Below are 72089 nucleotides of genomic sequence, written 5' to 3'. Positions count from 1 at the left end.
TAGACAGGGAGACACGGCTTTTGGCACACTGATCTGCATCAGCCTCGGCACTAAGTGTAGAAATTGAGAAGTTATGTTGGAGGCATGCAGGATTTTTGCGATGCAGCATTTGGCGTATGATGTTAAGTTTTGTCACCTCGTTATCGGAAGGATGTTCTTGAACTAGAAAGAGTGCAGAAGAAATTTACAAGAATGTTGCCATGAATCAATGCTCTGAGTTAAAAGGAGGAGTTAGACAAAATGGAATTTTTTTCTTTAATCAGATGACACTGAGGGGTGGGGCATCTTATTGATGTATGCAAGATCATAATGGACACGGATAGGGTAAAATCTGCCAGTCTTACCTCTAGGGTCTGCGAATCGAAGACGAGACAGCATCAGTTTAGTGTTAGAGGGTAAAGAATAAAAGGGAAACTAAGGAGTCCACTATTGTACACAGAGGCTAGTACACATATAGAAAGAGTGACCAGTGGATGTGGTTGTGGTGGGTACATTAACGTCATTTAAAAGGCATTTGGACAAATGTATGGATACGAATGGAACAACTGCAGGGAAATGGGATTTGTGTGGATGGGCATTTGTGACACGGAGGTCGACCCTCTCTGTTAATTAAACCAAACACAGAGAAAAGGCTCACCTCACCTTGTAATCTGTTACAATATAAATGACAGAGAACTCCTACATTCGACTACGTAAAGAAAAATAACAGTTTAGTTTCTTCAGTTTAATAGTGATCACTAAACAGCTACGATTCACAAATACAATGTCCGCCTTTCCCAACTACTTACTACCTGACCCCCAACTCTGAAAATATGCTGTACGTATAACCCACTTATGAAACATTAACACAATCTCAAGACCAGACACTCCTTGCTTCATCTTCTTTATTTACTCTTCCAGCTGCTGATCTCCCTGGGTCATCCTTTTTTCATTGTTTATCTGCAAAAGTCCACAAAAAAGCGTTGAGTTCAATCAGATCTGGGAACTAGCAGATTCAGCGTACTTCACTTGCTCTGACTCGTATCGATGTTTTCTTTTTTTGAACATCACACCCACTTCCTTCTGGACTTCTGAGGCTTTGAGAGCATTACGCCTCTAAGGATATTGTTTTATCATAACAGAATTCCCTACTTCCACACCATGGACAATAGTTTTAGACTTCCCATCTTGTTTCTGCAAATGTCCTCAATCTGTTGCCCCTACACAGTTAGCTTACTATCCTATGTCACTCCTCAAGGACTTCCTTGGTATTAAAAGTGTTTTGAGGCACATCAAACTCCATAACATCTGGATTTTATTCCTCATTATTGAGGTCGGTAACAAATACCTGTTTCTCCATTTCCCTGTCGCTGCTCTGGTAAGATTACAGCATATTCACATGACATACCCAATCCCATTTTTGTAAATGTCCAGCTTCTTTACCAGATGGTTAACCTGACTCAACTTTTTCTCCATTTCGAAGTGGCCATTAAAACCGGGTTAAACAGATTTGGAAATACTGGTAAAAATACTAATATGTCATCCCCACATAGAAAGATTCCAAATTTCGTAGTTTTCTTCTGCCAATTGCTTCATTCTATACTCTGTCTTCCTGAGGTGTTGTTTATCTACTCACATTCCCTATTTAATCTCTTCCTTACGTCAGATACATAATTCAATTGTGAGATCTCCGACGTCGATCCTGATAATTTCTATTTAATTAATTTCAAAGGACATTTCACTTGCACTAACCTGAGGAGATTCTTTCGCGGAATCTCTAATGGCAAACAATTTAATGGGATTCCTTTATCCCAATCATTCTGTCAATCTTGGCAATACGCTGCTAAACTTGTCTTCAGTATCTGATGCCCATTTTCCAAGTCTCCCTGGGATTCAGGGTGGTACATACTTGCTTTAAAGTCCTGTACGCCGAAACTATTGAAGATTTCCTTCAACAGCCGAGTGGTAAAATTAGAACCTTGGTCTGATTAAATCTCTCTGGGTGGAAATCAGAAGTAAGAAAGGGATGATCGCCTTATTGGGATTGTTAAATAGACACCGAATAGTCAGAGGGAAATTGAGAAACAAACTTGTAAGAAGATATCAGCTACCTGCAAGAATAATAGGGTAGATATGGTAAGGGATTTTAACTTGTCAAACATCGTCTCGGACTGCCATATTGTTAAAGGATTAGATGGAGAGGAATTTCTTAGGTATGTACAAGACAATTTTCTGATTCGGTATGCGGATGTACCTACTAGAGAACGTGCAAAACCTGACCTACTCTTGGGTAACAAAGCAGGGGAAGAGACTGAAGTATCAGTGGGGGAGGATTTTGGGGCCCACGACCATAATTCTATTCGTTGTAATATAGTGATTGAAACGGATAGACCATATCTAAAAGTTGAAGTTCTAAATTGAAGAAAGGCCAATTTTGACGGTATTAGGCAAGAACTTTCGAAAGCTGATTGGAGGCAGATGTTCGCAGGTAAAGGGACGGCTGGAAAATAGGAAGCCTTCAGAAATGTGATAACGAGAATCCAGAGAAAGTATATTCTTGTCAGGATGAGAGGGAAGGCTGATCGGTATAGGGAATGCTGGATGATGAAAGAAATTGAGGGTTTGGTTAAGAAAAAGAAGGAAGCATATGTCAGGTATAGACAGAATAGATCGAATGAATCCTTCGAAGAGTATAAAACCAGTAACAGTATACTTAAGAGGAAATCAGGAGGGCAAAAGGGGGACATGAGATAGTTTTGGCAAATAGAATTAAGGATAATCCAAATGGTGTTTACAAATGTATTAAGGACAAAAGGGTAATTAAAGAGAGAATAGTGCCCCTCAAAGATCAGCAAGGCGGCCTTTGTATGGAGCCACAGAAATGGGGGAGATACTAAATGAATATTTTGCATCAGTATTTACTGTGGAAAAGGATATGGACGATATAGACTGCAGGGAAATAAATGCTGACATCTTGCAAAATCGCCAGATTAAAAAAGGGGATGTGCTGGATAACTTGAAACGGTTAAAAATGAATAAATCCACATGATCTGATAAGGTGTACCCGAGAACTCTGTGGGAAGCTAGAGAAGTGATTGCTGGGCCTCTTGCTGACATATTTGTATCATCGATAGTCACAGGTGAGGTACTGGAAGACAGGAAGTTGGCAAACGTGGTGCCACTCTTAAAGAAGGGCGGTCAAGACCAGTGAGCCTGACCTCGATGGTGGGTAGGTTGTTTGGAAGTGAATCCTGAGGGACAGGATGTACATGTATTTGGAAAGGCAAGGGCTGATTCAGGATCGTCAACATGGCTTTGTGCATGGGAATTATGTCACACATACTTGATTGTGTTTTTTGAAGAAGTAACAAAGAAGATTGATGAGGGCAGAGCAGTAGATGTCATCTATATGGACTTCAGTAAGGCGTTTGACAAGGTTCCACATAGGAGACTGATTAGCAAGGTTAAATCTCATGGAATACAGGGAGAACTAGCCATTTGGATACAGAACTGGCTCAAAGGTAGAAGAAAGAGGGTGGTGGTGGAGGGTTGTTTTTCTGACTGGAGGCCTGTGACCACTGGAGTGCCACAAGGATCTATGCTGGGCCCTCTACTTTTTATCATTTGCATAAATGATTTGGATGCGAGCATAAGAGGGAAAGTTAGTAAGTTTGCAGATGACACCAAAATTGAAGATGTGGTAGACAGCGAAGGGGGTTGCTTCAGATTGCAACAGGATCTGGACCAAATAGGCCAATGGGTTGAGAAGTGGCAGATGGAGTTTAATTCAGATAAATGCGAGGTGCTGCTATTTGGGAAAGCAAACCTTATCAGGACTTATACACTTAGTAAGGTCCTAAGTAGTTGCTGAACAAAGAGACCTTGGAGTTCAGGTTCATAGTTCCTTGAAAGTGGAGTCGTAGGTAGCTAGGATAGCAAAGAAGGCGTTTTGTATGCATTCCTTTTTTGGTCAGAGTATTGAGTACAGGAGTTGGGAGGTCATGTTGCGGCTGCACAGGACATTGGTTAGGCCACACTTGAAATATTGCGTGCAATTATATTCTCCTTCCTACCAGAAATATGTTGCGAAACTTGTACGGGTTCAGAAAAGATTTACAAGGATGTTGCCAGGGTTGGAGGATCTGATTTATAGGGAGAGGCTGGACAGGCTTGGTTTGTTTTCTCTGGAGCGTCGGAGGCGAAGTGATGACCTTATAGAGGTTTATAAAATTATGAGGGACATGGGTAGGATAAATAGACAAATTCTTTTCCATGGGGTCGGTGAGTCCAGAACTAGAGGCCATAGGTTTAGGGTGAGAGGGCAAATATATAAAAGAGACATAAGGGGCAACGTTTTCGCGCAGAGGGTGGTATGTGTATGGAATGAGTTGCCAGAGGAAGTGGTGGCGGCTCGTACAATTACAACATTTAAGCGGCATCTGGATGGGTTTATGAATAGGAAGGGTTTGGAGGGTTATGGGCCGGGTGGTGGCAGGTGGGACTAGATGGTGTTGGGATATCTGGTCGACATGGACGGGTTTCCATGCTGTGCATCTCTGTGTCTCTTTGTCACTAGTTTCAACTAACATTAGCCGTAAGTTCTTTGAGCAATCCATTTGCTTATCCAATTTTTCAAATGAAATAAAGAAGACTTCGTCAACTTTCTCATCATACTGTGGCAATTTCATAACATATTTGTTTACATCACTAATTTCTCTCTTCATCTCCATCCATATCACTTGACTTTCCGGACGAATTTGCAAATTCTGAAGCTCAAAATCTCTCTCTTTCATCTTTCGACTCCCTGTTCCTCTCTCTCTTACTTCTCTCCATTTGTGTTCAGCGAAGAACGTTCTCTCGCTTTCTTTTTACCTCTCCCTCTCTTTCTTCGTCATTTAACTCCGTTTACGTAAATTATCATTAAACTTTTCCCAACCCAACTGCACTTGCCTGTTTCTGTGATACACCGAAGTGCTTGACCACTCCATTACAATTTCAGCTTCACTTTTTTTTTCCATGGTTTAACAAAAATCTAACCTATTTGCTCATTCTAAATATATACCCTTCCTCGGTCTTTCTAAACTTTCTTGGCACATTTGGGAATCGTCTTCAAGTCTCAGAAACTCTTTAGCAAATTTAAGATCCATTTTCTCACGACTCATTTAATCATCCACAAGTAACCAAAATTAAGCAAATCTTCTGACCTAAGTTTTATTTAAAGATCTAGGACAATAACTGCCAAGTGTTGTAATCTGCTGTTTTTGTACCATAATTCTGTTCACGTCTGTGCAAATCCCAAACAAGTCTCCAAACCGTTATGACGTCGACGTCAAACTCCTTTGTTAATTAAAATCAAGACCACAGAAGCTCACTGCCTTGTATTTCGGTAAAAATGAGCGACAGGAAATGCCCATATTTCAGCATTCAAAACAAATATTCACAGGCAGCAGACCCGCTTTTCTGAACTGCTTAGTGTCTGAATCTAACTCTATAAAAATATGCTGTTCCAATAACACACTTATCAAACATTACATGAATTTAATCGCAATACCACACAGTCTCTGTCTTTCCCTTTGTCTTCAATACTTCAGCCGCAGATTTTTCTGGCTAATCGTATTTCTTGTTTTACTCCTAGTAGGGTTTACATGAAGTCGTATCCTTGATAGAGTTTTTTTTCTCATTTATTTGAGAGCAAGATGTTAAATGGTCAGTTAGTTTTTTGGCTATACAACAGTTGTTTTCCTTGAACTTTCAAAGGCCACGTTTATATACTCCCCAAGGCACATTACGTTGTGATCATTTGATTGGTGTCCAGGTGTTGAAACAATAAAGTTCAGCCTCCATTGTTTTCTGGCAACATTGGCATTATTAAACCCTGTTGGTTAAATTCTATTTGTTGTCAAAACAGCAATCAAAACGTCGGTATCCATTTTCCAGCTAATTGTTACATTTGGAACACCCTGATCTTAAGCTGGTCAGTTGTGGCTGCACGTTAAATTCAGCAAAACACGTTCTATTTTTATCGTAAACAGACATGCTTTCCGCTTCATAGTAAGTCGGTCTGGACCTGTTTGCGTGCTCTAAGATTATGTGACTCTCAGAAACCTGGATGTATTCTGTTTGGTGACTCATGATCAAGGACATGCAGGTCCTTTTGGGCAACCCCATTTCCCAATGTCACACTCTTTAATCAATACGAAACGAGACCTATGTTATTTGTGACATAAATCAAAATCATTTGTCTAACTTGCAAATTGCTGCGTTCCACATACTGATCCATGTGAAATGCCGTGAATACCAGGCTTCAGACCAGAAATGGAGGCACTCCCTGTATTGGTTTGGCTAACAACTTCACAATCCATGTAGGGTATCCCCCTTTACCCATGTACTGTCGCTCACCTGTCAAACACATCGAAAGTATTCTGCTAATACAAATACACGGCTGCCAGTAGGTTCTCATTTGTGGACGCCTCACCTGACATCAACTCCATATGTTTCTCAAAGATGATTTCCCTTTCCTGAAACTACACTGAATTTGTCAAGTCACATCATGATTCCCAACGTATCTATTTATCACGTTCCTTCTCACAGATTCCAATAATTTCCTCAACACTGACATCAATTTGTCCAATACGTAAATGTGATTTGATTACCCTTTCAATCCCATTTTCAATATTTCGGGTGTTAAAGTTACTTTGCGGTTGACATGCAGCAGACGTTTCACTCAAATAAGTTTTTAAGGATATTCAGTAATTATTTCTTGTGGTTATGACATTGAAAGGAATGAATAGGAATGGTTTGGAGGGATATGGGCCAAGACTCGGCAGGTGTGACTAGGTTCTTTAGGATTATGGTAATCATAGAGTGGTTACATTGAAGGGTCTATTTCAATGCTGATTGACTCTGTATCTGTTTCCCTAGATAATTGTCACCTGCGTGAAAACTCTGGAATGTGTCTCATCTGATGCAGTAACTTACCAACCTTTGTTTTAACAGGCTTTACATTAACTTCTATTCATTATTTCTAATCCGCTATAGATTCTCAATGCCAGCAGTAACTCTGCCCAGTAATATTTCTGGACGATTTTTTGCATCTTCCTATGTGAAAACAGAACTAATATTTTGCCCTCATCGGGGGGCAAATATGGCTTCCGTCATTGGGTCAAAACGTCGGTACACTGCAGTTTGGAGAAGATGGACATGGGAACGACTGCTGCTCAGAAAGCTCTATAATCAAAATTGCTCAATGCAACTGTCACTTCACGGTCACTCATCGCACAATGCTATGCCTCGTGTGAGGTTAATGGTAATGCTGGAATAGATTGCATAAATCTGTGTCGACTGTATTTTAGAATCAAACTGAGATTACATTTTACACCTGTCATAGGTTCAGGGAGGGACAGGAATAAGTTTGTGATCAAATTAATTTTAACAGGAAGACAGGACAGAAGAAACCTGCAACTGCAAAGACGTAGATGATACTTTATTCAGAAAATGCACGAAGGCAGAAGTGCAGACTGGGAGTATTGTGGATATGATAGTGGACAGGTTTGCTGATGAGGAATGACTGAGATAAAAATCAACTCAGGACAAATGGGGCCGTCCTTGTTATGAACATTTTTGTTCCTCCTCTGATTTTTTTTTAAGTGAAGTGTCTGAGAAACATGGAATCGGAATGGAATTTGTGATTGAAAATGAACACAACAGTTTATAACTTTGCCAAATATAGACAACAGAAATAGCAATGGCATTCACGAAGATTTCCAGAATTAATAAACGGGCAGAGATAGACTCACCAGGAACCCCAACAATAGCGAGAATGGGATAGTAACCTGCCTGAATAATCATCAGTACACATTCTGCCCGCAAAGTTAACCATATCCAATCCTGAGAAAGCCAGTAAAGTCCATATGACAAACTCTTCTCCATTGTTGGAATATTCCAGTCTAATATTCTCAGATTCGGATCCATTGTTGGAACATTGCAGTTTAATGTTCTTAGATTATGATTTCTCCCCCTGTCTGGAGCTGGTGCTCTCAATCTTCTTGAGGATGCTGCTGCCGCTGATACTGTGGGGTTACACATCGAAATAAGGCGCTTATTAGCAGAAAAGGGAAACCCTCCAGTGACACAGTTCTGATCCATGGAGACTGACATTAATCACAGTCACTGAACAAACAGCTCAGTTAACCTACTTTACTACAACAGTTTTAATGTACCATCACTACCTGATTTGGGTGGGACGTTGACATCGCCTGCTATAGATCTCCAATTACTTAATCAGTGTTAGAGGGAAAGGTGGATGATTACAAATTCTCTTCACAGGCTTGATGACTTTGCTGTATTAAGGACATGCAATGCTCTAAGTAACCACCTTCTTAAGAGCAAATGGAGCTGTTACTATACTGAAGTGTCCTCCACCTCAAGTATCAGTCTAAAACTGTCATGGGACACAACTGGCCTGAACACATTTCTCTACGTATTCCTCTTGTTCTTCTAGGAAGGCGACATTGTATTTTTAACGAAATGCACATCAATAACTTGTTTCTAAAGATGAAAACATCTCTTTGTAGAGTGTATACGCCATTTTTCAGATATTTTAGCCTTCATCCAAAAGTGCATGTTATTTGCTTTGATTATTGTTTTTCCCCCATGTACGTGTCATTGGCACAGAAACACAAGCGAATAGGAAACAGTGGCTTTGGCCACTGGAGAGGAGTAAAGTGAGATCCACACAGTCACCAATATCACCTTGAAATAATAAAACAAAGTCCAGAGAAAGAAACACAAGACATTTGGAAGAAGGAATGGTGAGTGATAATGTAAACAAAACAGGATAATATGAAACGCAGAAAAGTTATTGTATATACTCTGCTTATTCAGTGTGTGCCGGATAGGTTAGATTGTTGATATGTGCACAACATATTCAGAATTAACAACGGAGACACAGTTAATGGAATATGATGCATACGTTACAGAAAAATTATAAAACATTAAAACATTATTCGACTTCATCCGAGATGTCATGTTCCCCTTCTCTCAAGGGTCCCTTTCTTTCTGAGACTTCCTGCTCCTGGTACCAAGGATTTCGATATTGTGACCATTTCAGAGATATGGTTAGAGGACGGACTGTCATAGTTGTTGCAGATTCCGGGAGTTCGATGCTTCAGTTAGATGAGAAAAAATGGTAAAAGAAACGGGGAGGTCACATTGTTAATCAAGGGAAGTATTACAGCAGCTGGGATAACGTTTGAGGATTGAGGTAGTTTGGGCCAAAGTTAAAACCAGGAAACGAGAGGTCATCCTGTTGGGAGTTTTCTATGCACCGACAAATTGTTCCAGGGATGCGGGGGAAAAGATAGCATAAATGAGTCCTGATAGGATCGGGAGTAAAACTGTAGTTCATATGGGGGACAGTAACTTTCCCAGAATTGACTGGGAATGCTTCACCTCAAGTAGTTTAGATGGGGTAGTTTTTGTTCAAAGTGTGCAGCAGTGTTTTCTGATGCAGTATGTACACAGGCCAACAATGGCAATGCCATATTGGAATTGGGACTGGGGAATGAACCCGGTCAGATATTAGACTTGGACGTAGGTGAAAACTTTGATGACTGTGAATATAATTCGGTTAAGTTTGCAATAGCAATGGTCAGGAGTACGTACAGACGACAGGGGAAGAGGTACAACTGGTGGAAAGGCAAATATGATGTCATTTGGCAAGATTTAGGATGCATACCATGGGGAAGGAATCTGGAGGGGATGAACGCCCTTAAAACGTGGAGCCTATTCAAGGAGTAGCTGCTGCGGGTCTTTGATAATATTCCTATCAAGCAGAGAGGTGGTTGTTGCGTGAGTTCGCCATGGTTTACTAAAAAGGGTTAAAGTGCTTGTCAAGATGGATAGTGAGGTTGATGTGAGAATGAGGCGTGAAGGCTCAGTTAAAGGGCTTGACAGGTATACGTTGGCCAGGAAATGATTTGAAGTGAGTGCGAAAAAGATCCAGGAGGGGACATGAGAAGCTGTTGGCAGAAAAGGTCAAAGAAACGCCAAATGCCTCCTATAGGAAAGTCATGCATAAAAGAATGGCTAGATTATAATTAAGGCCAATCAAATAAAGTTGTGGAAAGTTGTGTGTGCAGTCTGCAGACATAGAGGAAGTGTTTAATGAATACTTTTCGCCAGAACTCATGTTTGCAAAGGACAGTTTTACTGTGAATACGGAGAGACGGGTTACAATATTAGATGGGATTAAGGTTGACAAGGAGGAGGTTTTAGCAATTCTGGAAGATTTAGTAACAGATATGAATCTGTGGTAGGTTAGGATTTATCCTTGGATTCTCTGCGAAGTCATTGAGGAAATGAGAGAGCCTTTAGCTTCGATTATTACGTCAACATTGTCGACAGGAGGAGTGCCAAAAGACTGAAGGATAGCAAACGTTCTTCCCTTTTGTAAGAAGGGGAGTCGGACAGCCCTGTTAATTGTAGTTCAGTGAGTCATATTTCGGTTTTGGTTAAGGTGTTGGAAAAGAGATAGGATTTAAAATCAACTGGAAAAGAATAATTTGATTAGTGATAGTCAACATGGTTTTCTGAAATGTAGGTCTTACCTATCTAATCTCATTGAGTTCTTCGAGAAGATGACAAAACAGGTGGATGAAGGTAAGCCATTTGATGTGTTGTAATGGATTTCAGTAAGTCGTTAGATATGATTCCGCACGGTAAACTATTGAACAAAATAAGGGGTTTCGAGATTGAATGTAATTTAGTGATTTGGATCAGAAATTGGCGAGCTGAAATAAGACAAATGGTGGTGTTTGATAGGAAATGTTCATTGTGGAACTCGGTTACCAGTGGTGTGCTGCAAGGATCTGCTTTGGGGGCACTGCTGTTTGTCATTTTTATGAATGATCTTTAGATGGGCTTAGAGGGATGGGTTAGTAAATTTGAAAATGAACAGAACCCCGAGATGCTGCCAGATTTGCCCAGTCTCTCCTGAAATTTCTGTTTTTGAACAAGTTTCAAAGGCGTATGTCAAAGCTGCTCAAACACCCTGCCCAACACAGAGCGCTATACACCGGGAAGGGAACAAAATAACTTAAGGTGCACAAATTCACTGGTTATAAAACTAAATAAGGGTGGCATCACTGACACTAAATAGCTCTTAAGCAGGGTAAGGGAGACAAACGGAGGGGAACACATTTATATCACCACAAAATGTGGCACTACTCAAGGCAAAATATTCAAGTAAATTAAACATTCGTATTAAAATCAGTTAAATGTTTTTTTAAGGATTTTTCAGATTGGAGACATCACACCAACGAGAGACTCTCAGCAGAATGTCAGAATGAAAATGGAAGTGTGATCACATCGGAAAACAGTACATCATCGAGTGCAAGGCTAATGGGTGAATGGGCCTCGATGTGAATGGGAGGACTGACAGAATTGCAATTCAGATATTGCAGCTTAAAGCTACGCATTCAAGGCGTGATGTAGACCACAGCAACACTTGAAGTAGAACTGCATTCAACCATATCCTGTAACTTTTCGTTTAACGTAATCCCTCTGTCTACCATTACCATCGACCTCATCTATGATTCAGTAACGAGTGAGGGTGAACATGCCAGGGTCAGAACCTTATGACAACGCACTAAAGCAACCATACTTGATGAACAGGTTAGATCAAAACTCTGCTGTTACACAATATTTACTCATAAATAGCGGTGGACGAAAGGACAAATCACTGGAGGAGAGGTCACTGCAAATATCCCCATCTGAAATAATGGAGCAGCCCTGCGTATCAGTTTAAAAGACAAGAATATAATATCTGCACCATCATTGGCCAGAATTGTTGAGTGTATGATCCATCTTACTCTCCTCTATGATGCCCACAGAATCACAGCTGCCAGACTTCAAACAATTCGATTCGCTGCACACAACAGGAACAAACAGCTAAACACAGTCGATATGACAAACGCAATGATGCCTGACACCATTCCTGCAAGAGGATGAAGACTTTACTGCCCAACAAACTGTGGCAATAGGGATACTGGTTCAGTCAAGCTCCAAATCTGACCTCTCCCTGGCAAAGTGGAAAATTCCTTAGTTATGTACAGTCCCCGAAGAGGAGAATACAAACAACCTTGAACAATTACCACCCTCTCTGTCTCATCACGATATTCAAATTGGAAGAAGTTCGTTTTTTGATACAGCTGTCAAGCAGCACCAATAAAACCTGCACGATGAGGTTTCCAATATGTGCCCATGTCGAGATGGTAATGTCACTGGATTCGTAACCCCGACCAGGATAATGCTGCGGAAGCTGTTGAAAGTTAATGAACAACTAATAAAATAACAAGGTATAAAATCTGCTGTCAGTAATTGTGACCTTGAAATCAATGCAGATTGTAAATTCCAATTTGCTTGCATAATGTATTTTCAGGAAGCAAATCTCTCGTGCTTTTCAGGTCTGGGAGAAAAGCGACTCCAGACACACAGATATGTGATAAACTCTTCAATGGTCTCTGACACAACCAAGCAAGACAATCTGTTGTATCAAGCTGCTCCAAGTTCTTAAAGGATAAACCTGGACAGAACACCCGGACCAGCCTACGTATTGGAAACAGGAACGGGAAACACAATCCTGCCAACCCTGCAGATACCTCCTTCCTAATATTTGAGAGCTTGGGGCAGCATTTACAGAGCTTTTCGACAGACTGCACAGAAACATCGGGAAATGTATAGACCATACAACACATTGAGATTAGAGTGGTGCTGGAAAAGCTCCAAGTGAGGCAGAATGTGAGGAGCAGGAAAGTCGGTGTTTCAGGCAAAAACCCTTCATCAGGAATGGTGATGAAGGGCTGATGAAGGGCTGTTGCCCGAAACGTCGATTGTCCTGCTCCTCGAATGCTGCCTGACCTGTTTTGCTTTTCCAGCACCACTCTAACCTTGACTCTGATCTCCAGCTTCTGCATTCCTCACTTTCACCATCCAGCACATTCAGCCTATCAAATTCCAGTTCATGGCCGAACATCGCCACAAAGCACTTTTCCCACACAACGTATGTAGCCATCAATGGGATTGCTATCAGGAAATATAGTCACTTGGGTCTTTGACTTGCACGAGTCACTTGTGTCCTTTGACTTTGCTCACCATTACGGTTCTCCTTTAGCGCATTTTTGTCAAACTTGAGTGGGTGTAACGCGATTAGTGAATTACCGATCTTAATTTTATAAAGCGAGCTCTCATTCACTGTGACGTGATTCCATGCTCGGCAACACTTGAACATAAAAATCTAGCCTTAGGATCCTATCTTACAATGCACATTCAGTGTGTTCTGCTGAAACACGAATTTAATCTGCTCTGCAAGTCTTGAACGTTAGACTGCAAAAGGGAATTGTAGTCTACATTTAGAAGGAATTTTTTTCAAACTTGGGTGAGAATCTTGGAGAGGACTGGAATTCCACGTGGGCATCACGTGGTCAGTAGTTTCGCGCTCTTTCTGGTGAAGGGATTGTTGAAAGTAACAGTACTGCAGTCAGTGATTGTTGTATTGAAGTGTTACATTCATTGTACTGCTTCATTGCAATACATATGTTTTAAAGATTTAATTAGACTTTGCTTTCATTTGTGTTCAGCTAACGAGTATTTTTGTTTAGATTTTCAATGAAATTTTTGGCGGTTTTTCTCTTACACTGAACAATAGAACATAGAACATAGAACAATACAGCACAGAAAAGGCCCTTCGGCCCACGATGTTGTGCCGAAATTCTATCCTAGATTAAGCACCCATCCATGTACCTATCCAAATGCCGCTTAAAAGGTCGCCAATGATTCTGACTCTACCACTCCCACGGCCAGCGCATTCCATGCCCCCACCACTCTCTGGGTAAAGAACCCACCCCTGACATCTCCCCGATACCTTCCACCCTTCACCCTAAATTTATGTCCCCTTGTAACACTCTGTTGTACTCGGGGAAAAGGTTTCTGACTGTCTACTCTATCTATTCCTTTGATCATCTTATAAACCTCTATCAAGTCACCCCTCATCCTTCGCCGTTCCAACGGGAAAAGGCCAAGAACTCTCAATCTATCCTCGTACGACCTATTCTCCATTCCAGGCAACATCCTGGTAAATCTTCTCTGCACCCTTTCCAAAGCTTCCACATCTTTCCTAAATTGAGGCGACCAGAACTGCACACAGTACTCCAAATGTGGCCTAACCAAAGTTCTGTACAGCTGCAACATCACGTCACGACTCTTGAATTCAATCCCTCTGCTTATGAACGATAATACACCATAGGCCTTCTTACAAACTCTATCCACCTGAGTGGCAACTTTCAAAGATCTATGTACATAGACCCCAAGATCCCTCTGTTCCTACACCTGACTAAGAACCCTACCATTAACCCTGTATTCCGCAATCTTATTTGTTCTTCCAAAATGGACAACCTCACACTTGGCAGGGTTGAACTCCATCTGCCACTCCTCAGCCCAGCTCTGCATCATATCTAAGTCCCTTTGCAATCGACAAATGCCCTCCTCACTGTCCACAACTCCACCTATCTTCGTATCATCTGCAAATTTACTGACCCACCCTTCGACTCCCTCATCCAATTCATTAATAAAAATTACAAACAGCAGAGGACCCAGAACTGATCCCTGCGGAACTTCACTTGTAACTGGGCTCCAGGCTGAATATTTACCATCTACCACCACCCTCTGACTTCGACCGGTTAGCCAGTTTTCTATCCAATTGGCCAAATTTCCCTCTATCCCATGCCTCCTGACTTTCCGCATAAGCCTACCATGGGGAACCTTATCAAATGCCTTACTAAAATCCATGTACACTACATCCACTGCTCTACCCTCATCCACATGCTTGGTCACCTCCTCGAAGTATTCAATAAGACTTGTAAGGCAAGACCTACCCTTCACAAATCCGTGCTGGCTGTCCCTAATCAAGCAGTGTCTTTCCAGATACTCATAAATCCTATCCCTCAGTACCTTTTCCATTACTTTGCCTACCACAGAAGTAAGACTAACTGGCCTGTAATTCCAGGGCTTATCCCTATTCCCTTTTTTGAACAGGGGCACAACATTCGTTACTCCCCTGGTACCACTCCCGTTGACAGTGAAGACGAGAAGATCATTGCCAACGGTACTGCAATTTCCTCTCTTGCTTCCCACATAATCCTAGGATATATCCCGTCAGGCCGGGACGACTTTTCTATCCTCAAGTTGTTCAAAATGTCCAACACATCTTCCTTCCTAACAAGTATCTCTTCTAGCTTAACAGTCCGTGTCACACTCTCCTCTTCAACATTACGGTCCCTCTCGTTCGTAAATACTGAAGAGAAGTACTTGTTCAAGACCTCTCCTATCTCTTCCGACTCAATACACAATCTCCCACTGCTGTCCTTGATCGGACCTACCCTCGTTCTCGTCATTCTCAGGTTTCTTACATACGCATAAAATGCCTTGAGGTTATCCTTGATCAAATCCGCCAAGGATTTTTCATGCCCTCTCTTAGCTCTCCTAATCCCTTTCTTTAGGTCCCTTCTGGCTATCCTGTATCCCTCCACTGCTCTGTCTCAACCCTGTTTCCTCAACATTATGTAAGCTTCCTTCTTCCTCTTTACTAGACATTCAACCTCCCTCGTCAACCAAGGCTCCCTCACACGACCATTTCATCCTGCCCAATAGGTACATACATATCAAGGACACGTCGTATCTGCTCCTTGAAAAAGTTCCATATTTCCACTACATCCTTCCCTGACAGCCTATGCTCCCAATGTATGCTCCTCAAATCCTGTCTTACAGCATCGTAATTTCCCTTCCCCCAATTGTAAAATCTACCTTGTTGTGCGCACCTACCTCTCTCCATAACCAAGGTGAAAGTCACAGAATTGTGGTCACCATCACCAAAATGTTCACCCACTAACAAGCCCACCACTTGTCCCGGTTCATTACCGAGTACCAAATCCAATATGGCCTCCCATCTGGTTGGACAATCTACGTACTGCGTTAGAAAAGCTTCCTGGACACACTGCACAAACACCGCCCCATCCAATCTACTTTGTCTAAAGAGCTTCCAATCAATATTTGGGAAGTTGAAGTCGCCCATGACTACGACCCTGTGGCTTCTGCACCTTTCCAAAATCTGTTTCCCAATCTGTTTCTCCACATCTCTGCTGCTATTGGGGAGCTTATAGTAAACACCCAACAAGGTGACTGCACCTTTCCTATTTCTGACTTCAGCCCATACTACCTCCAGAGGCAGATCCCCCTTAAACTTCCTTTCTGCAGCCGTTATACCATTTCTAATTAGCAATGCCACCCCCCTCCTTTTTTTTACCACCCTCCCTAATCTTACTGAAACATCTGTAACCAGGAACCTCCAACAACCATTCCTGTCCCTCATCTATCCATGTTTCCGTGATGGCCACAACATCGTAGTCCCAGGTACCGATCCACGCCTTAAGTTCACCCACCTTATTTCTGATACTCCTTGCGTTGAAGTATACGCACTTGAGCCCATCTCTGTGTCCGCAAGTAGTCCCTGTCAGTGCTACCTTCTCCACAGCCTCCCTACAGTCTTGGGCATCCTGACAAAAAGCTAGCTTACTTGCTGGACGACAAGTCCGGATCCCATCCCCCTGCCAAATTAGTTTAACCCCCCCCCCCCGAAGAGTGCTAGCAAACCTACCCCCCAGGATATTGGTGCCCTTCTGGTTCAGGTGCAACCCGTCCTGTTTGTACAGGTCCCACCTTCCCAAGAATGCAGTCCAATTGTCCAAGTATCTGAAGCCCTCCCTCCTACACCATCCTTGCAGCCACGTGTTCAACTGCACTCTCTCCCCCTCAGACATGGACGACATGAACAGCGCAACATCGAGTTTCGAAGGGTCTATACTGTGCTGTAATGTTCAATGTTCTGAGTTCTAATAAGAAAATCAGAGATTAAGAGAATATTTCTCTGATGGAATAACAGAATAAGAGAATGAGAACAAAGGAGAATGAGCCCAAATGACAATGAGATAATAACACATGAAGGAGTAAGACATTAGGGAATGAGAACTTTATAAAACTATGATAAAGAATATAAGAACAAATTTGAATTAGAACAGGATTGATTAACATAGTAAGATAATGACAACATTAAGTATTATGCGAATCAGAACCTAAGTGAACATGAAAATAAGAACATTACAGAACAGGAATCGAAGATAATACGAGCGTCAGAGACAACATGATAAGAGCATATGACACACGGAAGGAGTAGCATAAGTACGCGAGACATTTTATGAATATTATACTCAGAACAGAAGAGAATATAAACACAAAACAAAGGAGAAAAAGAACAAAAGCGAATACACAAATAAGAGAGGAGGAATATATGAATTTAATAGAACGAGAACACAAGGGCATAAGAACATGGGAGAACAAGAATAGAAGTAGATATAAAAATAGAGTGACAGAGTTCGAGATCACAAGAATAAGAACATAAGTGAGTAATAAATACGTGAAGAGGGATATAACGGAAGAAGAGAATATGAGAATGTAAGAGATGGAGAACATAAGAAAATAAGACCAGAACTAAACGAAAACATAACATACGAACAAAATAAGGGAATATGTACAGATGCAAATACGAAAAGAAAACACAAGTGAGCAAGCAAATAAGAGCGTGAGACCGTGAGAATAACAGTGAACAGAAATATAAGGGAACAAAAACATCAGACTATAAGTCAATATATGAATAAGAACAGAAGAGAATGGGAAGGTAAGACAATGATAATGTTCGAAAATTTGAGCAGTTATATATGTGAATAGGAACAAAAGGGAAGAAGGTAATAAAGTAAGAAGAACCTATGCGAATAATAAGATAAAAGAATGACAACATATGAGTATAAAAGAATAAGAAAATAAGAACATTTATGAATATGCAAATATGAATACAGAATAAAAAGTCATGAGACTTAAATCGAAAAAACTATATAAGTGAGTGAGAACAAAAGCGAGCACAAAAATAGGAAAAATACCGGATTGAAACAGAGTGGAATTAAACAGGATAATAGAAACAGAAGAGCATTCGAGCATAAGCACATGAATCAGAGAATTACATAAATGGGAAATACGAAAATAAGTGAACAGGAACATAAATATACGAGGACATACAAAGTACAGTTGCGTTTAAAATGTAAGAATATAAGAACATACGATGTTACGAGAATAAGACCTTCGGAAAACAAAATCATAAGTACTTTTATGAACAAGAAAAGGATTACATAAGATAAAATAATAAGAACAGAAAATAAATCAATCTATGTGAGTAAGAACATAAGAGAGCAGCAACATAGGAAAATAAAAGAAAAAGAACATGAGAAAAACACACAAGATCATGTGAGAATAAAAAAAGAATAACAGAGTTAGAGAAAAGCAGAATAAGAATGTAAGTGAATAAGTAAATAAGATTATTTATGGTTAGGAAAAGAAGAACATAAGAGACTAAAATCGGAAGATTAAAATAGAATTCAAACTAATTGACTAAGAACATAAGTGAGTAGAACATAGGAACGTCAAGCAGTAAGAACATAAGAGAGAATAACGTGGATAATCATTAGAATGTAAGAATGAATTTGAAACAGAGAAATTAAGAATATGTTTAGAGGCATATGTACATAAAAGAATGAAAAGATGAAATTCGTATCGAATAAGAATACTGGGGAAAGAGAATAAGAGAATTTTAACGTAGGAGAAAACGAATTGACGAGAATAGGCATACGTGAGAATGCAACATAAGGGAACAATAAATAACTGCATTAAAACGTAAGAGAATAAGGAATTTAGAGATGAATACGATACCACTCCAAATGAATAACAGAAGAAGAGAATGAGGACATAAGAGAATGACAATACATGAGAATAAAATAATAAGACAGTAAATTAGGAAGAAAATAAGGGAATGAAAAAACGACAACAAAAGAGAAATGTACATTAACATTGGAGAATAAGAAAACAACAAAATAAAAACGTAAGTTAATAAAGAAAGAGAATAAGTACACAAGCAAATCAGAACATAAGTAAATATGCAAATAAAACATAAGGGAATAGGAAGCTACAATAATAATATCATAGGTGAAATATAACACAAGAGAATAAGACCATAAGAACATGTGGAAATATTCAGGTAAGAACATTAGAGAATGAAAACTCAAAAATAAGAGAAAGACAACATATCTAAAGACCAATATAAGATATCTGGAATATATTAACATTTTTGAAACAAATGAACACAAGAGGATAAGAGCATAGGAGAACAAGAAGATCAGAGCACAAGCGATTAAGAACATGAATACTCAAATCCAAGACCAAAACAATAAGAATAACACTGACTGATAAAATAATACAATAAGGACATAAGGGTAGAACAGAAAACAGAATATCAGAGAGGAAGAACATAAGGGACTAAGAACACAACAGAATAAAAACACAACATAATGAGATTATAATGTAATAAGTACAATAGCGAATTAGAAAATAAGTGTCTCAGTGAATAACAACAAAACAAAACATTAGTGATTAAGACAGGATAAACATTAGTGATTAACAAGGTCAGAGCATGCGATCATACGGGAATAATAAAGTAACACCGACATAATATTTGCAAACACTAGAATGAGAACAAGAGAGAAAAACAACACAAGACAAGAATACAAAAAAATACGGACGTTAGAGCGGACATAAGACAGTAGGAACATATAAACAGAATAGAATAAAACACAAGAAAACAAAAACACGCAAAGACAAGAATAGACGATCATAAGAGAAAAAGAACATCTCTAAAATATTTCACGAGCAATGGAATAAGAACATAAGTGATTGGTAAAATACGCCCATAAAATCATCGGGAAGAATGAAGGGGAACATAAGAGACAAACAACATAAAAACACAAGAGAATAAGAATAGGACTGAATAAGAGTATAATATAATATGAAAATAAGTTAAACAGAAAATAAGAAAATAGTTGAATAAGAACACAGGTGCGTGTGACCACTAGAACAAAAGCGAATTAGAATACATGAAGACAACAGAACACATGTGAATATCCGAAAACAGATATAAGGGAATGTGAAGGTTAGATAATAAGAACATAGGTGTATTCGAACATACATCAACATGTGAATTAGAACATAAGAGAACAGCATGGTGAGTAAATAAGAACCAAAGTGAATGACGAGAATAAGGGAATAAGTACATAATCACATTTATTATCATAAAATCAAACGTGTAAGATATAAACATTTTAGAACAGAAGTGAAAAATCATATAAGTGAATAACAACATAACCGAGTGGAAACATAGAAAGAAAAGAGAATAAGAACTTTGGAGAAGAAGACCGTGAATAACAGATTCAGAACATAGAAACATGAATGAATAAGATCATGACAGTTATGACGTAAGCAAATAATACAATAAGAGCATAAGATTAAAAGCATGGGAAAATAAGAGAATAAAAACAAAAGAGAGGAAAGGTATAGCAGTAAGAGAACGAGACAATGAGAACATGAGAACTGAATATCATAACAATATAAGACAATAACAACCTAACAGAATGAAACGTGAAAAAGAAAACAATAGAACAGGAGTCCATGAGAATGTAACATAAACCATGATGCACTGATATACGCGTCTTTGGCGATTAAGAGCAGAGGAAACAACAAAGGCTGAGTCGAAACAATCACCAACCAGGAGTGTTCTCTTGCAGTCGGGGAGCTCTTCAGTGTTCCAGGACATTCGGCCTTGAATCTTCGGTTGTCCATCCTCCAAGGCTGACTGTGAGTTAGGCAAAAATGCAAAGTGGCCGAGCAGAGGCTGCCAGCCAAGTTGGTACCCATGGGGATGGCGTCAAGCATAAATTTGTGTTCATGTTGCACTTCAGGTGAACTCATTACACTGAGATTTCTCTCACAAACATGCACACGAGTGCACGCACATGTGCACACGCGCACATACACGCATACACGAACACACACAGCCACAGACGTGGGCACTCACACAAACTGTCTCTCTCACACAAAAGCTTTCCTTCATGCGCGCACACATATATCCCAACACTGAAACCCACGCATGCACCCTTTCAATAACATATACCCCATTGCACACATATACATACACGCTCACATGGACACTCACGTGCCCACATGCACACCCATATGCACACACTCACTTGGTCGACCATGCACTCACACATATAAAAAGTCTTTTGTATGAATTTGTACTTGCTGCACAACATTTTATTTTGCGCAAAAACTGCATTATTCATTTAAGATTCTGAAAATCCCATTTTCGAAATGCAATCAGTCTTAACGAGCATAGAGACACAGACTTTAACCTCACAACTTCAATGCACTATCTGTTCTGAAATGTCTCCTATGTTTAAAACTATGTTTATCACACAACTTTAAAAATATCCGGGATTTACATTTGAAGGAACTGAAAATAACATGATCATTCCTAATGATAAAAGACTAAAGCTAATTTTGTTTAATATTTAATTCCATGACAATTCAATCTTGTTACTTTAAGTTCTGTGTCTTATGATTCTGGTCCACAACCACCTGATGACGAAGCAGCGCTTCGAAAGATACTGCTTCCAGGGAAATCTGTTCACCTACAAACTGGTGTTGTGTAATTTTAACTTGACCCAATGTGAAAATAATAGAATAAGCACATATAGAAGCAAGCGAATAAGAGAATAAGAATTTTCGAGATTTTGAATAAGAGAATATTAAATGGTGAGAAAAGCAGAAGAACAGAATGCACAATGACCAAATAAGAGATTGAGAACATCAGATAATAAGTGCATCTGGTAATAAGATACTAAGAATATAAGAGCGTAAGAAAGTGAGAAGAGAAATGCAAAATAGATTAGGAAAAATACGAGAATAAAAATAGAAAAGAATAAATTCTTAAGATAATGAGCACTCCAGAGAAAAAGCACATAGGTGAATGAGAAAATAAGGACATAAAGGAAGTAGAACGTAAGCGAATATGTGAATAATAACATAAGGGTACATGGATTTAAAATAAGAAATGGTTTAAAATGTCGGAGGAGAATAGCATAGGAGAGAAATAGGATGAGACCTTCAGATAAATGAGACGTCAGAGCATTTATGAATAACAAAATAAATGCAGAAATTAAAATCATAAGAATTAAAGAGGAATCAACATAAGGGAAAAACTACGGAAGTGAGGAGGAACAGAATAACATAAGAGAGCATGCTCATAAAAGGTGATGGGGATGTGATGGCTTAATAGTATAATCATTGGACTGTAAATCCAGCGAACCATGACTAAATGTGAAATTTGATTTCAACAAATATTTGGAATTAAAAATCTAATGACTGCTCTATATCCATTGCCTCAGCTCGAAATAAAAACGCCATCGTTCTCACGAATGCCCGTTAGTGAAGGAATGTCAATACTTAACTTGTCTGGCCTACATGTGACTCCAGTTCCGTAACAAAATGGCTGACATTCAGCTACTCGCTGGGCTATTAGGGATAGGCAAAAAAATGTTGCCTCACCAGCGGTGCCCACATCCTCATAAAGAATGAAGAGAAAAATAATAAGACAAAAACAACATAATATCATAATAGAACAAAGCTTTAAATATAAGTACGAGAGAACAAGATAACAAGAAAATAAGTTGAGAAGACCATAAGACGATTTATGATCATGAAAAGAAGAATATAAGGAAGCAGAGTTTGGGAGAAGATTTGTAGCTCGGGAGCTCGTTGTTGTGGTTCTGTTCGCCGAGCTGGGAATTTGTGTTGCAGACGTTTCGCCCCATGTCTAGATGACATCCTCAGTGTTTGGGAGCCTCCTGTGAAGCGCTTCTGTGATGTCATCACCATAAATGCCGGAGGAAACATCACAGAAGCGCTTCACAGGAGGCTCCCAAGCATTGAGAATGTCATCTAGACATGGGGCGAAACGTCTGCAACACAAATTCCCAGCTCGGCGAACAGAACCACAACAATAAGGAAACAGAATTAAAAAAAACTACAGATAAATGAACAGAGGTGATGAAGAATATATGTGAAGCTGCTTATGGAAACAGAAAATAGTAAGAACATAATATAATAAGAACTTGAAAAACATAATAAAACGTTTAGACTAAAAACCTTAGAACGTAAGAGGATCACAACAGAAGAGAATAAGACTACATGAACAGTGGAAGAAATGAATAAAACACAGAGAATATAAGAGAACAAGAATAGACGAAAATTGGAACGTTGGAGAATAAGAGAATTAGACCATGAGAAATTAACTTCAGAAGACTATAAGAACAAGACACAAATAAGAATCTAAGATAAGAAAATAAAAACATAATAGTCTACGAATGTGCGAGATAAAGAGAACAAGGCTCGAAGGCAGTAACAGAGTAAGAAAATGAGAATATTAGGGAATGTGTACGTAAGTGAATAAGATAATAAAAATATAACTGAGTAAGAACATAAGGGATTGAAAACATGATAACAAAAGAGTTAAGATTGTAATAACAATCAAAGAATATGAACAGAACAGATTAATAATGTAACATTATGGAAACATAAGAGCCTAGCACAGAAGTGATTCAGAACATAAGAGAATACGAGACCAAGACAACAAAAACATAAAAGAATCGCATCCTTCGTGAATATGCGATTGAGGACATAAGTGAAAGCAAAGATGATATAATAAGGACATAGGAGACTAACACAATAAGATAGTAAGAACAGATGAGAATAAGATAATTAGACATAAGATGTTTGATGAATATTAACATGAGAACATAAGATTAGAAAAGAAAAGAACAAGTAAAAACAACTTAAGTGAATATGACTAAAAGATCGCCGGAACAAATTAATATAATAGAATAGGAACAAAAGAGAATAAGAACGTAGAACAAGAAAATAAGAGCTTCAGAGAGTAAAAATAAACATGAATAAAAGAATTCAAGAACAAAATAATGAGAACACAAGTGAGCAATAGCATAAGAGAACAAGGCCATAATGGATGAAGATTAATTTGAGAATATAAGAAAGGAAGAACAGGAGAACATATATAAACAAGAACAGAACAGAGAATAAAACAAACGATAACGACAGGGTGACAGAATAAGTGCAAAGAAAATACGATCATAAAACATCATTGAATAAGAACTCAAGAGCGTGAGGACAGGAAACAAATGCGAATGAGAACATCAGAACACAAGTGAATCAGAACATAAATATGAATATGCGAATGAGAAAATAAGAAAATGCAAATTGATGTTAATAGAAACTTAGGAGATTCAGAACGTTGTGAATGAGACCATAATAGAATTGGAAAGCAAGGTCAAAAGAAGGTAAGCGAATTTAAGCACAAGTGATTAGGTGAACAAGAAGGTAAGAGAATAGGGTGGTAAGATAATACGAACCTGAGATAATAACAACATAAAAGCATACGACCATATGAGAACAAGGGAATAAGAAGATAGAAGCATTTACGGATATGAAAAAAGAACACAGCAGAGTGAAACATAAGATTCACAGAGAAAAACAGCACAAGTTAATAAGAACATAATGAGTAAGAACATAGGAACGTAAGTGACGAAGAACACAAGAGAATAAGAATATATTGGATCAGGAAGATAAGAGCATTAAATAATGAGAACATGAATAAGAAAGTTAGAGAACAAAGGAATAAAAACATGAGTAAATAAAAACAAAAGAGAATAAGGACAACAGCCAATCATAGACTAAGACAATATGATAAGAAAAGAAAAGATTGAAAATGAAGAGCATAAGAGTGCAAGCCTAGGAGAACGAGAGAATAAGAACATGAGAAATAGGTATCATAAAAACATAAGGCAATGATAATCTGAAAAACAGACATCAGTAAGTGAATTACCGAATAACAGTAAATGAGAATACAACATGATCCAATGTTAACATAATAGAATAAAACAAAAAGAATATTCGGGAGTAAGAACATAAGATTACTCGAGAGCAAGACCAGCCAATGGTAGGTACAGAAGATAATACGATAATAAGAATGTAAGAAATTAATATGATCATATCATGAGAGAAAAAGAGAATAAGATAATGAGAATCTAAGAGAAAAAATGCATTCGATCAGGTTACAATAAGAATATGAGTGAGAAATAACATAAGGAATGAGACATTAAGAACAAAAGAGACTAAGAACATGTGAACAGAAGAAAATAAAAAGAGCACAGAATAACAACATAAGATAGTCAGGTCATAAGTACATAACAGAGTACATAAGTGCATAACTATAAATGCCCGAGGAAACAGCAAAGAAGCGCTTCACAGGAGGCTCCCAAGCACTGAGGATGTCAACTAGACAGGGGACGAAACGTTTGCAAGACATATTCCCAGCTCGGCGAACAGAACCACAACAACGAGCTACAAATCTTCTCCAAAACTTTGTTCATAACAGAATAGCATTGCGAAAGGCATTCTGGATTAGTGGTGCTCGAAGAGCACAGCAGTTCAGGCAGCATCCAAGGAGCTTCAAAAGCGTGGAGAGATAAACTAGAGGAGGGTGGGGGTGGGGGGAAAGTAGCATAAAGTACAATAGGTGAGTGGGGGAGGGGATGAAGGTGATAGGTCATGGAGCAGAGGGTGGAGTGGATAGATGCAAAAGGAGATAGGCAGGTAGGACATGTCCGGACAAGTCCTGTGGACAGTGTTGAGCTGAAAGTTTAGAACGAGGGTGAGATGGGGGAAGGGGAAATGAGGAAACTGTTGAAGTCACATTGATGTCCTGGGATTGAAGTGATCCGAGGTGGAACATGAGGCGTTCTTCCTCCGGGCGTCTGGTGGTGAGGGAGCGGCGGTGAAGGAGGCCCAGGACCTCCAAGTCCTCGGCTGAGTGGGGGGGGGGAATTGAAATGTCGGGCCACGAGATGCGTTGGAGGGCATCTTTAACCACGTGGGAAAGGAAATTGCGGTCTCTAAAGAAGGAGGCCATCTGGTGTGTTCTTTGATGGAACTGGTCCGCCTGGAAGCAGATTGGCGGAGGTGGAGGAATTGGGAATACAGGATGGCATTTTGGCAAGAGGTAGGGTGGGAAGAGGTGTAATCCAGGTTGCTGTGGCTGGGTTTGTAAAGAATGCCAGTGTCAAGTCGGTCGTCATTAATGGAGATGGAGAGATCCAGGAAGGGGAGGGAGGTGTCAGAGATGTTCCAGGTAAATTTAAGGTCAGGATGGAATGTGTTGGTGAAGTTGATGAATTGCTCAACCTCCTCGCGGGAGTACGAGATGGCGCCAATGCAGTCGTCAATGTAGCGGAGGAAGAGGTGGGGAGTGGTGCTGGCGTAATTACGGAAGATCAACTGCTCTACGTAGCCAACAAAGAGACAGGCATAGCTCGGGCCTATACGTATGCCCAAGGCTACCCCTTTGGTCTGGAGGAAGTGGGAGAATTCAAAGGAGAAATTGTTCAGGGTGAGGACCAGTTCAGCCAAATGAATGAGAGTATCGGTGGAACGGTACTGTTGGGGAAGTCTGGAGAGGAAACAACGGAGGGCTTTGAGGCCCTGTTCATGGCGGATAGATCTGTAGAGGGATTGGATATCCATGGTGAAGATGATGAGTTGCAGGCTGGGAAACAGAAGTATTGGTCAAAGGAGTAATTGTTAAGGGTGAGGACCAGTTCGGCCAAACGAATGAGAGTGTCGGTGGAAGGGTACTGTTGTATACTGGTTTTACCCCATTGCGAAAGGCAGTTCATGTCTGAAACGGTTGGTTCATTTCATTGACGAGGTGATACAAGTAGCAGAACACGATAACGTGATGGATACTGTACATGTGGACTTTCATACACGTTTTGATACGGTTCCTCATAGCAGGTTAATTACCAAAGGAGGAATGCTTAGGATTGGTGTGTCTCTGGCAGCATGGAATCGATGTTGGCGAAAAGACATGAAACAGATGATCGTTACAGCTGGGCATTTCTGAAATTGAAGATGAATTGAAATTGGTGTTCCTTTGCAAATTGTATTGGGATGTTGTTTTTCTCTGATTTGGAGTTGCTTATTGACGTCAAAACTTCTACAGTTAAAGAAGTTACGAAGCCAGTGAGAGTTGTGAATTGTGAGGAAGATGCTGAGACGGACTTTGAAAATTTGTTCAAATGATCAGTTACCTGTCAGATGAAATTTAATGCAGAAATCTTTGAGTTACTACAGTTTGGTGTCAGAAACATATAAAGACAAACTGGGCTCAAAAGTACACTTTTGAGATTAGTACAGGAGAAGACAGAATAAGGGTTCATTCCACATAATTCTCTGAAGGTGGACAGATAATTTGAAATATTATTTTAGAAGACTTGTAGGATGTTTGAGGTTTTAAACAGGGATCTAGAGGAAAACAACAAGTAAATGATGATGCCACGTCGCTAAAAATCATTTGTGAGCCCCCGTTTAGAGCATCGTTTTCAATTATGGCGCCCAGTTTAAGCCCTGGAAAGAGTACAAAGGAGATTTCGTACAGTCGCAGCGGAAAAAAAATGTGTTTAGATGCAAGGAACAATTGGAGACAATGGTCTTGTTTTTCTAGAAGCTGAGAAGATAAGGAGGTGATCCCATTGACATATTTAATTTTATGTTTGACTTTAATCGTGTAAAATGCATATTTTATTTCGACTAATTTATATGTCAGTGACGTGTGGTCATAACTTCAATATTGTTGATAAGAGGAATGAGTTGAAGAGAAACGTCATTACACAGAGAGATTTTCTGAGTTGTAATGCATTGCTTGGCAGAGTATTGGAGCCAGGTTACATAGAATATTTCAAAAGAGAGTTGAATATACGTTTGAAAGGAATAATGATAGGGGACGATCAAGGCAGCGCTGGACAGTGATACTACCTGGTGAGCTCTTTCTGGAGTGGGTGCAGATGATCAAAGTGGTCCCTTCTGCCCTGCAAAACTCTCTGATTTTGTTATTATTTGCTATTCCGTTCCTCGACTGTGAGTTTGACCCACTTTTTAATAATGCTCACCTACAAAATCAAGAGAGATTGTACACTTGTTTATTTCAATTTCTCCCGGCCCAACCAATCCACCTGTGCTTCATCGCACTTTTTATTAAGTAATCTTGAAGTGCGTTACTGGAAAGGGCCTGCAGCTCAGATACCTTCTCTGGAGAAAGAACCAGACTAAACATTCGGGGTATTCTCGGGGTTTCGAGTTCACAGTGAGATGGGAAGAGTTTAGGGGATATGTAAGGGGAAAGTTCTTCACAGCAAGGGTGGTGGGTGCCTGGAATGCGTTGCCAGTGGAGGTGATAGAAGAAGAATAATGTGGGCCGGTGAGATGCACCTGGACATTCAAATGAATGGTCAGGGAGCAAAGGGAATAGAGCCATAGAAAATAGGCGGCAGCTGTAGATAGAGAGTCTGGACCCCCGTAGGCTTGCCGTTTCGAAGAGCCTATTCCGGTGCTGTAAGTTTCTTTGTTCTTTGTCCTTCGGGTGCAGTACCCATCTTCAGAGTTGTTTGCAGTTAGGAAAAATATATATGTTAGAGGAAGTGTGGGGGCGGAATGCAGGAGTAATCGATAGGTGGGAATGTGCCCAGAGAGTGAGGTTGTGCAAAGATAATCCTCACAGAATGAATAGTTCTTAAAGGAGATCGTTGTGCTCTGACAGCATAATACAGTTTTCATAGTTCTGCGTGCAAAAACGAATTCCCGTTATAATATAAGCAGTTCATAAACCCACACAGGATGGCAATAGTACAGGAAACTTTACCTGTTCTAAGTAGAACAAGCCACATAAAATTACAAAAATATATTTCCCAGTGGGGTACATGTAAGTGTACAGATCAGTTCTTCAAGGAAAGAGGCGATTTATTGAATCTTAATGAAAACACAATTAAATATGTATACCTTTGACTTTAGTCCTTCTGACAAGGGAAACGACCAAATCATAAATGCAAATGGGTTAACGTGATCATTCTTTTCCGTTTCATTCATGGGTCACATTCATTTCACAAAATCAAACTTTGGTAAACGATCATGCTTGTGACATTTATAATTGGTTGTTTGTGTCATCTGATAGTTTCTTTTCATATGTATGGGTATATACGTGGTTGTGAGAGGGAAATAATGTGGTCCATTTCTTCTGGCTCTGTGTGCTCCTATCAGAGCACGAAGATGTCTGTGAAGATGGTTCATCGAGTCTTATTTCATTACAGTTGTTCTTGACTTCCTTCCGGAAATATACCTCCACTGAAAGTGCAGGAAAACTGCATTGTACAACAGAAATTCCTGTACTATGACTGCACTTGTTTAAACAAACCTTTCAAGTTCCATTAACTGCCATTAAAAGCACATCATTCTGAACTTTTGCAAATAGATCTTGCTGTTTAGGATGCACTGGAACCTGCCTTATTTAATATTGCACAGGGGCATAGGTTGTTTAACTGAAACAAGACTTTTTCTTTCAATGCAACAATATCATAACCCAGAAAGCTATTTCTGGATCTTGCTCCCCAGTTTTGTTCTTAGTTCTACGAATATTTACCTGCCTGTTCGTTTTCCTGCACATTTCAATACACCCATCTCTTTGGTACTGTCAATACGCATGACTTCCATCACTTCTTCTTCCCCATTCCACACTCTCATTTTTTGCCTTCACAGGTTTTTTTTCCGAATATCTGCCCATTACCCATCTCACTCTCCGACCTTGCAAGTTTAAATCCCCTCCAACGAATTTTGTACTCTTTGTGATGAGGAGAAGCACATCTCTTCAGGAGAACATTGTGCTTGCGCAACAATGTTCCCAGTGTTTGAGAAATCAGAACTCCTCCACTGAACGTCACCCGTCAAGTCATGCTGATGGGTTTTGCATAAATGGTGAAACTCGTAGCATGCAAAACATTTCTAAGATTTTTGCCACATTACTACTATGGATTCGTTCCTGCATTTCAATCTACACCTAAATCCACGGAACGGTTCTTGCATGTTCTCCACGCTGTCCATCGCCATTTCATTGGTTCCAACATGCACCCCAATGATTGACCGTTTTACTCTAATTTATACAGTCAGTCTCTTTATGATTCAATCACTTGCACCCGGAAACAGGACATCATATAGTCCTCACGATGTCGCTGCAAAATTAAACGGAGTTCTTTCTAACGATTGAGTCACACACCATTACTAATCTGCCTTGCAGCCGCTCCGTTTTTTTCCAGCGTATCCTCAACACAACGGTACTGTGGTTTTCTCTCACGTCATCACCCAGACTCACTCAAGTTCCTCAACAAATCGGACTCCAAAGTCTAATACATGTGACACAGCACAAAGGAAACCTGTATTTCCTGCACCTGCTTTCTCTATTCCCTTGGCGAATGGTCACCGGTTCACGTGCCATCTCTGCACTGACTGCTTATCACGATGTCACGTGTTAACCCTCTGGCTTGACTCTTCCAGAAACCTCTCTCTTTCTTGAATGCTGCACAGTGCGAAACGTTGATTCTCGAAGTCAACCACGTATTATTCAAGAACTGTAACTGTCTGACACTAAATGCAGATCTGACCATCCAAGATACCTTGTTAATCCAAAACCTCATACTTTTTATATAGCCCAAATATCATATGCTTTTCCCCAGTTTCTGATATCTTTGAAGATCAAGATGATGCAAAATGCTGATGACCTGCTGTCCCTTAAATATGATCAGTCGTTCTAAAGTCTTCTCTTTTTTTCTCTCTCTCTCTCGTTTCACCGAGGATGGAGGAAGGGAAGGAAACACTATAGTTATCTAATTTTGGGGCTTCACTGTTTTGTGTCGCTGGATCTTTCAAGGTGCCTTTCACAATCATGGTGAGCAAAGCAACCTGTCTCAGAATCCTCAACAACTGTCCTTCAAAATCATTATGAAGTTGGCAAGCGAGGCAGCATTTTACAGAAAGCATCTCATTTTTATGATGCCGCTGGCCTGCATGCCTGGAGGTCAAAAGCAGGAAGAGAGTGGTGAGCTTGTGGGTATTTACAAGAGATCTCCAAATATTGCGGACGAACTAGATGAGAGCCTTGGCGTGCAGATCAAGGAAACTCGCTGGGCAATTTGGGTTGTGATATTTTATAATTTTAAATACGTCAGGGTGGACTGTGAGATGCGTAAAGTCTGGGACAAAGAAAGTCTGAAATGTGTACAAAGTGTATTGTATACGTTTCTGGAAGAGTACATTCCCAGTCGTACCAGACATGGAATTGTCTGGTATCTGGTTCTAGTAAATGAGGCAGGCCATGTGGAGAACAGCAGAATGGCGGAGCATTTGGAAAATAGTAATCTGAATATGACAAATACTGCAAATTGTTTGGAAGTGGGTCGAAATCAGGCTAGGTTTAAGATCCTCGGCTGGATCTTAGCCATCTGAAGTATGAACGTGACGACGCTGATTAGTAATGCATTATGGTTGATAAATCATTGGATGAGATAGGAGAATGTCAAAAGAAAGATAAATATGGTGGTAACTAAGTATGTGCATATGAGTAATAATTGTAGGCCACGTAATGATAGAGTAAATAAATCACGATATTGATGGGAATACAAGGAAGAAAAGGGAGGCATATTGTACATTTTGCAATATTAATTGTACTAGATATTTGGAAGAGATCTGGAAATGCAGGAGAGAGGCTAAGGCTGGACTAACGTGAAAGTGAGCTCTGCAGATGCTGGAGAACAGGCTTGAGAGTGTGGTCCTGGTAAAGCACAAAAGGTCAGGCAGCATTCTCTGAAGTTAACCAGCGAAGCTTAAACAGTTGTTAAGAAGTTGCTTTGGATCCTTGGATTTATCAGTGAGGTAAAATGCTGAAAAGGAAGAAGTGCTGCTACACCTCTTTAAAAAAAATTGTCAGAACCAGGACTCTGGCTCAGTTCCTGGTACCTTACTGAAAGAAGAATATCATAAACCTAAACAGAGAACAAGGGATATTTCCTACAATTATTCAAGAAATGAAAATTTCCTTTGGGAAGGAAGGTTAGAAAGGTTTATTCTGCTTGGAGCAGAGAAATTAAAAGATGACCTTATTGGACAGCTCAATATTACAGACAACATTTACAGTGCAACGAAGGACATTCTGTTCCCACAAAATGGTGCATTAGAAACAAAGGTGTAAATGTATCAATATTGTTAACAAGAGAGCCAGGAGTGAGGTGAAGAGAGACGTCTTTACTCAAACAGTTATTCGAACTTGGGATTTGTTGTCCAGGAAAGTGTAAGACAGATTCCATATGACGTTTCAAAAGACATTTGGATAGACGTTTGAAAGTGACGACATCAGAGGGCTCCGAAAATCAGCCTGTACAATAGGCTTCGCCGATTCGCTCTTTCGTGAGCTACTTTATACTCATTGTGTTTCATAGCTTTCTTTTGATCTGCGAAGTTTTATAATTGTATGTTGTTTTAATTTTTATTGTGGTGCATAGCTAAACATAATCTCAACATTTTCCAGTTGTGAAGGCTGTAAAACGTCTTCTTTTGTACTTTAGTTGCACGTGGAACTGGCGTGAATTCGTTTGCCGTTTGCATGAAATGACGCATTTTTTCGACTCTCATCATATGACATGTAGCAACTGTCCTAGCCCATCGCCTAACCGTTTCGATTACCTGAGATGCTCTATTTCTTACTGCAGAACATTTGACAGATATTGATTATTATTTTCTGAAGTTAAGCAGGACGGGCAATAAAACAACGTGTACAGAATCGTTCAGAATTATTGATAAAAGCACAAAAACCAATAAGATTGGTTTCAGTGGTGACAATTTCCGAACAAATACTTTGTCAAGGAACTGAGGAGACCGTTTCGCATTCTATTTTGAAATATCAACATCATGACGCCTTATTTACATTTGAGAGGGTACTCACAGATCGAGGTTTTCCGTCACATTCATGTACACAATTTGACCATTTCGGATCCTTCTGCATAGTCAGCAAGAAACTGAATTTGCTGGACTATTGGCTTTGCCTCCTTGAATTTGCTGAGTTTGGACCCATTACATGCTATTTCAAGAGATTGATGAGACACAGAGTCACTATGCAGGAAATGACACATGACTAGCATTTCTCTCTTCTCACTTTTTCCTGTTTAAACCCAGCAGTGAAAGGACACATCAGCACCTTCTTTATCTCCTCTCGGAACTTGTTCTGGGAAATTGCGTATATAAAGACGTTGTTGCAGGAACTGATCAACTGAAGCATTTTAACCATCTCTTGAACGATGTACCGTGGGTCATTAAAATCCAGGCCAGAGAAGTAGCCTTCACCTGTAACTCGCACGTAGAGAAAATGCCCGAGATAGCTTGCCCACAAGAGGAGGAAACTGATGGAGATTGTGAAGAGCAAGACAATGGACTTCTTGCGATTGGCCATCTCCATATCCCCACGATTGTCGGCACCACGGAGCCTCCTGAGTGCTCTACTCGCTGCTAAGATGTGCCTCACGGTCAAGTTGTTCAGAAGCAGGATGAGCAAGGATGGTAGAAAAGGTGTTAATGTGTGGTCCAACCAGTCATAGACTTGCCAGATTGGCCAAGTATGGAAGATCACTCGAACGTCACAAAACCAGCCCACTCCATTCACAGTATACAAAGGTTGATAGATGAAGTAGAAAGGGACGTTCTTGATACAGCTCAAGGCACAGGTTATTCCAATCACCAACGATGCAGTTTTCTCAGTGCAGTATTTGGCCTTCAATCTCTGGCAACAAATGGCTACAAAGCGGTCGAAGGTGAAGGCCACGGTCAACCAGACTGAACCATCCCGGCTGCAACGGACCAGAACTGCACCGAGTCTGCAAGCAAGCGTTGTGGACAGGTAACTGTCCCGAAAGTAAATGCGTCCAATCCGGTTCAGGACAACAGCGGTAATGATGACAATGAAGTCACTCACTGCTATTGCCACCAAGTAATAGGTGATGCACCGGGAAAGTCCACACCGTCCACGGGAGAGGATTGCAATTGCTATCAAGTTTGCTGTGAGAGGTATAGACAGAGATATGTTATGATGCACATGCCACCAGCTTTTGAATCATCTAATGTATTTTTCAAGTTTAAGATTCTAGCTTTGTCAAATCCATTGCTAAATGTTCGACATCCAATTCTGTATTCTTTACTTTTCAGCACATGGAATCAACGCAAACTACTCATTCATAAATTCAATGCCTCCACCCCCACCTTTGACAATGAACCAAACTTCACTTCTAGCTATCAAAATAAGCATCAAAAATATGCACAATATTTGCTGCAACGTTTTGATGCATACCATGACTCATCCATCCAGCAGCACTATATTTTCTGATGTAAAATATGTCCACATCTAACAGCATTTTGATGGAACTTTCTAACTTGCCAATTAATCTATATCCTCATCACGTCAATCGGTGTCATATATTGTTCCTAACTGAGGTTGCAGCTGATCGCTAAATCTGCCATTTCTGGAATTCCTGATATATGTCCAAAAGTGGTGATGATGTCTTCCATTTCCCAAACCATATATTGTGTGATTTCAAGTCTCAATTGCTCCATCGTTCCATCTTATTTCCAATTATCTGTGTAATGTTATGAAATCAAGCTTTGTGTACTGTGTTCTATTTTATCCCTATGTCTTTGTGGTGACCTTCATTTGTTTAAGGTTTCATGAAAGAATCCTTCTTATTTAAGGCAATCCTCTATGGATCAAGTCATACCCGACGATTTCAAATAGAAATCAAAGATAAGCAACCAACACTCATGATGTCAGTGTCAACCACATCGAACACAAGTAAAATAGACTGACCCATTTCAAACCCATATGGAAAGTACACCATTGGTAACATTTTGAATGCATAATCGATTTATTTAAAACAAATTGCATTTCCACTCAATTCCTCAACCCGTTCTGAAATTCAATGGTTGAACATCAAATACTGCAACGACCACGTGCCATGCATGAATAAAGGAAGTCTCATTGAAAATCTCCATTGAGAACGTATTAGACTGTAATATTTGCATCGGTCCAGAAAGCAAAATTTAGATTGCTATGCAAATAAACTAAATTCTATTTGATCTCGCAATCATCAAGTGGAATTATTGCAATACAATAATCACACAACCCCGTCGTAATCCGTGTTTCTGCATTACAACGTGATTGCTTTGTGCAACACTAAAAACTAAAACGCAATGCTCTGAAAATAATGGATTAATGTTAACAGAGCCCCTGAAATGTTATTTTCTATTTCAACCTTAAACTGTATCATATCATAGAATGCAACCATATAAATTGCCATGTGCTCACATTAACATACAATTGAAAACTTGTCAATACATATAAGAACATGAACTTGATATGAATAGCAACACTTGCGTAGCTTAAAAAAAACAAAGTTTTGTAGTTAACGTTATTTAGCAGGGAGACCAATAAGTGCGAGAATGGAGTAGCAAATGGGAAAGAATGGGCCGTTCGCTGCACCGTGCATTGTCTTTCAAAAAGTGGAAGTACTCCCGAAGCTTCACACATTAGCTGTGAGACCCAAACAAATCATTCCGCATTTATTTAGAGTAAACAAGTCCTCAGGGACAAATAACTGATAACACGTGCATTCAGAAGATGTCATTGAACCAGCGTGTTAACTCACCCATGTGTGCCCAACTCTTTTTCACATCAGAAAGATGAATAACCTCAACGCACATCTAAGTAAATTTAATGTTGCAAATGCCACAATTGCCACAGACCATGCCTGCATGAATCCATACCTTAGAATCGTTTATGTTAAATGATGCTAGGAGGCCCTATCACTATTTTTTGTTTCTTCTCATCTTTGCGATATTCCCAATGAATGCACCTTTATAGGTATTCGTTTACAGTCGTATTTGGTTCCTCATCAGGCGTTCGAGTGTTTTATATGATCATGTTGCCCAATGTCATTACTGACTGAAAATACAGAGGATTTATTTGAGTTGACTTCTGGCTAATTAGGAATGGGCGATAACTTCTGTCATAATAACCAAAACACACCTCCCAGAAATGACGAGGAAAGAAAATTCGAACTATTGTTCCTGCTTCATCTGAACTTTCACTGCGAATATGTATCTTTTGTCATATTCTTGAACACAACAAGGAGACATTCGTTATAGATCCTCCTACTATGCCTTCATTTATATTCTTATTTGGCAATATCCACTTGGCAAACAATGCTATGAAGTATCAGTTAAATACGTAAATAATTATGAGCGCCTGACATTGCTTGCCTGCGACTGCTGCCGATGGATGTGTCAGTTGTAGAGAGAAAGTACCTGGAATCTAAACCGGAAGAGTTTGATGGATCATCAGACCCATCAAAAGCAAAAGATTCATTAAGGTATTTACTTTCTTGATAGAATCTGAAAGCTCTTACTTGATTATTTACCAAATGGGAAGCTGGATTATCCAGGTTCGACATTCTCTACAAGAAATGACCTGAGAGCTAGTCTGAAATACGATAGAGGGTCTGGTGTTGGTCTGCATGAGGGAGGGACCAGGACGCCACTAATGAGTTATATTGACACATGGTATCTGAACGTGATTTTTCCTCTTAGTTATGGTGTTCAACGTGAGAACCAAAGTATTGTATTGCTTCTCTGGCTCTGCAAGCATGACTTTAAATTGCTTCCGATATTAATATGAGGTTCAATGTGCATACACGGGAGTTGGCATGGGAATATATTCTGCCTGTAGAGTCTCCAACCCTTCATGCGCCCTAACAAATGACGTGCAAAGTCCATCTATGCGCTGTTTCATCTTAACAGTCGTTTCGCGCTCAAAAAGCACACATGTCGAATCCAGGATGTAAGCTTGTTCAATGAGCTGAAAGTTCATTTCCAGTCGTTTCATCACTGTACGTGATAACATTTAGTGGGTTTCTGGGCACATTTTGTCTGCTTGTTTGGATTTGTTGCTGTGATGTCTGAGGACTATATCCAATGATCTCCAACAACTTACACATTGAGTTCGACCACATCTACCACACTTGAGAAAAAGAACACGAAATGACATCACCACAGGAAATGACGTCACCACAGGGAATGACATTACCAATCCAAACAAACCCAAATATACAAACAAAAAGCAGGAATTATCAACACTTCTTCACCCAGAGACCCACTGAAGATGTTACCTGAAAGGGAGACAAAATGTCTGGAAAAGAAACTTCCCACTCATGTAGCAAACCTACACCCAGAACCTCAACATGAGCTAAACATCTTCTCAAAACCCGATATAGAATCCAACAATGGTATGGCATCTGCTTCTCAAAACACCACACAACCCGTTCGTCCAATAGCATTAAGGAATATATGAAAAAAAACGCGAACTGGTGACATGTTCTCCGTCAAGCATCTAATCAGAAACATCAAAGTTGACGTTTCCACAATCCATTAACTGTCCATTTAGTTGCAATATGAAATGGCCTATTATTATTTACAACCATATGTATGAAGTATAAACAAACCCTTTTCCGAATCATTATCCTTGTCTATTATTTATCTACAAAATGATTTTTAAAGTCGGTAAACATTCATTTCCAGCATTTTAATATTCAGAGTTCCATCATGATTTCTGTTTTTTATTCAGGACATTTGCAAACCAGTGATTGCAATGGTATCTGTTTTTTATCGCCAACTGCCATTTCCAAGTTGGTGATGAGAGGCAGGCCATTGGTTGCAAAACTCTCAGCCTCCCTGTTCCTCAGGGATTTCTGACCCAAAGACAAAGATGACGCTGTAAATTTCGAATTCAGGATGGTGTATAGCCTCAAGTTGAGCATGCATTTTCATACTCTTGATTTTGTTTATCATAGATTTCATTTTTCCGAAAAGCGCAGTGGAACACGATGAACATCTGGAGGATATTTTTGTGTTGCTTTCTTATACTGCTACAGTAGATCGATTGTGGTTGGAGTGACCACTTATGATAATGATGAGGGTCCGTTCTCCTGGATGGTGTCAAGCTTTTTGACTGTACAGAAGTAACAATTAAGCAGAGTTATCAGAAGCATTTAAACATGCTCTTGCTTATTGCAGGTGATGGAACATGTATTTAGGGGATCAGGCGATGACTTATTTGGTGTAGTATCCATAGTCTTTGTTACTGAATGATCTTCTCTCTTCTGTTATTCCTTTCTTGATAACACTCTATAGACAAGGCTCGTCGAATTGGGGCTTGGGCAACGGAAACTCCCATCGTGTCGAAAGTGGGTAACACAACATTGATAACATGATGAATGTCAAAGGATGATGATTAGGTTCGCTGTCGTGTCGGTGGTCACTGCCTTACACTGGAATGGCAAGAACGTTACTTGAATTTATTTACAAAGCTGGCATTGTGATGATGTTTCTCGTTTAACAACATTTTGCTGCCTCGCGTTTTTTTTATATAAAAATGTCATGAAAACAATGGTTCTAACAACTCTGGGCTTAGAAAGGTTTCAGTGTCAATTTGATTTTGGCTAAGAGATAGAGCCTCAGTTAAAAGGGTTTCACCTTAAAAAATAAAGGCATGTACACAGAAAGGGGAGTGGCTAGTTCTCCCATCATTGGTTTGGTCTGGCTGTTGATTCAAAGCAGTCGGGCAGTTATTAAAGTTGCTGGGCCCAAAGGAAGAGGGACAGGTTGATCCCCTTCTCTCTCTAACATCTCTCCCGTTAGATCCTGTATATCTATTTACCTTTTGTTCTAAGGGATGCTTATGGGGATTATTGCCAGCATTGGGAACAACAACATGAACTTGAAATGTTTTGTTGGCTTTTTGGTTGAGTTAAGATATTCAGTAATAGGTTCTCTTTTGTTTGTGTTTCATTCGGCAATCGTGTAAATAAATTTTGTTTTGTTTAAAACTACGTGGTTTAATCAATCCCATCCCTCCTGGAATATCCGTGAAACTGTTGCTGAACACAGCTAGCAAAGTGAAGGTCTGGACTACTTTATTGAAATGTTCTGAGGAGTCTGAACTGGTCCATAACAACTTCGACCAAAAGCATATGTCAACATTGCCAAGATTTTTCTGTGTAAAAAAAGCAAGACAGATACAATTCAGTAAAGTTACCTTTTCCCTATTCGCTCGATCATCTGTATGGTGTTGGAACGCATTGACACAAGTGCAATCAACCAGAAAACGGAAAACAATATCCTACTATATGACATGCAGCTTGGCTTCCCCTGGAAAAACGCAGCTTCTGTCTTCATTATCACCTTGGATCGAATCATCGGTATAAAACTCAGCTTCAGATGTGAATCAAAAGTACATCAATTTGTCGTTTGATCCGCGGATAATTTCATCGAAACTGTCTTAATCTCCAGGGTTCACAGTGACAACTTAGCACAAACAATGATGTTTGTGAATTTAAAACGTCATTCGTCTCAGGCACAGGACAACAGTGAAGAAATTAATCACAGATTCATTGTATTACAAAGTCAGTTGTTTCTACAATGGTTTTTCATGCATTATATGGTTAGAAGCGAAATCTAATGTCTCTGGATCTTAAAATGACAACTTATTCCCTTGAGTTTAGGCACAGCATCCGGGTATATGTCAGAGCAGAACAAACCCCTCAAGTTAGGTATGAACTCATTTCCGTCTCCTGTGCCACTTATTGTCTTTGGGGCATTAATTTTGTTTTGATCTGCGGTGAATAAATTGCCAGATTTGCACATTTGATTTGTCACTGAAGGACCTGCTTCAAAGGTACTTCATTGGATGTGATCCAGGTGGTGGTGAAAGGCGCTGTAGGAAGACAAGGACCCTTGCTTTGTTTCTTCCTCTCTCTGACCAGGCAACAACCGAGGAGCATATGCTCCTCGGTTGCTGCCTGGCCTGCCGCGCTTTTCCAGCACCAAACTGTTCAACTCTAGTCTCCAGCATCTGCAGTCCTCACTTTCTCCTTCCTCTCTCTGTCAATGGCAATGCATTTTTCCCTTTCACTCTATCTGTCATCAATGTATGTAGACATACTAAATCTCCCAAAACCATGCTCTGTTCCGATGAAGTACAAGAGGGCGAGAGCTATGGAGGTCATATCACAGGTACGACTACCAAATAATTGTCTTTCCTCTTGGAACCCTCACATTTTATGGGATATATGATCTCTTGTTTGAGGACATGCAGTCGTGGCCCAATCGTTGAAGTGATGAGTTACGAATCCATTGGGACCGTTGGTTGCATTTCGTCAGATCGCAAATTTCAAGGGACATTAGCTGTGTTCATTTTGACAAACTGAAACCCCTTATGAACCAACACCCATTTCTGTCAGGTCCAGTCATTTTTTTTGATAATCAGGAATCTCGAGTTCTGAACCAGAAGGAGACCAGACTCAGAGGGACATATTTCGACATACCTCCTGAGAGTTCCATGTGCTTCACGTCGGCAAGGTCCTCCGACAAAAGGCAGCGTTAGGTGGAGCACATCCTACTTCTCCAGATAATGAGAATGTTTTGTGGTCAGCTGGGATATGGAAAGGACAGTGAGCTGAAATAGTTCCACTCCCTGCTCTTGTGCAAATTTCAATTTCCAAAATGCACCGACCCAAAACCTGCAGTCTCCCCACGGGATGAGAACGGAGTTTGATAGTCTGGAACTTCCCTCCTCTGCAATTGGCGATTACGGGGTAAACTCATTGCCATGAACATTTGAAAGGTCAGAATACACAAGCGCTGGAAACTGGGATTGCATGAGATGGATCCTTGATATCCCTCATCGAGACGATATCCCACAGGGTCATTTTCCATGCCGTGTAAACACACTGGCAGGAAGGAATTAATCTGGAGGCAAAATGATCGCAACTCAAAAGTAAAAAACGGAGTCAGTGAGAGAAGAAAGAAGAGAGCCGTCTTTTTTCCCTGATAGCTTACTGGTGAGGATTTGGTGCTCTCAGATACACAGTCAGTGTTCCATTCCCGTTCAGGGAGTTCGAACTCATGAATTCTACGAATGTATCGTGAAGACACTTGCTATGATGTTGAAGGCGTATACTGTACCGTTAAAGGAGAGTGAATGTTGTTCTGAACTGAGAGCTTACAAATATCTGCCACATGACTAACCAACAGTCTCATCGTGTTCAGGAAAATTGAAGATGTGGCAGATTTGGTTGTGAAATAGATACCTGAGTTTGTTACCTTTTTACAATTAGGACTTTCCTATGCCACAGGAAATGCAAATCCAAATCAACTTGAATTTATGGCTTTTGCCAATATCCAGGAATTCGACATCCAGTGCTGGAGGCATAAAAGAGGCAGGCAGTTTCAAAGTCAGACAGAGTAACTGATACCAAGAGTGTAACTGTCAATGAAACACTCTCGATCCAAGGTACCTTTATAATTTGAAACATATTTGCAGTAAAAGGACGAAGTTGTTGCAAGGAGATCTTCAGTCAGAAGAAGGAAGATACTGGCAACCACAGCCCCTGCATCGATTTAAGATTAAGTTGCTGTAATTTCATTAAGTGTTCCATTGGAACTGGATAATATTATTCAGTTAGAGGCTGATAATTAGCAGTTTAGAGAAATGACGTTTGATTTGTGAACAGTTGTTAAAATTAATCGATACCGTTTTCTTTAAATCGTGGAAATATGGAGTTTTGTATCACTCATATTTTAGCATATTAAGAGGCGAGATGAGACAATAGACAATAGACAATAGGTGCAAAAGGAGGCCATTCTGCCCTTCGAGCTTGCTCCACCTTTCAATTTGATCATGGCTGATCATTCTTAATCAGTATCCTGTTCCTGCCTTTTCTCCATAACCCTTGATTCGACAATCTTTGAGTGCTCTATCCAACCCTTTCTTAAATGAATCCAGAGACTGGGCCGCCACTGCCCTCTGGGGCAGAGCATTCGACACAGCCACCACTCTCTGGGTGAAGACGTTGCTCCTCATCTCTGTTCTCAATGGTTTACCCCGTATTCTTAAGCTGTGTCCTCTGGTTCGGCAGTCTCCCATTGGCGGAAACAAGTCTCCTGCCTCCAGAGTGTCCAATCCTTTAATAATCTTGTATGTTTCAATCATATCTCCGCTCAGTCTTCTAAACTCAAGGGTATACAAGTTCAGTCTATCCAGTCTTTCAGTGTAAGGTAATCCCGCCATTCCAGGAATTAACCCCCTGAACCTACGCTGCACTCCCTCAATAGCCAGAATGTCTTTCCTCAAATTTGGAGAGCAGAACTGTACACAGAACTCCAGATGTGGTCTTACCAGGGCCGTGTACAGCTGCAGAAGAACCTCTTTGCTTCTATACTCAATCCCACTTGTGATGAAGGCCAGCATGCTATAAGCCTTCTTCACTACCTTTTGCAGATCTCTCTGTATTGCCCCTTTACCTCAGTTAATTCAATTTAGGTAGAAATCTGCCTTCCTGTTCTCGCCACCAAAGTGGGTAACCATACATTTATCCACATTAAACAGCATCTGCCATGCATCTGACCACTCACTTAACCTGTCCAGGTCACCCTGTAATCCGCTAACATCCTCATCACATTTCACCCTGCCACCCAGCTTTGTATCATCAGCAAATTTGCTAATGTTATGAGGTAATCTGGTTGTTCAGTTTAATTAACAGAAGGATTCACTGCCGTGTCGTTACACATCACTTATAATTAATTTTCAAAACAGCAAATACGCTCTGTCATTAGCAAAAATAAACTGAATTGTCTCAAGCTTCATTCCGATTTACATAAATCTGAACAAATTCAAAGAAACTCAGCGGTCTGACAGAACCTATGGAGAAAACAGAGTTAACAGGGACCGTTCGTTGGATCTGGGGTAGTTATTCATGGCAGCCATTACGTTTGCTGTTTGTTCATCTTGCAATTCCTGTTTCTGCCTTTCACCCCTTAACAAACCAACAAGCTATAACGCACGTGTTTGAGGTATTCTGATGGCGTGACGGGTCACGCGTCGAACGTTGGGTCCGAAGATTGTCAGTTTGACTCCTTCCTGGAGTGGAGCATTCTGCTTTTCCATATTTGAATTTGACAAAATTCTTGCCGGAAATTACCTGACACCTGTTCGCTGAGTGCTGTCTTGCCAGGCTCCTTGGGTCAGTAAGAGTTTGAAATTTATTGTGCACATGAGAAGGTTGGAGGGAATATCCCAGCTCACCGCCCATTTCATATCTCACCTCACCACAACGGTTGTCATTGTCTGGGGAAATGGCTTGTGTTACACATAAAGTTGCCTTTTGCCAACGAATCTTGTGTGGGGGTCCAAAGACTTGACGTGAAGGACATGGAGTGGATATAATCGTGAGGCATCTACCCATCTCTGGCAAGTGCCTGTGTGATTTAAATGAGGATATGTGACTGAAATGGGATTATAACGCAATGTGACCAAGTCAACTCAAGCCCATTATTATGTCATTTACGATTGCAAGAGGAATAGCTTTCACATTTGCCCTGGAAACACCCGAGCACACGAGGCTCTCAAATAAATACTGGAAACTTGCAATGGAATAGATAAGTGTCAGTGAGCCACACCGAACGATACTCCACATAGCATTTCTCCACACTGTAAAAACTCGAAGAAATTGAGGAACTGGGGAACTGGTCTGTAGCGAAAATGATCACAAAGTAAATGGCAAACACAATGTCAAGGAACAAAGATATCACGTCACGTGTTAGCCTCCGTGGTAGTCTTGTGGTCAAGATGCGACACTCTCACCGTTGCCACCTGGGCTTGATGCCGAGTCATGAAATAGGAGTTCGGTTCTGTTCATTGATCGTGGTGACATGCATTTCTGATGGATATTTTTGAATGAGGAAATATGCTCTGTAGCTGGCACGTAATTGATATTGTTGTAAATATGACTAAGGTTAACATTAAACAAAGTACTGTGAATGATGGAAATCTGAAACTAAAGTAGGAATTGATAGAAATTCTCAGCTGACCTGGTAATATCTGTGAGAGAATCATCGTTAAAGTTTCAGATCGACAAAACCGTTTTGTTATTTTTGCGATATGATAATGCTGGGGAAATTATCAGTTTAATCTTGCAAAGTAGCGAGTTCTATTGCACGACTCTCAAAGTAAATTTGAACATTGAGTCAGTGGTTAATAACTGCAAATACAATGATGGCATTTATTTTGTGAGAAGTTGCTTATAAAAGGAGGGATTTATTTCTGAGGCACCGTACGACTGTATTCAGAACACCTTTGGAGTGTTACCTGCTGTTTGGGTCCCATATCTCCGGAAGGACGTCCTGGCTCTGGAACGAATTAAGAGGAGGTTCATGAGAATGGCCCTCGGTATTTAAAGCTGAACATTTGGGGAATGTTTGAGGATACTTATTGCCCACTCGATTCAGTTTAGAGGAATAAGGAGGGATCCAACTGAAACAGACATAATGCTGAATCGCCTGGACCGAGCAGTTTGAGAAGATGTTTCCATTGCGAAAACAGACGAGGACATGAGGGCACAATCTGAGAGTAAAGGGAAGACCTTACAGCACGAAGATAAGGACAAACTTCTAAAGCCAGAGAATGGCGAATGTATGGAATTCATTGCCACAGAATATTAAAGACCGAGATGGATAGGTTCTGGACTGTCAAGGAGATTAAGGGTTACAGGTAGAAAGCTGAGAAACCTATCAGCTATCATTGAATGCTGGACCAGTGTCGGTAAGTTGAATGACCTGATTTCTGATTCTGTCTTATTTTCTTATTGCTGATACTGACATAAACCTGCTACGAGGGAAATTAGTAGTCGTGAAAGTGGCTGGGTTTGGGGGTTCACGAAATTTCTTGTTGAGATGCAGCTCAATAAAACCCCTCTCAGTCACCATCTTCTCCTTTCAGCCAGCTTTTGTCATCAGTTCCCCACGGCCCCGCCAACCCATGGAGCCCAGAGTCCTTTTGACCGCACCGGTAGCCAGTCACAAGGACATTTTTTGATCAGTTGGGGCATTTCACAAATTAATATCGTTGCTTCCTACTCACCTGTTCTATGTGCAGCTTGAGAGACTAGCAGATACTTTCAGCTGCATTTTACAAACTGCTCTGTGATTGGGAAAATTAAACTATGTTGTAAAAATGGAAGCAACAGATCGATTAGAAATACATTATCAAATCAACCAGAATCAGCATGATTTTGTGAAGAGGAAACCATTGCTGACACGTGTATTAAAATACAATGTGGAGTTAGCAGCAAGATAGATTTTGGGGAAAACATTAGACAAAATATGGTGGATTTCAAACATTGATTCTGCATGTAATTGCATGTGAGATTAATTCAAAAAGGAAGAACCCTTGAGCTACCACTGCTGAGGAAATAGTCAGCCAAGGATATTGATCAAGACTTTGGTAATGAATTGAATACACTGAGTTGAGACTAAAGAGCATCTTTATGATCGTGAATTGTTACATGTAGAAACCTACGTTCATCAGTATTGAAGCTACAACTATTTAAAATAAATACTAAGTAAATAAATATTCTTTGCACTTGTTTCAAGTCACCTGTACAATCGAAACGAATGCACTGTAATGAAGTTTACAGAATACCAAACGGACAGGGAGGCAGCTAGTGAGGATGGGACAACAAATTACAGAGGGGTATAGACAACTAAGCAAGTGGACAAACAACATAGCGGACAGAATATGGTGTGGGAAAAATTGAGGTTTATGTATTTTCGCAGGACGAATCGAAGAGGTGAATATTAATTAAGTGGGGAATACATGCAGAAATCTGCAGCACAGAGAGAATTGTGGAGACTTCTGTTGAAAGCTGAAAAGAACGCATCCACGTTCTGATGGTAATAAGCAAGTTAAATGATATGTCGATCTTTTCGCAAAGAAAATTCTGGGAAACTATGGAAGTTTTGCTAAAACAACACAAGATGCACATCGCCTTACTTCAGGAAAGACAGTCCAGAATACATTCACAGGAGTGATGGCGGACATGAATTGATTTTTGTCGAGGGATGAGATTTTCCAGACTGCTTCTGACGTTATCGAAATTTAGAAGAATGAGACAAGACGTTACTGATAGGTTTAAAAAAGTGTGAGAGGTTTGGCGGGATAGATTCAGAGCTATTGTTTCTACTTGATTGCGAGTCTTGGACTAGAGAACATTATTTCAGAGAGAGGAGTAAATATTTAAGATAGAGATGTGGAGGAATTCCATCTCTCAGGGTGCTGAATCTGTGGAATTATTTTCCACAGTGCGTTTTCGAGATTGGATGATCAGTGTATCTAAGGCTGAGAGAAACAGATTTTTAATTAGTAAGGGAATCAAGGCTAAGGGAATAAGGCAGGAAAGTCGAGCTGACGATTATCACATCAGCACTGATCTCATTGAATGGTGAGTGCAGACTCTATCGGTTGAATTGCCCATTCTTCACCTCCACGTATCTTGTTTTATTCTTTTACTGGGCTCTCACCAGTCCCTTTTAAAAATGTTTTCAACGAATTTAACAGGGGAGGAAGATTTGAAGTGAGGAGTCTTAAAACCAAACATCAATTCTGTATCTGACGCAGATACATTTTTTCATAGCCTGAATGTCATTGGATTTTGAAAATGGAGGGGGAAAGCATCATTCACAGCGGGGAGAAACCGTAAACGTACTGTCCGTGTGGACAAGGCTTTAACAGAACATCTGCCCTTTCACAACATAAATATAATCACGGTGGTGAGTTGTCATTTTTCCGTTCCGACTATCGGACAGCATTCACACCATCAACAACCCTGCTAAATCAGTAGCAAGTTCACACAGATGACAAACTACTTAATTGCCCAGAAGATGGGAAATGCTTTAAAATCTCTGGGTCACTGATATCCCATCGACATGCACACAGTGATGCGATATTATTCAGGCTCTCTCACTGACGAAATTTGATCTCATTGAAGGCCAGCAGATCCATATTGGGAGGGACCATTGACCTGTTCAGAATGTGGGAAAACGTTTCATCGGAAATCCACCCTGCTCAAGCAGCAGCGAATTCACACAAAGGACGGACCTGTAAACTGCCGGGACTGTGCCAAGTGCTGAAAATGCTCTGGAGCTCTGATGTCCCGTCAACATGTTCACACTACTGACAGACCGTTCGGCTTTTATCATTGTGGTAGTGAGTTCGAATGTTCATCTCAAATGCACAGCGACCTCACACTGGGGACAGGCTGTACACTTGCACTCAGTGTGGGAGGGATTCACTGCAATATCCAAAATGCTGAAGCAACAGCAAGTGCATGAGTGATGACAGCGACTGGAGTTTACTGTGAATATGCACATACTTCATACTGTCCCTCTATCTCGGCCATACGATTTGGTTTCAAATCCAATCTCCTGTGAAGCTCCGTCAAAGAGATGAAATTCTTTTTTTTATCAATTTATGATCGAATGATGCACGTTGGGGGCCTGTTTCTGCTGAAGTTAGAGCAAGAAACATATAACATCGTCCTGAGAAAACAAAACATAGAATATTGAAAAATACAGCACTGTCCAGGCCATTCGGCCCTCGAAGTGGCACCGACCTCTGAAAGCAACCTTAAGCCCATCTCAACAACACTGTTCCAATGCCATCCATCTATATCAAATGACCATTTAAATGCCCTGAAGTTTGAAGAGGGCAAAAGCGAGTATTGCAGATGCTATAGATTGGTGTCCAGTGTGGTGTGCTTCAAAAGCATAGCAGATCAGGCAGAATTCATCAGGACTATCCTGCAGAAGACCCTTTACCCGAAACGTCGATTCTACGGCTCCTCGGACGCTACCTGGCCTGCTTTGCTTTTCCAGCACCAGACTCTCGCCCTAAAATTGAAGAGTTTCGTACTTTTGCACGAAGATTGTTCACACCCTTACTACGATCTGAGTAATGACGCTACCTCTGAAATCTGCCCAATATCAGTCTCCCCTCAGTTCAATGCTATGTCCCCTCGAGATAGCCATCACCACCCGAAGTAATGGGCTCCCACTGTCCTCTTTATCTCCTTCTCTGATCATCTTGCCTGCATCTATTAAGTCACCTCTTAATCGTCCTCTCTCGAAAGAAGACAGTCTTAAGCCACTCAGCCATTCCCCTGGCGTGCTTCACTTGAAATCAGACAGCATCCTGGTAAAAAAATATCTGTGTACTTACGACAAAAATAAAATGGAGTGGCTCTGATTGAATGCACGGTATCATTGATCTGCTTATTGACTCTTGAGGATGACCTGGTTGCACTGTAGTTCCTGCCTTGCATTACTTTGCTGATAATGGAGAGTTCATCAACATTCGTAGAATAATCGGTGGGGTTGATTTGTCCTGTTTTTGTGGACTTGACATTACCAAGACCAGTTTTAAACAAAGCGCATCAATCCGAAAGTTGGACCAGGTTCACTGTTGTGAAAACGATAGCAGGGCACTGAATATTATGACCATTCATCTTAGTACTGAGCAGCAGGCTAAGCTCAAAGGGCCAAATGACTGCCTGCTCTTCCGTTACGTCGATACTGGAGAGCTTCAGAGGGGACTGATATCAAATCGTACAGATTTATATCATTTCGCATTTCTACCTGAAGATTCTTGGCAATACTTTAGCTTGTTGCACGCATTCTGATGGGATCCCCCATCTTCCTTGTGGAGAGAAACTGTCTTTGAGATGGGTTGCCCCTTTCCAGTCCATCTTGTTTAAGTGAGCACAGATCGAACTGTCTCACTCAGTGGCCTGCACTGCCAATCGGCTCAGCGCCTCTCCTCGCTCACACCATGATTGGAAGACAAGCCACCCTGCCCCCTCAACCTGTTATTCAGTCGCTGCTGTCAATCATCGGCCCAGCAGAGAGTGGTGTAAAGTGACTGCGCTGGAGTATACCGGCGAGGGCGATACAAACCACGAATGGACTGGGCCGAGGCATATTTACAGCGTGAGGCGAGAACATACACGGCATCTGCCGGAAATTTAAAATCAGACGGTTTTGTCTTTGCTCTGAGATGGCGTCAGCTGCAGGTTTTGTTCAGGAAACAGGCCATAGGTTAGCAGTCGATGCTGAATGTGTGAATTACAAGAGAGAGTGATGGTGTCGGAATGCAGATTGGAACAAGGATTGGAAACACTGCCTTAATTCTGCCCAACACATACTTGAGTTTATTAATCAGCATGAAGATAATGAGAAATCAGGATGGACTACGAGACTGCTTCCAGATGTAATTGAGAATGCGTGGGAAAAAACAATGAACAAACGATACTCCAGCAGGTTAGCAGAAATCACCGAGCCATGACAGGCTCCAGCATGAGACATTTTAACCATGAAGTCCTATTGGAGAAGGCTGAAAAAACATTTTTGAAAAAAGTTTTCAAAGTCATGCAAGTTCCGGACAGAAAAGAGAGTGATAAACTGTTTCCACTCTGAAAAATAATGTTGACAATAACAGTGGAGATATCAAATAAATAAAACAGAATTAAGTGTGATGTGAGAAAGAAACTTCACACAGCGAGAAATTAGATCAAGAATATGTTGTATTGATGCGGTTTCTTTCAATGACATTATATAACTTTTAATCAAATCCATCATTACCTGCAGAATGCTAGGAAATTGCTGAAAGTCAGAAAGCGTGGACGTACGTACCAAAGTGGTCGTGCAATGATTTGAATGGTCTTCTTCTTTCCTTAACAATTCTGTGAATCACAATTTAGAATTGAAACTACACGCTGGTAGTAAGGAATATATCACTAATATCTGACATTTTGTTTGGTCGATCAAGCGTGATCACATTAATGATTTGTGATGGTGAGTGACTAAAGTTAATTATCAAATACATTGCAGTCTCGAATGGTGACTTCTGTTTTCGAAAAAAGTTTCCAAAGTGGAATTTGGATTCTGGTAGAGGTTGGTGGAGAGAGTGGCATATGCAATTATAACCTTGTTTAACAGGAGCTAAAATTGCCTGGCAAAATTTCGAATTCTGTATTACACAGCTGATTTTGACAATTTTGTTTTCAATTGAACCTGTAAGAGATGACGTGCTGATGGGAACTTAACTCATACATCGGCCTGAGAACTCAGATTGGCCCTCGATTCATCAGGACCTTAATGTTACCTTTCAATGTGTTTATCTGGAAGGTTTTAAACAATAGCATTATAGAATCAGAACGATGTGGAAACAATCCAGTCGCAACAAATGTCTGAAGAGCATCCCACATAGAGTCACCACTCTTCCTACATTTCCAATCGTTCGCACAAACATCTCTGGATACTGTTGGAAAGCTACCTAAACTGAGCACCTTGGACTGTGGGTCGAAACACACACACACGTGGGAGAATGTGAAAACTCCACACGGGATTCACCGAAGGCTGGTGTTCAAATCAGGTCCTTGGCGATGTGAGGCAACAGTGCTGAACACTACAATTTTCTACTGGAAAATTCCAGCATGTGGACACAGATGGAGCGTGCTAGTGAGCAGACTGTGGAAAGAAATTGGGCCAGTTACACAGCCTTAAAGTCAATTGTTTGCGAACGCTAAGGGTTACTCCTCAAAGCACTTTTGTTATTCTTTGATGCTGGCAAAGAGCAGTCTGATTTAACAGTAAACTGACTTAAATATCAAGGGATTTACTGTTCAGTCAAGTTCCTTCTTCTTACAGCCAGGGTAAGCATCCTGGATCTTATTGCTGGAGAACTTGAAGTCAACTGATACATTTTTGCCGGTGATCTCTATTGTTACTATTGTCACTTTCTCTTTCTTGACAGCCTGTCAATGGGATCATTGCCTGTAAGAAATATTGTCCAATTATTGACTGTTCTGGGAATGCACAGTACAGAAATATGCAGGCATCTTATACCAATATTCTGCGAACTACAACAACAAAACCGCTGACTGCATTCCTGCACCTAAATTATAAGGCTGCTAATGATCTTGGTTTCAAACAACGCCGATGACGATTCATTTTCCTCAGTTCCACACAGAACAACATAGGGAAAAATAGAGAAGCAGTAATATTACCGACTTATACAATCCAATCATCTACTGTCAGTGAAAAACAACAATCCATTTTCATTTATGGTCGACTGCAAAACCTTGGGATGTTAGATTCTGAAAACAAAACTCTCACAATGAAATTGGAGTGGCCAGTTCCCGAATCTCGGCTATACTCTGATTTGGTTGGATTTCAGGTATGTGTGTGTGTGTGTGTGTGTGTGTGTGTGTGTGTGTGTGTGTGTGTGTGTGTGTGTGTGTGTGTGTGTGTGTGTGTGTGTGTGTGTGTATGTGTGTTCTTTATGGGCATGGTTGAAAGTATTATCATCATAACATTGGGATAGACAGTTGTGTTTTCCGACAGGACATTTTATTCAATATTCTGACTTATGCTCTTTCTATTTCTTTCAGTAATGTTGTAAATAAATTCAGTTTGGCATAGAACTAAGTAGTTCGACCATCTGATTCTCTGACGAGTATCCACTATAAACGTACTAAAAATGAACGAGCAAATTTAAAACCCGGGCTACTTTCTTGATTTGTTTTGAGGGTTCTTTCCTGATCTAGCCTGTGCCACAACAGTAAAGACCAAGCTGTGTGAGTTAGCAGACGAGAGATTTGGAGCTGCCTCCTTCCGTGAAGAAAGAAGAAATAATTACAGCAGTAGCTCAATATTCAAATTTGCTGGATACACTCACAGAATCTTGAGAGAAGGCTAACGTTCAGTTGGAAATGAAACAGTTGCTGCTCGAGGCAAAAGACAACGAAAGGGAAACGGAACTGAAACCGTTTAAATTATGATTAATACCGGAGAGTGAAAAAAAAGAAATATTTTGAACTTCAGAAATTGGCACTTGGGAAAGTCATCATAAAAGGAGGAAGATGAAGGCTGAAGGTAAGTTTAGTGAGGGTGAGCAAAGCTATGGTAGTTAAAGACCTGGAACTGATCTGTTTAAGTTTATTCAAGTACTGCCTAAACTTGATTAGAAGGATGCGGAAACCTATTTTACCTCATTTGAATACGTGGCTAAACAAATACAGTAACCAGTAATCATGTCGATTTTGTTCATCCAAACTACATCTGCAGGTAGAGTGAATAAAGTATTCACATCACTGTCAGATGGGGTATATGAGGCATATGAGGAGGGGAAGTAAGACATCTTTATGCCTATAAGCTTGTGCCAGAAGCCTACAGACAACTTTTCAGGAATCTAAGGAAGGATCCTGTTTAAAGCAACACTGCTTTTGAAAGAATCAAACAAAGTGATTTTGATTGGTGGAGAAGAAATTAAAAAATAGAGCAAATGTACAACGTTTTTCCAGAGACAATTAGTGTGGAGGGGTTCAAAACTTCACTTCATGACGTAGTGAGAACTCATATCGAAGAGCAAAAAGTTCTCCCACCAAGATTCGCAGCTGAAATGGTTGATGATTACAAGCTTAACCATAAAACAATGTTTGGCTTCCAGAATCAATGTCGATCAGTGAGGGATAGAAATTCAGTAAAAGAGCAATTCTCAAGTGGAAAAAGCAATATGAATCTCGGTGAAAATCATAAGGACACCTTACCATAGGGTAAAATGGGAACATTAAGTCTGGCAGAGAAGTCAAAAAAAAAGACTCTGGTGTTTTCATTCCGATTAAGTAGACCACATGAAGTCACGGTGTTGGTGGGTTAGGGGAGGCATTAGTAAGCCACATGTAGGAAAACGGGAAAATCCAGTGAATTTTGTTGGAGTGGTATCAGAAAACACAATAGAAGCTCGAAAGTTTCACCGAATGTATTTTCTGGTCAGAGATTGGTTAATGAGGAACCACCAGATCTTCTTAAACTATATATCTGCAAAGGTAATGTTTATTCGCGTAGGTCAGGGGCATCAGGTAAAGAGGGTACAATACTGAGGGGCACGAGATCCTCTCAGTCTATGATGTGAAAAAATGTGGGGATGCTTACTCCTGAAGCAGGATTGCCAGGAAAGGTACTATCAACGGGAATTCACGGTGAGGCAAAAAAACGCTCAGTTATGAATTTTTTGGTTAGAGTGTCGAGAAAAGAGTGCAGATTTCATGATCGAAGAACAGGATAAACTCTCAGCGCCCAGAAGACTATTTGTACTTGCTCATGATAAAGCTATTTCACAGATTGCAGTGCTATCTAACGTGGTTGAAAAGCAAGTGGAAACTCACAGAACTGGGCAATTGCAGGACACACATCATGGAATCTTTCCTGACGATGTGGTAACGAGTCCACAAATTCATTAGTTGAATCAGGAGAGATCAAAGAGTACAGATAAGAAAGTTGAAGTGGAATTCGCAGAGATCCTGTTTGATCAGATTGTTGACTCAAATTGCGAGCAATAGATGACAATGCAGACATCCTTAGCTCAAATAAATTCATTGAGTTACAACAGGAAGGTGGAAATTGAAAGCAATTGTACCAAAAGGCACACACAGAAAAGGAATCCGAACACATCCCGAAATATTTTTACCTCTAAAATGGTGTCTTATCGAGGAGACAGAGACTAACAAGTTCAGGCAGATGAAAACTGGTCAGAAATTCATCAAATCGCATTGCCAGTTGTGTACAGAAAGGATGCGTTGCAAGTGGTGCATGACTTACCGCTTGCAGATTATTTAGGAGTGAGGTAAAGACAAGCTAAAATGCAGAATCAATTTTGCTGGCCTGAACTGCACAAGGATATAGTTGTATTTTGCCAGATGAGAAATACTTGTCAGATATTTGGAAAATTTCATTCGGTAATACAACTAATATTTATAATTCATATCGAATACTTATTCTTGCATCTGTGAAAACGTTTAAAGGAGGCTTAAACTCCTACCTCAGGCAAAAAGTTGTAAATCAGTATGTGTTAATAATACTAGCTGTATCTACTAAATTTCAAGAGGCCATTCCAATATTTACACTCACGTCAAAAATGGTCATTGCTCAACTATTTATCCCAATACAGATGGAGTCAGATCAAGGGTCAAACTTCACATTAAAATTATTCAACGAAGTTATGGACAAATTGGAAATACAATTATTCAAATATACTGTATACGATCTGGAATTGCAGGGAAGGGTAGGAAGGTGGCATCCCACATTAAAGATCATGTTGAGAGCGTACAGTCAATACTATCCAGATGGTTTCGATCACAGATGCACCATATGAATCGACTAAATGCGTCCATTTGAATTGTTTTTTTTGAGCATGAAGTGAGAAGATCGTTTAAAATGTATGAGGAGAAATGAGTAAATCAGGATTCTGAGACCAAGTGTTTAAACTGCCTTTTTCGAAATTTCAGGGAAAGATTGAATAGAATATGGGAGTTGGCCAAACACTACTTAAAACTATCGCAGCATACCATGAAACAGGAAGCAGATAAGAAATCACAAATACGATATTTTGCTAAAAGCGATAAGGTATAGTTGTTACTTACAATGATATATCAGGAATAACCAACTTCACAGCACTTTGAATTGGACTTCCCTCAAATTAAATTTGTCAATGAGAAAGTTGTCAAAATTGAGATAAATTACTGAGTTATCTTCCAGAGGAAATTCGAAATGACTTGATGTCTATAAATCCCACAATATCCGAGGAACCATTGCACTGCTGTTTTTGTCGTTTGTTTGTAGAACGCCCCAATTATCTTGGTTTTTGAATACCCTTGTGTCACATGATGAGATAAGTGGAAACAAACTGGGAGAAATAACCTAATTGTGCAGGAAGTCGATGTCGGAGATGCTGTGCGATTCAGCTTCAACCTTCGAGGCATAATCCTCGGAATTTGGTACAGCTTCATAAAGAAAATGAACGCATACTCCAAGAAATCATAACCGCAGTGAATTACAGGGACTGGAGTAATGGTACCAAAACGAGGTGGTACCCAACGGTTATTTGTGGTCTATGGCAAAGTCAATTACTAAGATTGATGCATATCCGATCCTGCGGTCGGACGACTGTGTTGAGCAAGTGGGGCAAGCAACTGTGGAAGTTGGATTTGCTCAGATACTGAAAGGTACCTTTCTCAGAAATAGCAAAGACAATTTCAGCTTTTGTATTACAGAATGCACTGTATCTGCATAAAGTCATGCCATTTGGTGTGGAAAATGTGCCTGCCATATTTCAGCGACTAACAAATAAGTCCATTGCCAGTTTACCCAAATTTTCTTTTATATACATGACCTTTTGATTTTTAGTTACACAGCAAAGTAACATTTACAACATTTATCACTTGTTCGATCGACTTCTAAAGGCAGACCTGGTGATAAAGCTGGCTTAAAGTGCATTTATCAAAGCTCAAGTCACCTTCCTGGGCCGCGTTGTTGGACATGGGCAAAAAGCACAAGGGTATTCAAAAACCAAGATAATTGGGGCGTTCTACAAACAAACGACAAAAACAGCAGTACAATGGTTCCTCGGATATTGTGGGATTTATCGAAAATTTGCACAAAATTTTAGAAGTGTGGCTGCAGCGCTCACTGGATTGCTCAAGAAAGGCATACAGTTTCAGTGGACAGCGGACTGTCAGAAGGCTTTTGACAGCCTGGCACCTCTGTTAACCACTGCTCCAGTATTAGCTACAATGAATTACGCAAATCCATTCAAAATGACCATTGATTCAAGTGAGGTGGTTGTAGATTATGAGCTCTTGCAATAAGACGACGAGAAGGTAGAAAGACCTATTGAGAATTCCTCCAGGACGATAAACATTCATCAGCAGAAATTTTCAAACGTTGAGAAGGAGACTTTGAGATTCGTGTTGGCAATAATATTTCAGTATGCTTGTCACCAGTAGCGGGTCTGTGTTAATCTTACGCTGATCATAACCCAATGACGTTTTTGCAGAAATTCCAGTACGAAAACAGCAGACTGCTTAGATAGAGATTGTTGTTGCAGACACTCATGTTTTGTTAAAATGTACTTGTGGCAGGACGAGAAAATGAAACTGCTGACGGATTGTCGAGACTCGACTGAGAAATGGAGGCGTTCTGTGGCAGACTGAGGTGGAAAGCATGTTTGCATGTTTCTTGTCAATGTTTTAAATTGAAGCCATCTTTGGATATTGATGGCTCATTATTTAAGGGGGCCGGAGATCTGATGAACGTGTTCCTTTAACAGGGTCAGGTTGTTCTTTTTTCTTTTTGGAGAGATTGTAAACAACACAGGTTCCAAAAAGTCTGAGGTTGAATAGATTTTAGGGCCTATGTGTTTAACACTAACAGATACTGCCTGAAGTCGAAGGTGTTCAAGTTTCTCTTAAGAAAAGCTGTATAATGAAAGTGGGGTGTCCAGTTCTCAAAGATCAGCTGAACAGTTTAATTGTAATGTTGTATTGTGTGTGTGTGTGTGTATGTGAGTGTGTGTGTGTGTGTGTGTGTGTGTGTGTTTGCGTGTGAAGAAAGACTGTTGGACACTTTCTCTGGCTCTTTGTCTTCTCTCAATAAGAACTTGTTTCATTTTCCCTTTTTACGTGAAGACATGTTAATGAAGATTATTGCAAATACTTTGGAACAGCCTCATTACATTCGGATAGTCTGTTCGATTTTCGGATATGATAACTTAATCGGTGTTTTGTTACATCTTGCAAATAAATTGTGTTTGCCGAAAAGTAAGTAGTCAGACCATCTGATTCGCTCCTGGAATATCCACTGTGCACTTGCTTATAATCAAATAGCCACGTTAGGGTCTGAGCTACCTTCTTGATATGTTTTGATGTGTCTGGCCTGATCAATCACAAGTTTTGACATTCTCCCTGTGACTGAGTGGGTTTTCTCCGAGTGCTCCGGTTTCCTCCCCCATCCAAACGTGTGCAGGTTAATTGCATTACTCACGAAAATTGTATAAATAATCGAGTAGGAGAATGTATTTGGTTTTGAATACTATTTGGAGAGTAGGTGTGGACTTAATGTGCTGAACTGCCTGTTTCCAGACTGTAGGGATTCTATAATTGCGATGCTATGATTCTGTGAATGGGGCCCGGGTGTTTCTGCACTTATCAGGAGGAATGTAGTTCGTGGTTGTGTGTTGGCATTTGTATCAACGGGGTTGTGGTATATGGAGACTTTTGGGGACTCAGCTGTGTGCACAGTAAAGACTCCCAATTATGGGATGCGTGGTAGTTCGGGCCGAGGTATGTGGACAGTGAGAAATGCAGTTGGGGAATTATTGAGATGAATGTAGCCCCAGCAGTATGATGGAGAGAACTCATGGAAATCGAGTGTCCGTGTGAGGGCTCGAGGGCGGTGGTTATGAAGGGGAAGATACTGGTGGGAATATGAAGCTATAGAGTATAGGAGGGTATTGGGTTGAAGAGTAGGATAGACTTGAATCTGGGCGGATGGGTCTCGTGTGTACTGAGTGTCTGTACATCTGGCGAGAATGGAGCAAGCTGGTATATAGATGGAAATGTATGGTGTTGTTGGAAATGGAGTTGGGGCTGTGGGGCTGTATAAATGGAGTTTGCCAAGATGGTTTGATGGGTATGAGTTTGCGCCTGTGTGGTTGGAGTATACAGTTTCTATGAAACTGCAGGGAATGGGAAGCAATGGGTCTGAAAGGTTATGGTTTGTTTTATGAACGCAGGTTTGGATGTGTGAGGGCGACATGACTGGAAGTGAAAATGTGTTGCTGGAAAAGCGCAGCAGGTCAGGCAGCATCCAAGGAACAGGAGAATCGAAGTTTCGGGCATGATGCCCGAAACGTCGATTCTCCTGTTCCTTGGATGCTGCCTGGCCTGCTGCGTTTTTCCAGCAATACATTTTCAGCTCTGATCACCAGCAGCTGCAGTCCTCACTTTCTCCTCCACCATGACTGGAGGCTAAGGAGATGAGATACATGCATTTGTAGTACCTATGTGGGTATGACTGAGTTTGTATCTGCGTATAGCGTGATATAGACCTTGACAAAATGGATTGGGGTAGTATGAAGCTGGGAATGTTTTGAATAGGGGGTGTGTTATTGGGTTGTGCGGTAATGATGACAATGTGACTTGTGGCATTTTGAGGAATGGAGTGGGGGTTCCTGGAAAAATTGGACCAGGTGTATGGAGGATAATGTCATTGCGGCGCAATAGTGACTATTGAAATGTAGATGTGTCGTGTGGAGTATATTGGGTGGTGTTTTGCGGCGTGTGTGTATATGGAGCTGGTGTTATCGAATGTGATATGGGTTAGGTTGGTAAGTGGTCGGTGTGGAAAGAAAGTTGTGTTGTTGAGAGGTATAAGAGGGTGAGAGGTGTGGCTGTAATGGACGACGGTATTGGTTGGTGTGTGCGGAAGGGGAAGTATGCCGGAGGAGCTAATACACTAGAATGATGCCAGGGCTGGAGCATTGGCGCGACAAGAAGATAATTGAGAGGATGGGGTTAGTTTCCTTGGAACAAAGAAGGCTGAGAGCGCACATGGTTGAAGTATGCAAAATTGTGAGGAGCAATGACAGCACAGACAGGAGGTAATGGGTATTGTGTCCTTTTTTAAACTCATTCCTAGGGTATGGACATCTTTATCTCGACCAACATTTATTGTTCATTACTAATTGTCATGTTTTTGGACGGAAGGTAAAAGGCAGCCCATTTCCTGTGAACGTTTCCGATCAGCAATGTTAGAATGAGTAATAACCAAGCACTAACTCGACTTAACCTTCCATTCTTGAAGAGGAATGGAAACTTAACAATTCAGCAGTCATATATCGCCACTCTGATGTGGAAGGAGAGTTTCTTCAAATAATTCAGGAAACATCTCATCCCAGTAGCTGGCCTTTCAATACTGACCATTGCTCCTTTTTATAAGTTAAAGCCATCTCCAGCTTTATTCTGTCCTATATTGCCTCTTTTTGTATTCATATATCGGAATCATTCTCTTCTCAAGTGAAATGTTTTAGTGTTCACTTTTATTTTCCCGCCTTGTTCTCAATCACCATATGATACTCCTCATCTTGTCTCACTCTTTCCGTAAGTGTCCTTTTAGTATTTAAAGATAATTTGTAAGTAACCTGTTCTGAGACGTTACTACGCATCTATGGAAGTTGGGATTACATGACCCTGTGCCTTATGGTTCAGAGATTAGTACACAATAACCATGCTGTAAAATCCCCTTATTTTCCTAACTGTAAACCTATCAAAAAAAACCCGACTTCGCGAGGCTGGCTACTAATTTCATCTCATGTGCTGTCTTTGCTGCTCCTCTCTACATCCTCTTTGCATCCCATCTCCAATTCAGGGTTCATGAAGGAAAAAAAAATCAAAAGCTAACATGAAAGTAATTTTTTTCTACTTGTTTGTATTACATGATTCTGAAGTTCATTTAAAATCACAGGACAAGGTGGAGACAATTGTTGCAGTTAGGTCAGTATTTTCCAACCACCTGCTTTTCGACACAATAAAGGGACGAGAACTTCATGAATCCGTGGTTTAATTCTTCCTTTTCAGCAATCGACCTCACATATCCTCAGCGCTCCTTTCGTACCTGCCTCCACCACGACGCCTGACAGCTAGTTCCAGACACCGACCATGAAAAATAAAATGACCCTCAAACGTCCTTACGCCCTCTCACTTAAATGCACGCCCCTTAGTATCGGACACATCAAACTCAGGCAAAAAGCCAGTGGTTGGAGGAACACTGTTATCATCAGACGATGGAGAAGTCAACGTTTCACGTGCAGACATTCTTCAATAAGTGTTGCACCCAAAACGTTGACTTCTCAACTCCCTGATGCTGCCAGGTGTGTTCATTAAATATTGGGTACAATATCCCAAGTGTCAAGTGGCTCTTTGCTCCACTCCCTTGGTCTACATATTGCAAAAATTGACCAATAGGAAATTCTGGAAGACTGGAAGCAGTCTGGTCCTCTAACCTTTCAGAGCTGCCCTATTGCCTGAGTACCAACGTGGAACAATGAAATTGTGCAGCTGCTCATTCCTTCCAAACAGAGGTGTTGCTGCTGCTGATGTCTGATTGAATATGGTGTTTCACCGAAACTGAACGTTCCTCTCGTTGTCATCAGATCACTGGCAGCACAAGACTGTCTTTTATGATTATGTCAATTTTTTTTCATAAAATTCGGAGTTAAAAATATTAACTTGTGGAAACTGAAGGGAAATGAAGTAAACCCATGTGTGGGACAGAAACTGTTCAGGAGAAAAAGTGATGAATATTGATCTGTTCATCAGAAACTTCAGGAAAATGTTGTTGAAATACTTTATGGGCAGAAGACAGAGCGTGGCGGGAGTGAGGGTGAGAGGCGGAGAGTTGCCGAGTTCGAGGAAGAGAGAGGAGAAAGCTATTCTCAAGAAATAGGAATTGTCTGTTCTGAGTTTCTAATCTGTAATTTTCACCTGTATAATTCTTTTCACAGGATGAGAGAAGGCAAATATGTACAGACAGAGGCGTTCTCCGACTAACCTCCCAAATGATCTCTTACTCTCTCTCTTCTCCCGTTCAAAGGACATTGATTGTTTTTTTCCCTAACGTTCCAAAAGCAAAGCTAAAGCTTACATAGCACTAATTAATGCTTTAAGAAATCGAAGAAATCAGCTGCAGTTATTATATACCTCAAAACAAAGGAGCAACTCTTGCAAACACGATTCTCTCCCATCCCCCATTTAATGCCATATTTCCCACAGAGACCACACCGTGTTCTGGGTGGATGACGTTTTAGATTATTTTTAAACATTCATAAAGATAGTGACGCGCACAACACTGAGGAACTGTGAAAATCTGAGTTCTGTAGGAAGGGAATTTACATCAACGCACTGTCAACGGAGAGAGATTATTCACCTGCTCAGAACATGGAATGGAATTTTCTGATTTGGCTGCCCTCTGGAAAAACCAGCATGTGGCGACTGGAGAGAGGAAACTCATATACTCTGAGTGAAGGAAAAGAATAAGTGAATATTTTACTCTGTTGAGACACTAGTGAGTTAACACTGGGAAGAGTTCAACCACCAGCTTGCAGTATGTAAAGCTGTTAACTCAGCTAATCTGACTACAGACGCAACAGTGGGTTCACACTGGGGTGAGGCATTTAAATGCTATGATTGTGGAAAGGAATTCACTCAGTCATGAAAACTGCAGATGCACGAGCGAATTCACACTGTGGTGAGGCTATACATCGAGTCTGAATGTGGGCAAGGATTCACTCAGTCACCAAAACTACGGAAAGATGACCAAATTCACAAATATAGGTAGGGTTGGACCTGCTTTGAATCAACAACATTCGTGATCTTTCAAAGTACATTCCAGTGACTCAACCATACCCATACAGAAACGCAAAGGCAGCAGTTACATCACCACCTGCAAACTCCCCTCAATGTCACGCACCATCATCTTGTGGAACTATCTTGCCTGTTCCTTTTCCGTCAGTCTGTCAATATCCTGTGGACCACTGTAATCTTCAGTTTGAAGGCAGGAGCAGAAACAAGCCATCAAGCCCATCTTGTCTGCTCCCCCATTCAGCATGCTTACGGCAGATGTTATATCTTGACGCGATATCCCCCTTTCTGCTCCCATCCCGTGATAGATTTAACTTCCAATGTGTTATCATTCTCCTACCTGAATGCATTGAGTGACTTGACCTACACAGCTTTCTGTTGCCGAGAATTCCACAGTTTGACAGCCAATTCCATACAAAATAGTCTAGCTCATATCCTGAGACTTTGACCTTCGCTTCGAGACTCCCAGACCAGGGAAAACACACTCGATGAAGTTTGTCTGTCCAGCCGTGTTAGAACTGGATGCGTTTAACTCAGATCCTACCCCGCCCTATTCATTCCCCTGAATAGACGTTCAGGGGAACCATTCTCTCCTCTTGGAACAGTCCTTTCATTCCTGATATCAACCAGGCGAAACTTCGTTGCACTCCCATTCAATGCCCAGTTCGCATTTCCAGACCCATTGACGATTTGGTCTTGAGCGACCGTCCGATTTCTGACTGCATATTATAACTTTGCAACACGAAGATATTGAGTGTGCAGTCACATCTCATCATATACCTACATTGCTCTCTACATCCTGTGAGGTACATTGAAAATATTGGCAGAGGGAATATACCGTGATGAAATGCGATTAATGTTCGTAGAATAATAAAAAGAAAGGAAATGCCCATTCTTGAAAAGGAGGGAATATATTAAAAAGTTTTTCTACAGAGTGTCTACACCATTCGAAATGTAAATTGCTAGTAGAGCCAGTAATGTTGAGCACAAATGACACAATCGTCTTATTTGCATTGCATCAGACACATGTGTAAGTCCTGTGAATTTCTCTCATTCCGACTTTCACTTTCAGTGAAGATACTAATATACCTTTCGAATTTGTCCGTCACTCAGTCACTCTGTAACATGTGATACACGCAAAAGCCCACAAACACGCACACACAGAACCTGTCGTACAAACTCCAACAGAGAGACAGAAGGACAGTCGAAAACATCATAATTGAATGGCGCAAACACAGTTACACATGCGCACTAACACACTCAGATATGGACTGTCAATTTGTCAGCCATTCATACGTATACACGTACAAACTCTCACACAAGTAACCTCAATTTCACACACACACACACACACACACACACACACACACACACACACACACACACACACACACACACACACACACACACAAGTGGAACTGTGAACACTTACCAACGTACACAGTCAGCCTATTTTGGCACTCCTTCTCACGTACTTGTAGAACTCCCTCACTTATACATACACAACTAGAATCTTCCTTGCACTCACAAACACACATAATTCTTCACACAAACACACACGCTCTTACACATATGGATTCTCACACAGACACACGGAAACTCCAACACACACATATCTGCTCTAACATATGCACATTCATACATACACGGATAAGAACATTCTCTCAATATACACGCACAAACATACACACAGATACACATACACACACACACACAGACACACAATATCTGCACCACCAATCCTCCGATACAAAGTAAAACTCCATGAAAATTTGTACGTTGGAAAACACAGACATTTCCTTTGCAAACATGGGTATACAAGAAAGAGTGGGGCGTTTGGAGTCCACATTATTGCATCATTGGGTCACTCTTAATATCATATCTATTATGACCTTGATCCTGTCAATCTGCATTTGCTCTGACCCCTTCAAATTTCACATATTTGCTATCAGTTTTCCCAGCTGGCATAACCATGTCACATACAGGTTTGAAATAAAGGGTTTTCCTAAAATGTCCACACTCAAAAATGCTGAAGAGGTTGAAGATGGATTTAGATGCTGTAGTTTTTCGGTCAAACCCTTTCAGGAAGGAATAGTTTGAGGAGCTCTTTCCATGATGGTACAATTAGATATGTGAAGCACAACCAGAATCCGAGCAGATGTATTGCATAAAACTCAATTTTAACAGTCTCCATTGCATAACTCCTTCCAAAAACACAATCTGAATTCTCGATTCAAATATAAAGGGTCAAAATGTCGGAAAGAGTGGAAAAAAAACTGTGGATCTGTAAATCAGAAGCAAAAGCAGAATGTGCTGGAAAAACGCAGCAGGTTTGGCAGCATCTGTGAAGAAAAATCCAATTAATACTTCGGTTTCTAATTTCTGAGCAATGGGCACTGGACCAAAAACATAACCTCTGATTTCTCTTCACAGACGCTGGCAGATCTGCTGAGCTTTTCCAGCAAATTCTGTTTTTGCTCGAGTTAATATGTCATTGATTAATAATATAAACAGGAACTGAAATCTTCCACAAAATCATGTTATGTGGTAGGTTCTCTCTGTTGTGTTCTTATTCTACTTTTGATTCCTGCTTCTGAACATCCACACAAACAAATGTTGCAGTCCCAAGTACTGTGTCTTCTTTCCGAACACCGCACGTGATTCCAATTTAGCGTGGGATACAGAACCCTCACAGCATAAGGAAGAGGTGAGATTTGAGCCAAATCTGTGTTAAATATGATCTCAAGGCAATTTTTAATGGATCTTGCTTAATACATCAAGGAATCTAAACTCTCCATTTGTTTTTACTCCTTTGAAAATTCAGGGGACAGTGTCAGCATAATGGATGAAAGAGTGATATTATTTCCCTACTATTCTACTACACAAGGGATGAACAGTCCTGGGTTCGAGACTGAGGATTTAACCTCCACACTATCCTCATTTAATACTACCGGACAGGTGCGGCATGGTGCCACAACTAGAATAAGGTAACACATCTCCATTTCTCTTATCCACCACTCCTTGGTCAAAGATTTGAAATTCCATTACTACACTGCCCATTCCTGCAGGAAATTCTCTGAATGTTATGGAAAGATTTCGGAAGATATTCTGCGCAGTAAGCCTTTCCAGCAAGTTCTCTCTCCCCTAATTTTCTTTGTCTCCCTTTTCTGACACGCCCGTCCAATTATCACTGTCTTCTCTCTCTCTGTCTCTCTCTCCCTCTCTGTCTATCTCCTCCTCAATGTCTCTATCTATCTGTCTTTCTATCTATCTATCTATCTATCTATCTATCTATCTATCTATCTATCTATCTATCTATCTATCTATCTATCTATCTATCTATCTCTCTCTCTATCTATCTATCTATCTATCTATCTATCTATCTATCTATCTATCTATCTTTCTTTCTATCTCTCTCTTTCTTATAGTCTGGGACTCCCTGTCTCCCTTGTTAACCGTTGTTGATCTTTTTGAGAGTATTTTATTATATTGTAATATTAAGGCAGATTACATACTGAGGGTAATCGTGTTTGCTATGTCCAGGAGTGTTTCAGAATTACTTGGAGTTGTGGAGCAGTAAACAGGTGGTGAGCTGGTGCAGGTGGTTCAATAGGCATCAATGATTCAGACGAAGAAGCCAAGTGTAAGATCTCCCAGGTTCGATGACATGAACACGTTGGGTTGGACCAAATGCGGTGGGAACAACCGAAGAGACTGTAAACAGACACAGACAGTTTCATGATGTGTGCAATTAATTGGCAGATGGAGTATAATGTGTTGAAATTTCCCGTGCAGCAGAGATGTCTGAACTTACTCAGTGAGACATTAAAATCCTATTCCCTGCCCAATTAACACTTTCAGACTCAGCGAGGTTTTTGTCCCTTTAGGAGGGCAGATATTTGACTGGATAATACCGCATTGCTTATGAAGGTATTGAGAATGACAGTCACTCTCATTCACTCGTTTCACTCCCTCAATATCACCCTACACTCCCTCGCTTTAATGCAGACTCTTCTGTTGTCACTGTCACTCTGTCACTCTCATGCACAATCCCCATTTGAACACTCACTTCCTCACACCATAATCACTCTCGCACAGTCACGATCACACAAACTCCATCACTGCCACTCCGAATAACTTCGAGTCATTGTCACTCCCTCACAGTCACAGTTACACTCACTCACCCACAGACACACTCACTCGATGACAGATACACTCATTTTCGCACAGACAAATCACACTCGCACAGATCCATTTACTAATTCAGTGTCACTCACTCGCACACTTTTCCACTCTCCCTGTAACTTTTATACGCTAATTGTTACTGTGAGGTATTACCTTTGACACGAAGGGACTGAGAGTGAGTGTGAGGGAGGGAGAGTAAGATCGAGGAAGTGACACTCTTCCTCGTTCTTACTCTCCCTCCCTCACACTCACTCTCAGTCCCTTCGTGTCAAATTTAATACCTCAGTCACAATGAGTACCTCAATTCACTCACTCCCTCTCACTCTATCACTGCACACTGCATCCCTTGTTGTCACTCTCCCTCACTCACTGTCACTCAGTTACACATACTCACTCGCTGTCAATCTCACGCCATTACACTCACTCCCGCTGTCACTCGCTCACTCTCACAGTCGCTCCCTCAGTGTCATTTTCATTCCCTCAATGTCACACGTATCCTCGCACATTCTCACAGTCACATTCTTTCACTCAGTCACACTCTCACTTCCACTCGCTCAAAGTAACGTTTACTCTCTTAATGTCACCATCAAGTCCTCACAGTCACGCTCACAGACTGACTTTTATTCTCCCTCCCTCAATGTCGCAATGACCCTTTCACATTCTCACTCAATCCTGCACTGTTACACTGAATTCCCTGGCATCGCCGTTACCGCCACTCTGAACAACCGAATTCAGTATCACTCCAGCGTTGTCAGTCCTTCTCTTACAGTCAATCTCTGTCAAGCACATTTAATTACTCTCACTGCCTCCCTCACACTCTCATTAGCACTCCCTTACTGTCACATTCACTCCATCACTGTCACATACATTCCCTCACTGACACTCAAACTCCCGAACTATCACTCTTTCACTCACTTTCACTTTCTTACAGTCATGCTCACTCCCTGAGTCACACTCAATCTCTGTCAGACTCACTCCCTCACACACATGCTCACTTCAACACAGTCACACTCAATCCCTCACTGTCGTACTTATTCCGTTACAGTCTCAATCACTCTCACTGTCTGCTCGTCAGCGCTCTCTCCCTCATTTACTCTCACTCTTTCAGTGTCAGGCTCACGACATCATTGTCAGACAAACACCATGAATGTCACCATCAATCCCGTTCACTATCAGTCCCTCAAATTTACAATTACTCCCAAAATGTCACACTCAATGCCGCAAAGTACATTCAGTACGCTGCCACTCCTTCACAGTCACTGAAACTCCCTCATAGTCATCATCACTCCCTCATAGTCACGCTCACAACCTGATTTGCATTTGCACTCTTTTACTGCTACAACGGCTCTCTAACGTGCACACTTATTCCTTCACTGTCATACTTAAATCCTCGGTGTCACTCTCACATAGTGACTGTCATTGCCTCACTCATACTCACTCACTGTGACTCTCACTCTATTACTCACACTCTATTACTTCCACCCTCAAACTCAAGTGGTAACTCTCCTTTGCTCACTATCAGTCTTACTCTCTCACACTCACTTTCACATCCTCACAGTCACACTCACTGCCTCACAATCGCAATTACTCGCTTACTGTCACACTCCCTCATTGTCGCACTGACTCTCCAACATGTGCACTCACTACATTACAGACCCACGTAATCCACATTGCGACACTAAATGCCTGGAAATGTATATACTATCTCACTGTAAGAACCACTCCATCAAACTTACACTCTCTCCCTCACAGTCACACTTACTACAGCACAGTCATACCCACTCCTTAACAGTCACGCTCACTTCTTCATAATCATGCTCAATCCCTCGCAATGACGTTCACTCCCTCACAGTCATGCTTTTCTACCTAACAGTCACACTCAATCCATCTCAGTCACACTGACACTCTTAGATTCGTGCTCAATTCCTCACAGTAACACTGATCTCCACACTGTCACGCTCACTGCCTCACAGACATGCTCTCTCCTTCACAGTCACGCTTACTCCATCACAGTCACGCTCACTCTCTCACATCACACTCACTCCATTACCGTCACAATAATTCCCGCACAGTAACACTCACTCTCCCTCACTGTCACACTTACTATCCCACAGTCACGCTCAGTCATCCACTGTCACACTCCCACTCCCACAATTACATTGTCATTCACTGTCACATTCACTCCCTGACAGTCACACTGACTATCTCATTTTCACACTCATTTAACCACTGTTACAAGTACTCCCAAACTGACACAATCAAGGACAAAACGTACATGCAGTATCGCACTGAGTGCCACTCCCTCATAGTCACACTCAATCCCTCACAGTGAGACTCACCGCCACGCTGTCACATGCACTCTCACATAGTCACACTTAGTCATTCACTGTCACAGACACTTCCTCAGAGTCACGCTGAATCTCTCACATTCACGCTCGGTTGGGCAGTTGCAATTACTCCCACACTGTCACACTCACTGTTACCAAGTGCATGCAGTATCTCACTGTCAGTGTCACACCCTCACTGTCCCCGACACCCCGTCACAGTCGCGATCACAACTGTATTTGCATTGGCACTCTTCTCCTGCCGCAATGGATCTCTCACTGTCATACTGACTGCCCCAATCACTCTGACTCACTGAATCCCATTGCTTCACTCACAGTCTCACTTACTCCCACATTGTCACACGCCCCCTTCATAGTCATGCTCATTCACTCACTGTCATACTCACACCATCATAGTCACACTCACTCCCTCACAGTCACACTCAATCCCTTACAGTCTCATGCACTCTCTCATATCCACGCCTGCTCCCTCACAGTCACGTCCACTCCCTCACAATCAAAGTCACTCCGTCACTGTCATACTCACTACCACACAGTCACACTCACTCCCTCACAGTGACACTCAGTCATTCAGTGTCACACCCACTCCCACACGGTCACAATAACTCTCTTGCATACGAACTCAATCGGGCACAGTGACAATTGCTCCCACTCTGTCACACTAGCTGCCCCAAAGTACATGCTTCGTTAAAGCCACCCTTACTCCCACACTGTCAAACTCACTCCCACACAGCCACGCTTATTACATCACCGTCAGTGACTCCGTCACTATCATGCTCACTGCCCAACAATCACACCCACGCCCTTACAATCACAATACCTCACAGTCACGCTCACTCCCTTATCTTCACACTCACCACCTCACAATCACGCACACTAATTCACATTCATCCTTCCTCCCTCACTGCCGCACTCACTCCCTCACAGCCACGTGGACTCCCACACAGTTACTGCCATTGCCTTCCAGTCACGTGCGCTCCCTCACACTCACACTCACTCTCTCACAATCGGATTCACTCCTCACAGTCACACTCACTCCATCACAGTCATGCTCACCCCATCACAGTCATGCTTACTCCCTCACAATCGTGGAACTTCCCTCAGAGTCACGTTGAATCTCTCAGATTTGGCCCCCTCCTTCACAGTCTCACAGACTGCCATGCTGTTGCACTCACTCTTTCAGAGTCACACTCACTCCCTCACAGTCACACTCACACCCTCACTCTCACACTCACTCACACACTGTCGCAGTCACGCTGAATAACTCACAGTCACACTCACTCCATCACAGTCATGCTCACCCCATCACAGCCATGCTCACTCTCTCACAATCGTGAAATTTCCCTCAGAGTCACATTGAATCTCTCAGATTTGGCTCACTCCTTCACATTCACTCTTTCACACTCACGCACACTTCTTCACAGGCACACTCACTCCCTCACATTCACACTCTCTCCCACTTACTCAAACTGAATCTCACATTCACTCTCACTCCCACGCAGTCAGGTACACTCCCTCAGAATTACACTGACTGTCTCAGTTTCACAATCATTCCTCCACACACACTGTCACACATACACAAACAAACTCTCTCACTGTCGCACTCACTCAGTCACAGTCACACTTTCTCCCTCATATAGAAACTGAAGCTCTCACTTCATCACAGTCACTCTCACTCCCTCATACTCACGCACATACCCTCAGAGTTACACAGACTGTCTCCGTTTCTGGCTCACTGCTTCACAGTCTCACTAACTCCCACACTGTCATGCTCACTCCTTCATAGTTATTCTCGCCCACACATAGTCACACTCACAGCCTCACCATCATACTTAATCCCTCACACTCACAGTCACAAACTCACAGTTACACCCATTGCCTCACAGTGACGTGCACTCATTTACAGTCACAGTCAACTGCTCACAGTTATACCTACTCCATCACAGTCAGTCTCACTCCCTCACAGACTTGCGCACTCATTCAGAGTCACACTGAATCTCGCAGATTCGGGCTCACTCCTTCAACAGCTCACATACTCCTACGCTGTCAGACTCATTTCTTTCAGAGTCATACTTACGCCGTCACAGTCAAACTCACCCCCTCATCGTCTAATCCACTCCCTCATGGTCAGACTCGTTCTCTCACAGTCACGTGCCCTATCTCACAGTCAAACTAATTCTCTAAGATTCGGGCTTACTCCCTCACAGACACACGTCAAAACTGTCACTCTCACGCCATCAGAGTCACGATCACTCTCAATGCCTCACCGTGAGACGGAGTCCGTCCCTGTAGCATTTAATTCCTCACAGTCACGCCCGCTCCCTCACTATCACACTCACTGCCTTACAGTTACATTCACTCGCTCACAGGCAAGCTCACTCATTCACAGTCAGTCTCACTCCCTTGCAGTCATTCGCACCTCATCACAGTTATGCTGAATCTCTCAGATTCTTGCTCAACCCTGCAGAGTTGCACTTACTTCCACACAATCAAACTCACTCTCACACTCACGGTTACTCCCTAACAGTCACGCTCACTCCCTCAAAGTCACAGTCACTGCATCACTTTCATACTCACTCACACGCAGTCACACTCAGTAATTCACTGTCATAATTACTCTCTCACAGTCACACTGACTCTCTCAGTTTCGAGCTCACTCTGTCGCAAACTCAATTACTCGCACGCTGTTGAACTCACTCCTTCACACTCACTCTCATTCCCTTACAGTCACACTCACTTCTCCACTGTTTCTAACACTGCCTCACAGTCAACCTAACTGTATCACATGAGCGCTCACTCCCTCACAGTCCCACTTACTCCCACCTTGCCACACTCACTGTCTCCAAGTGCATGTAGAATATCACTTTCAGCGCCACTCCCTCTAAGTCATCATCACTCCCTCACAGTCACGGTCCTGGGTGTATTTCACTTTCACTCCTTCACTGTCTCAATGGCTCTCTCATATACACACACTACGTCATTTTCAAAAAACTCCCTCTTTGTCACTCTCCGTCCTCGCTCTTACTTCCTCCATGTTACAATCATGCACTCAAACTTGCACTCACTCTCCCACTCTACTCCCTGAGAGTCACACTCACGCATGCAATCTGAATGCCTGACAGTGACACTCACATCCCCTCTCGCTCCTTCTCCAGCATACACTCCCTCACAGTCGTTCTCACTGCCGCACAATCATTCTCACTCTCACTCCCTCATTGTCATTTTCACCCACTCACTGTCACTCTCATACCCTCAGTGTCAAATTCGCACTCTCACTCTCACTGTCATTCCCTCACAGTCACACAGACTCCCTCATGGTCATGCTCACTGCCTGACTTTGACTCTCATTACATCACATTTGGAAAAATTCTCTTACTTTCACACTCGCACCTTCTCTGCCACGCTGACTCTCTCACTGTCACACTCATTCGCTCACTCCGACTCCATCACATTGATACTCACACAAAATTTCATGCTCGTTCTCACTCCCTAACTCACACAATCACTTACACAATTACGTATAATGTCTCAGAGTCCCACTAACCCTTCACAGGCACACTGACTCACAGTCACTCGCTCACTATCACAGCCACTCCGCGAAAATTAATTTAACTCCCCAACAGTCTCACTACTCACTTGCACTTGAACGCATTCCCTTACAATTCCATTGAATCCCTTATTGTGACACTCGATCCATCAGTGTCGCTCCCAACCTGTCACACCCACTCACCCACTGTGATACTACTCCCCCTTTGACACTGTTCCGAAGGGGAAAAGGTCGATCCCTTCTGACAAGTAAATCAGAACACCAGACCCAATCAGCTATGGCATGAGTAATGGTTCCCTTCTGATAATTAAAACTGAATCGCCCAGAGTAGCTCGTCTTGCCACTCGAAACCTGCTAACAGAGTGTGACAACTGGTATAACCAAGCTCTCACCATCCCCACCTCCCTGATCGCTTATAAAGGAGTAGTTGAATGAAATGCCACTCCTTTACTCACACCACAATCCACAAGTGACAATGTATTCACATAACTACAGCAGTGAACAACTTCAGACAATTACTAAAAAAAACTCCTCCTGAACATCTCACCATTCTATAACTGAACTAAATTCGACTGGTATGCTGTTTTAGTGAGAATGTACCACTTATAGATTTTCAAGTAACCAGAAAGCAGTAAATTAAAACGCAGCTTCTCAATTTCATACAGAACTTGTCTTCAGAAATGCTTCTCACACTCCTTGCTGTCTTCTTTCTGTGACACATTAGTCCGTTGAAGTATGACAAGTCTGTGTTTTTTGAGAATTCTGCTGCCTGGTTCAATATTAAACGTGCCATGGTACTGTTTTATGATTGAATGGTGTGGTTTTTTTTTTATCTGAGAAATGGAAGCTATTATCTCTTCA

This window comes from Chiloscyllium punctatum, chromosome 35, assembly GCF_047496795.1.
Source record: "Chiloscyllium punctatum isolate Juve2018m chromosome 35, sChiPun1.3, whole genome shotgun sequence".
In the NCBI taxonomy this organism is placed as follows: domain Eukaryota; kingdom Metazoa; phylum Chordata; class Chondrichthyes; order Orectolobiformes; family Hemiscylliidae; genus Chiloscyllium; species Chiloscyllium punctatum.
Note: the sequence above shows the minus strand (reverse complement) of the source record.